This window comes from Elaeis guineensis, chromosome 3 (assembly GCF_000442705.2).
Source record: "Elaeis guineensis isolate ETL-2024a chromosome 3, EG11, whole genome shotgun sequence".
Lineage (NCBI taxonomy): Eukaryota > Viridiplantae > Streptophyta > Magnoliopsida > Arecales > Arecaceae > Elaeis > Elaeis guineensis.
In genome coordinates this window covers 105,213,911-105,285,999 of record NC_025995.2, presented here as the reverse complement: position 1 = coordinate 105,285,999, position 72,089 = coordinate 105,213,911, and the positions used below count along the sequence as shown (strand labels likewise).

At 34.9% G+C, this 72,089-nt stretch overlaps 2 protein-coding genes across 3 annotated transcripts; both read right to left on the bottom strand.

Moving 5' to 3' along the window:
- Positions 1–29,842: 29,842 nt before the first annotated feature.
- On the bottom strand, positions 29,843–40,529 carry LOC105041216 (cleavage stimulating factor 64). Its single transcript, XM_010918081.4, has 7 exons — positions 40,249–40,529; positions 40,029–40,106; positions 31,865–31,903; positions 31,207–31,776; positions 31,044–31,124; positions 30,331–30,519; positions 29,843–30,243 (listed from the first exon to the last, which is right to left on the bottom strand). Exons 1-7 carry the CDS (start codon positions 40,342–40,344, stop codon positions 30,118–30,120), a joined length of 1,179 nt encoding a protein of 392 aa, XP_010916383.1. The 5' UTR covers positions 40,345–40,529; the 3' UTR covers positions 29,843–30,117.
- Positions 40,530–48,502: 7,973 nt separating this feature from the next.
- On the bottom strand, positions 48,503–66,984 carry LOC105041217 (uncharacterized). Of its 2 annotated transcripts, none has more exons than XM_010918082.4 (14): positions 66,525–66,982; positions 64,759–64,833; positions 64,574–64,681; positions 63,578–63,610; positions 63,387–63,476; positions 62,567–62,692; positions 59,864–60,007; positions 59,233–59,649; positions 58,957–59,091; positions 57,503–57,724; positions 57,089–57,364; positions 56,738–56,875; positions 50,113–50,418; positions 48,503–48,932 (listed from the first exon to the last, which is right to left on the bottom strand). In XM_010918082.4, exons 1-14 carry the CDS (start codon positions 66,711–66,713, stop codon positions 48,717–48,719), a joined length of 2,475 nt encoding a protein of 824 aa, XP_010916384.1. In that variant the 5' UTR covers positions 66,714–66,982; the 3' UTR covers positions 48,503–48,716. The 2 variants fall into 2 exon arrangements, with proteins under 2 accessions (XP_010916384.1, XP_010916385.1); XM_010918083.4 differs by lacking the exon at positions 48,503–48,932 and adding an exon at positions 49,853–50,048 and having other exon boundaries at positions 66,525–66,984.
- Between the last annotated feature and the right edge of the window lie 5,105 nt (positions 66,985–72,089).

Genomic DNA, 72,089 nt, shown 5'->3' with positions numbered 1-72,089 from the left:
TAGAGAGATTTACTGATGCAGATTGGGCTGGGTCACTGAATGATAGACGATCTATTTTTGGGTATTGTACATATGTAGAGGGTAATTTAGTTATCTAGAGAAGCAAGAAATAGTCAGTGGTTGTTAGATCATCAGCAGAAGCTGAATATAGAGCAATGGCTCTAAGCATATGTGAACTTCTTTGGCTTCAGAAGCTGCTTCAAGAATTACAACTTCTAAACAAATTTTCTCTTCGATTGTATTGTCACAGCAAAGTAATAATTGAGATTATAAGCAATCCGATACAGCATGATCGTATCAAATACATCGAGATTGACCGTCATTTTATCAAGAAAAAGATTAATCAAGACCATATCTGCATTACCTATATTCGATCTTTTGATCAGATGGCGACATTCTAATCAAAGGGCTTAGCTCATCGTCTTTTTTTGGATTGATTGACAAGATGGGGCTTCGAGATATCTTCGCCTCATCTTGAGGGGGAGTATTGGAAGGATTGAACCTAATTGAAAAAATGTCCAATTAAGAGTCCAGGGATATTATTTCTTAGCATATTCTTATTATTCCTTGGCATATTCTTGTTATCCCCTATCTATATTTGTATAGGCCCTTGTACGCACTCTTGATATTATGAAGAAAAATAAAAATAAAAATCTCTTTCTCCCTTTTTTTTTCATCATCTTCCATGGGCTTATAATTATGGTCAAGAGATCATACTGCAAATGGTTATTGTTAAACATTTTTGTTCTTCGAGAGAAAATGGGTTTCGCCAATATTACTATCGCTCAAACAATTATATATGCTGCCTTGTGATCATTATATATCATTGTTGTCTAAAGAATTTCAAACGCTATGATGGAGACATTCTGAGAAGTTCCTTGTCATAGTCAACGCTTTTGAATTGAGTGTAACTTTTAGCTAGTTTTACCCGTTGAAGCTTTTCTATCTTTCTGTTTCCATTACCTAGCACCTCTTAACGGATATATAGGAGTCCAGACACCAGTTTTCGTCTCATATTCTTCGTGCTACAATGCTCGGTGCCAGTTCATTAATTTTTGCTTAATTTACGAACATCATTTTTGAAAAGTCTATTCTTTTGAAAAAACCATCCTTTATCATTTATTAATACTCCATCACGATGAAGAGGGTCATTTCTTGACATTGATGATTCATCATAATTAATGAAACCTAGCACTCATTCTTCTGGGCCTTTTTTTTTTTTTTTTTGGTAAATCTGGATTTATTAAACCAATTTAGTAAAAAACATCCATGTATATCAAAAAATAAAATATACAAAATAACTAAAGAAATTTTCGATACAACAGTTCAAAAAATAGTTCCAATATGACTAGCCATATATGTCATCATCCAATCAGCTACGCTATTAGTCATCCTATACACAAGTTTAACATTATAAGGTAGAAGAAAAAGTTATTTCACAGCAATCGCATAGTGATGGATGGGGATTAGTCTCAGTATTAAATTGATTGAAAAGTGAAAATGAAAATAGATCAGATAATATCCATCCAAATTCATTTTCATATTCGAATCTATTTGGATATTAATAAAAATTTAAACAACCAACTATTATCCATATCTGTATCCAAACTCATTAAAAAAAAAATAGATATAGATAGAAAATTATATGATCAGTATCCAAATATCCAATTCCATTTATAATTCTATTTAATTTTATATGGTACTCATTAATTTTATAAAAATAAATAACCATATTAACATGCTATTAACTTGATTTATTATTTACTTAGTAATATCTTTCATTCTATAGTAATAAAATTTAATCATCCAACTTATATCTATATTTATATCTATATTTTGGATATCTAATTTGTATCTGTATTCATTAGAAATAAATATGAATATAAATTTTTACATCTGACTAACATCTGTATCTATATCTATATTCACTAAATAAAACTAGATATAGATATACTAGTATCCAATTCATAATAATCTATTCTTTATTCAGAATACTATTCTTTTGTTTAAATACCCCATGATTTCTTGCTTATCAAATACACTCAACTTATGTAGGTACCGAGTCATCTAAACAATCATCAACGTGCCTCTAAATTATAGCCTCAAACATTCCTTTTTTAATCCTTTTTCTAAACTTTACCTCACATTCACCTTCATATGTATGCATATATGTGTGTGTATCATTTTTTTGTTTATTTTTTAAATTTTAAAAGAGTCCAATCGATTAGTGATATCGATGGAGATGGAAAAAAAAAATTTAATAGAGTTAATTAGTTTTGGATATCTAAAATATACATACATGCATGCATGCATACTGGCATATATATATATATATATATATATATATATATATATACACCTATATCTACACACACACACATATATATATATACACACACACACACATACATACATACATACATAGATGAAGGTGTCCTTATTTCTTTATAGAATGAGATGCTTCGCTGTCTCATCTTATGCATCCTGGTAAATACTTTTCATCTTTCTCTCCTCTTCTTCTTTCTTTTCCATATTTCTTCAGTTTTTTCTTTTTTCTTTCTTTCATTCTTTTCTTTATTTTCTTCTATCTTGCTTTCTTTTATTTTCTTTTTCTTTTTCTTTCTTTTCTTCTCTCTTTATTTTTTTCTTTACTTTCACTTTTTCTTTTCTTTTTTTTCTTCTTTCCTCTTTCTTCTTCTCTTCCATTATGGATCGATTTCGAAGTCTCAAATCCATTCCGATCCCGTTTCCTTATAGAAATAGAATAGAATGATCAAGATGTCTCCTATCTTACTGGAACATAAAATCTTGATATATAATATAAATATTCTCAAACATTTATGAGATTGTTCATATTATTTTTAACTAGAAAGTAATTGGAGTCAAATGCTCTTAAAGGTATCTAAACCAAACAATAATGGAAGCCTTACCCACCAAGGGGAGGAATTACCTCCAGACCCAAATCTTAGACTTGCAGCTAGTTCAGATCTAATCCATGCTAGCCAATGGATAACCCAATCTGGTCCACTTGAAAGTCCTAGTCATGCATCCTAATTAGATTAGTTAAACCTTCTTCTGGATTTGATTTTTTGCATCAATATCATAGACTATAATAGAAAAGGGTATTTGCAACGTAAAAAAAGTATCGCAAATACTTATTTATGATGCAAATTTTGTAGCTAATATTTAGTCACTAAAAATGAGATCGTAGATAATTTTTTATGATGGAAACAAAATTTTCATGACTAATAATACATTTTTTACGATGTAAAATTTACATCATAAAATATTTTATTTTTTTAATTATTTATGATAAAAAATTTTATCATAAATAGATAATTTTTATCATAAATAAAATTATTTATGACGGAACATTCCATCATAAATAATTTAATAAATAAATTTAATATTTTAAAAAATAAAATTAATTAATTTTTTATGATAAAAAATTTGCATCATAAATATTTTTATCACAAAAAAAATTATTTGCAGCATAAATTTTTCATTGCAAATAATTTTTAAAAATATTTTTATATTTAAAATATATATTATTTACGATGAAAATTATATGTCGCAAATGATTGTATTTCTGATGGATATTCTGTCACAAATAATTTTATCACTAATTAAAATATAATATTTAAAAAAAATAATTTATAAGTATAAATTTTTTAATTTATATTTTTAATATTTTATATTTATAATCTATATAATTAAAATAAAAAATTTATACAATAAATTCATAAATAAATTTGATCATTTCATTATATTAAAATATAATTATAAAAAAATAAATTTAATAATTATAAGAGATCTAAAATAAAAAAAATAGAAACAAGCTGCTGGCCATTAAGCATCAGTATCTGGAGAAGGAGAATGGGTGGACCACGACGGACCGACCTACTATTATCTCATCAGCTCCATCATCTACTCCATCTGCGCTATCTGCTCCATGACCTGCATCTGGAATGATTAGTAGAAATCGATGCATATGACTAACTCATCAGCTCGCTGTCGATCCTCAGCAGTCTGTCTCTGTATCTTCGTCAGTCAGACATCGCAGGCAACATGGATGTTAGCCCTGGACGAGCGTGAGGATGGAAAAGCTCTGATCCCATATCCTAGCCTCCTAACATAACAGAATCTCGTATATCATAGATATCCTCATCTGTGGGTGTGGTCGAGCCCTCAAAAATAAGCTAAGATCTCATCTCTATCATATGATCCTGAAAATTAAAGTTATAGCTATTCTAAGTTTGTATTGAAAATTAAAATATCAATAAAAAAATAATTAAAAAAATTTATATAAATCTCTCATCCACTCCTCTGACTGTCGCTAGTGGGTCTACTGGTAGATCTCGATCCTACTAGGAAGCTCGCCACTCTCGACATCTCTCTACAATTTAGAAATAATTATTTAAAATTTTTTTAAATAGTTAAAGAGTTAAAATTTATCAAATAAAAATTACTTACCATCTGCTCTATATGGCAAGCGAACAGCCCTGAATCCCCATGGTGTGAGATGGTCTGTCTCGTCCGATTGACGGTATTTCAGATATATCGATCCTGTATAGTTAAAAGTCAAATTAGTAAGTAACTAATTAAATTTAAAAATAAATAATTTAATTATTAAACTCTAAAAAAAAATTAGATGCTTAACCTGATATGTCGAGTCCTCATACCTGCGGCATATGACTGTCCAGTTCTCGATACTGATGCTGTCATATGACCGCTACAGCACTACCTCCACCCCCTGATTTTGCACTATAGTGTACCAGTGACGATGAATGCAATGGTGGTAATCCTTGAAATGCAAGCATAGATGATCATCCACAACTCGCCACACGTAATCATGCTCAAAATCAATAATACCAAATATAACCTACAAATAATAAATATTATAAGAATACAGTACTAATTAAATATTTTACTAAATATTACTTTATCTGTAAGTAGCTATAGAAGACCTCCATCTGAGCTGGTGTAACATGACGCCGGTCGGAGAGCATCACAGGGGTATAGCTGTAGTATATGATGCCTAGCTCGATCCGTCATGGCTCGCACCATCTCCTAATGGGCGTGGTGAAGCCGAGTGGAATCTCAATACGGAGACGCTGTCCCTCATACTCGCATCTCCAATCCAAACCGAAGTCGAGTCGATTCGGACATGATCCCGATCCGGATCCCGGATCTGACCCAGACCAGATCCAAGTCGATCCAGATCGGATCCCTGATCGAACAGTTTATATGCATTAAAAATTTATTATTTTTATTAATAAATTATTAATTTTTAAAAAATATTTTTTTTTTATTTCATTAATAAATTATTAATAAATCATTCTCCCCACACTCCCGCCCCCACCCCTAGGGCCCCAATGGTTGTCCGTGGGAACACCACCCCCCTCCCCCGACCACCGCAGGTTGTTCGTGGGAACACAACCCCCCCACCCCCGCATCCTTCGCTCCTCAGCCACCGCAGGCCATCCGCGGGAACAACCCTCCCCCGCATCCTCTACCCCCCGACCACTGTAGGTCGTACATCCGTGGGAACAACCCCCCCCCTCCCGTCGTGTCCTTTGCCCCCCGACCACTGCAGGCTGTCCGCGGGAACAAACCCACCATCCTCTGCCCCCTGGTAACCCTCCACCCCACCCCGCTCCTGCCGGTCTATGGTCCCCTGGCCCTCACGAAGGCCCCCCCCCCTCTCCGCTCTCCCCCAGCCCTCACGAAAACCCCCCTCCTCCAGCCCCGACGTGACCCACCCCCTCACCCCTCCCTTCCCCGCAGAGCCAAAACAAAACAAAAAAAAAACTATTTACCTTAAAAGTCGATGGCGATAGTGGCAGCAGCTGCATCGACGGCAGCGGAGGGGGGGCACTCATCGGTGAGGAAGCCTAAGAGGGTTTCGACGGCTAAGAGGGAGGGAGGGAGGGAGAGAGCCGGGAGGATTTTGCGGAACCAAGAAAGTAACTTAGAATTTTTATAGGATTTTTAGCGATGCAATTATTAGCGACGAAAAATTTACATCACTACAAACAATTATTAGCGACGAAAATATAATTTTCATCACTAATAATTTTCGTCAATTTTTTTTCCTAAAAATTTTTCCCTTAAAAAAAATTTAACCAAAAAAACTTTTTAAAAAAATAATTTATGATGAAAATGAAATATACGTCGCTAATAACTATTGTTACCGATGAAAATAAAATTTTCATTGCTAATAATTCTCATCAAAAAAATTTCTCTCTAAAAATTTTTCACTCTAAAAAAATTTAACAAAAAATTTTCAAAAAAAAATTATGATGATAATTCCAATTATTTGTGACTCTTATTTTTCATCTTAAATAATTTACTATTTATTTTTAAAAAAAATTAAATTTTCATAGATTATTTGTGACTATTATTTTGCATTGCAAATAAAAAATATTTATGACGTAAAATTCTTTTGCATCACAAATATTAAATTATTTACGACATAAAATTTTTTATTGTAAATTATTTATTGTTTAAAAAATTTTGGATTTTTTATCGATTAATTATGATAAAATTTTTTTATCATAAATAATTTAGTATTTATGACATAAATAAAATTTTTATTATAAATAATATATTATTTACGATAAAAAATATTTTACATCGTAAAAATCCTATATTTTTATAGTATAATTTTTTTCTATTTTTCTCTAAATATAGTATAATTTTAAAATTTAAAGCTCATCTTCATCTTTCATTATCTAAATAATTATCGTTAGAGTATTATCACAAAAGATCATCTCGATCCGGCAGCCCTAGCTATGTCGATCAATAAAATTTGATTTCAACGGTCACAAACGATCGTATGATGATCTGATAGATAGAGACTATCGATGGATTCAAAAATTTGTAACGATAATCTCGATGATATTTGTAGCACACTATCAAAATTTTATTTCAATCAGACATCATTATCATGATCAATTTAGTATAGAATAATTTGAGCCGTTAAATAAAAAATAAGTAATCAAAAGGTCAAATGGCGTCCGATTATAAGGTGAGTTTTTTAGATAAATGATCTTTGCTACTACTTTTATCATTTATATGGTGATAATTATAAAATTCAAACCACACGTATATGAGCCATCCAAATCTTTACGTGCCTCTTAATACTCATTCTTAAAGTCTTTAAGTAATTATACCTGTGCTTTTGTAAGATCTACTTAACATAGATGGTTTATATATGCGTGGTTTATATTTTATGATCACCACCGTACAGATGATTAAAGTAGTAGTAAAGATTATTTATCTAAAAAATTACCTTATAATTGGATGTCGTTTGATCTTTTGATTACTCATTTTTTATTTAACGATTCAAATCATCTCATGCTAAATTGACCATGATAATGATATCTGATTGAAGTGAAATTTTAATATATGCTACAAATATCACCGAGATAGATAATCATTGTAAGTTTTTGAATTAATCGGTGATCTCTATCTATCAGATCACTATACGATCATTCATGATTGTCGAAATCAAATTTTATTGATCGATATAGCTATGGCTATCGGATCGAGATGGTCTTTTATGATGATACTCTAATGATAATTATTTTGATAATGAACAGTGAAGATGGATTTTAAATTTTAAAATTATATCATATTCAAAAAAAATAAAAAAAAATTATATTCGATTGTAAAATATATTTACGATCGATTTTTTGATTAGAAAATATTAAAAAAATTTATGATCGTAAAATCAGTCGTAAAGTAATTAAATTATTTTTTTAATTTATAAAATATTTATATTATAAATAATCTAATATTTATTTTTTTTAATTTTTTACTTTTATCTATTATTTGCCATGAAATTTTGCATTGCAAATAATTCGATATTTACGATGCAAAATCCATTTTGCATCATAAATACAAATTATTTGCGATGCAAATTTTTTTCATCATAAATAATCTAATATTTATTTTTTAAAATTTTTATTTTTATCGATTATATGCGATAAAAAATTTACATCATAAATAATTAAATATTTACGATGTGAAATTCATTGTGCATTGCAAATACTAATTATCTAAGATGAATAAGTTTATGTCATAAATAATCTGTTATTTATTTTTTTTAAATTTTTTATTTTCATCGATTAGTTGCGACAAAAATTTTACATCGCAAATAATTCAATATTTATGATGCAAAATATATTTTGCATCATAAATACTAATTATTTGCAATGAATAAATTTTCATCGCAAATAATTTGCTATTTTTTTTTTTAAATTTTTAATTTTTATCGATTATTTGCGACATAAATTTTGTGTTGTAAATAATCTGATATTTACGACTGAAAATTCATTTTACATCGCAAATACTACTTATTTGCGACGTAAAATTTTACCTCACAAATAATCTGATATTTATTTTTTAAAAATTTTTAATTTTTGATGATTATTTATGATAGAAATTTTTCATCGTAAATAACTAAATATTTACGATGGAAAGTCAATTTTACATCGCAAATAATGGATATTTAAGACAAAAAAACTTTACATTGCAAAAAATTAATATTTTTTTTTAATATTTATAATTTTTATTGATTATTTATGATACAAAATTACGTCATAAATAATTTAATATTTGCAACGTAAATTTTATTTTGCATTGTAAATAAATATTATTTATGATAAAAATATTTTTTCATCGTAAATAATTTATTATTTATAATAAAACTATTTTTACATCATAAATAATATTATTTATGATTAAAATATTTATATCATAAATAATTTTATATTTTTTCATCGTAAATAATTTATTATTTATAATAAAACTATTTTTACATCGTAAATAATATTATTTATGATTAAAATATTTATATCATAAATAATTTTATCATATAAATTTTATTTTCTTATAGTGATATCTTTATGTAGCTAGATTTCTGATCTGCATCGAGATGGAAAAGGAAACGGAGACGGTCAATATCCTTGTCCAGGAACCGGGATCATAAATGCGCTTCCCCTAGATATGGTTGCACTTATCCTCTCTCTCTCTCTCTCTCACCCACACGCAGACAACACACGCAATCAATCAATATAAAAAAGGCAGCGGGTCGATCATCAAACAAAACTCCCCTGACTAGCACTCCCATGGACTGAACAACCTATTTTACCTTCGGAGTAAGACAAGAAAGGAAGAAATGACCTTTGGGTGACAAGATGCGATAGACTTCTAAGAATAGTCTACTGCCGACTACTGACAGTTGGGTCTGGAAGGATGCCTGTAGCGAGGATAACGATAGGAGGGCTATTCTCTGAACCACTTCACATGATTTGATATGTTTCCTTCCCCGTCCTCTCACTGTCTTGCGTTGTCGGATGTTTGCTAAGCATCTTTCTGTGTACCCCTCTCGCCCCCCTGTCGAGCTCCAGTTCGCCATGTTCCACTCTCCCCTCCACCGTATAATATGACCTCTCGAGCGATCAACACGGGAATGAAAAGTGGAGCAAGTAATGAAGTGGCTGGATATGTCTGTATCAACAAAGAAACAAAAAATTGGTGCAAGAGATTAAGCGGCCTGGAAGCTTTTAGTCATGCTAAAGAGATCTGGGTTTCCACTTTTGAGAGAGAGAGAGAGAGAGTGTGTGTGTGTGTATGTAGGTATGTATATATGTATGTATGTATGCATATATGAGCTTTTTCTAGCCAGAGTTGTGAGCTGGCGATTGCAGGAGATACTTTTAACTGATTTAAGATGAGCAGCCAAGGTTTGCTTTTCGAGAGTGTTAGACTTGTCTAGCGTTGCCGCATCAACAAAATGGATCCTAATCCACTTTCATTACACGCTCAGAAGATAATCATTGGTCAACTGCTGCTTCATTCAGCAACACGATGCCTGAGTTTCAAAAACTCCTTTTCACGGCGCGAGGCCATTCCGCATAAGAGTCGCCTGAGGCCGTTCCGCGTGAGCTCTGGTCGTGCGGCCGTTCCGCTCCATGCGCAAGCGGACGTTCCACGAGCGCTCCATGCGCTAGTGGCTGATTTTAAGCCTATAAAAAAAATCCTCTTCTTAGTGCTCTAATTATTCAACCCGAGAGTTCTCTTTTCGTACAGTCAAAGTTCTTCTTTCCTCTTTCTAAAATTCTATAAAAACACAGTCTCTCTCACTTTTTTTTGTTTAATTATTTAGATTGAAGACCAATTTGAACGACATCTATTCGAGATCGTACCATCAACGGACGTTAAAATACTTGACTTTCAAATTTTATCTTAGAAGAGGATGTGCGATCCAAATTTTCGTACGAGAAAGAGTCGAAATTTTTTTTAGGACAGTGATTTTACCATCTCTCCGACTAAGTTCTATTTTTTTTTTTTATTTATCACATCAATATATTGTTTCACACATGTTATGAGAAAAAAAAAATTAGATCAACATCTGAACATCAAATAGAACCCCTCTTCTTTTAAATTATTGTGAGCCTATTTAATATTTTTTTTCCTAAGCACTCTCTTCAATGCAAGTTTTTTTTTTAACTGTTTATTTTTCTATCATTCAACTTTTCGGTAGTTATACTTTATAATATTCGATAACATTCTAAAGAAGATCTCATAGATATTTTTTGTAATGCATACATATATTCTATATTAAATATAATTATTATACATAATTATGGTGTTCCCTCTATAATTTTTTTTTAATTATCCATAGCATCATTTCTATTGTGCAAGTTAATCAAAGATCCTCAAAACTTGTATTGCTGCATGCTCAACCTTTAATAAAAGTTATTAAGTCAAGCTAGTTAATAAAGCAAAAAAAAAAAACTAATAAATTTTCTTCAAATTTCAGGCTTCTCTTCTGAACCTTATTTGAACCAAATGGCTACCCTTAGAGATGAAACCATTAGCCTTAAACCCAACTAATTTGATGGAACCAACTTTAGAAGATGGCAAAGCCAAATAAAATTTTGGCTAACTACTTTGGGGCTCTAGTCAATTATTGACCAATCCTCTGCCTCCTTTAGTTCAACCACTTCTGCTACCCCTGAAGCAGACTATCTTTGTAAGTGTAGAACTTTAAGTGCCCCTTCTGTTATATATTACTCCAAAATTATAAAGAGATCAAAGATTTTCTGCAAAACGGTTTTAAATATATACTCTTTCCTTTTTTATCTCCCGTGACAGTTTAGAATTTTTATTCGGGTAAACCTCTATTTCGAGGAGTTTATTTTTTTCTTTAAAAGGAGGCCGCGGCATCCTTCTTTGGGTGTGCGAGTGCGCGGTGGTGGTTCCTGGTGTTCTTGTGCGGGCTGGTGTTCTCCCGCTGGTGTTCTTCCTGGCTTGCTCCCGCTGGTGTTCTTCCTGGCCTTCTCCCGCTGGTGTTCTGTTGGTATTCTACCTGTCTTCTTCCTTCTCGATTTCACGGATGCCCTGTGCTGATGACCGAATGGTTCTTCGATTGGTAAGGAGGTATTCTTCTTAACTTTTTATCGAGGATTGAGAAAGATATCTTCACCTCAGGTATTATCTTACCTTGATCTATTGCCGAGGCTGAGATTGGTAGATCCTATTGGATCTTTGCTACCTTCTTTTCGATACTCTATTGCTTTCTTGTTGGCTTCGGTTAAGGGTATTTTATACCTCATATTGTACCTATTTTTTGGGATGGATTTATAGTGGATTGCTCCTCCCCGTGGATGTAGGCCTCTTGTGCCGAACCACGTAAATCTTGGTTTCTTTATCTTTGTTTATTTATGCCTGCAATGTGTTTGGTGAATTGTCTCAAAGAGATTAGACTTTAGATCAAAAGCCTAGATCGATCCAATCCGATGTGCGTGATCTCAACAATTGGTATCAGAGCTCTTGGATGGCTGGTGACAAGAAACAAAATTTTTCAATGGCTAATGATCCGGCGTTTGTCTCTCACTCCACCACCATCAGGCATGAAGTGACCGTCTTTGATGGCACGGGAGACTTTTCACTATGGAAGGTAAGGATGAAATATTTGTTGGTTAAAGAAGGTGTTGCAAAAGTCCTTAAGGGTATGGATTCAATCCCGGGAGATAATGAGGCTGCTAAAGAAGAAATTAACGAGAGAGCCCTAGGAACTTTATTTTCAGATTTAAGTGATAAAGTCCTACGCAATGTTGTGGAACTAGATACAGCCAAAAGTGTATGAAAAAAGCTAGACAGTTTATATATGGCAAAATCTCTGACTAATAGATTATATTTGAGGAAAAAATTACACACATTTCGCATGATAGAAGGAACTTCACTTAAGGATCACTTGGATGAGTATAATAAGCTCCTGCTTGATCTAATAAATGTTGGTGTCGATGTAGATAAAGAAGATAAGGCTTTGATTCTAATTTACTCTTTGCCTAAGTCCTTTGAGCATATTACCACTACCATGCTTTATGGAAGAGAAACAATAAGTCTTGAAGAAGTAGAAGCTACCTTGTTATCCAATGAACTTAGATTAAAAGTACAGCTTCAGCATCAGGCTCAGACTCCAGCTCAAGGTCTTACTGTTAGAGGTAGAGATGAACAGAAAAAGGAAGGACAGGATAGAAGTAAATCCAAAAATAGATCAAAGTCTAGGCCCAAAAGATCAGGTATTTGTCACTATTGCAAAAAATCAGGCCACTGAAAATCTGAATGTAGATTTCTACGATCTAAAAGGGAGAAGGAACAAAAAGATAAAGGAACAATTTCTGATACAGCATTAATTGTAGTTTCTTCAGGAAGTCATAGCAGTATACCAGATGATGCAGTGTTTACAGCTGCCTGCAGTGTTAGTCATGTTGACACTTGGATCGTGAATTCTGGAGCATCCTTCCACATGACACCTCACAAGGAATGGTTCTCTTCCTTTAGATCTTATGAAGGTGGTACTGTTCTTCTTGAAGATGATGGTATCTGTAATATAGAAGGTATTGGAACGATACAAATTAAATCTAATTCAAATACCGTGGTGATATTGGATGATGTTAGATATGTTTCTAAATTAAAAAGAAACATTCTCTCAATACATGCCTTTGACAGAGCAAGATATGAGGGCAGATGGGGTAGAGGATCTATAACTATCAATAAAGGGATATTAACTTTATTGAGAGGTAAATTAAGTGGCACCCTTTACTACCTGGATGGCAGTACAGTTGTTGGTTAGGCATCGGCAGTACAATCTTCTCTTGAGCAGTTGACACATTTATGGCACCAGAGACTAGGACACATTTCAGACATAGGTCTACAGGAGCTGAGCAGACATGGACTGCTGAGTGGTCAGAATATTGGTGCATTTGGATTCTGTGAGCACTGCATATTTGGAAAACAACACAGAGTCAGCTTCACTACAGGCGTGCATAGGACAACTGGTATGTTAGACTATATTCATTCTGACCTATGGGGACCTGCCCCAATTACATTCAAGGATGGATCAAGATATATACTTACTTTCATTGATGATTACTCTCGAAAAGTCTGGATATACACCATTAAAAATAAGAGTGATGTATTTGAAACATTCAAATGATGGAAGTCTATGGTCGAGAGGCAAACTAAAAGGAAGGTGAAAATTTTTCAGACTGATAATGGTTTAGAATTTTATTCTACAAAATTTGATAACTTTTGCAAGTCAGAAGGCATTATTAGGCATAGAACAATAGTGGGTACACCTCAACAGAATGGTGTGGCAGAACGCATGAACCGCACACTATTAGAGAGAGTCAGATCTATGCTATCTAGTTCTGGATTAAGTAGAGATTTTTGGATAGAGGCCGCTCACACAGCCTGCTATATTATAAACCGATCTCCAGCATCAGCATCAAGCATGAAGACTCCGGAAGAGATGTGGACAGGAAGACTTGCAGACTATTCAGTACTCAGAATCTTTGGGTGTCCAGCTTATGCACATGTAAGAGATGGAAAGTTGGACCCCCGGGCTAAAAAGTGCATATTTATAGGATATGCATATGGGGTAAAGGGCTATAGATTATGGTGCATAGAGCCTGAATCTCAAGGATTTCTAGTCAGCAGGGATGTGACATTTCATGAGACAGCCACTGCTTCAAGGCAGTTACAGCCTAATTTTTCTCAAGGTGATCAAGATCGGGGTCAGCAGGATAGGACTGTTGTAGATATTGATCAGACTGTTAAATCACAGCAGCAGCAGTCAAGTGAAGATACTTACAATGAACAACAACAACAGACAGATGCACAGATTCAGACTCAGGAGGAGGTGACATTACAAGATCAGGATCAGATTGATAGTATTGCCACTCGAAGACCTAGACGTCAGATCAGAGCACCTCAAACGTATGGCTTTGAGGATTCTGCTTGTGCTGAGTTAGTCTATTATGCTCTGAGTGTTGCAGACACCATTGGTGATGAGCCGACCACATATCAGGAGGCTATTAGTAGTTCACGGGCTGATAAATGGACCATAGCTATGGTTGAAGAACTTCAGTCTTTAGAAAAGAATCAGACTTGGGAGTTAGTCAAATTACCAAAAGGTGAGAAGGCAATTGGCTGCAAATGGATCTTCAAAAGGAAAGAAGGAGCCACTCCTCAAGATTTTAGATATAAGGCCAGGTTAGTAGCAAAGGGATACCGTCAACGGGAGGGTATTGATTACAAGAAGGTATTTTCTCCTGTAGTCAAACACTCTTCTATCCGTGTGTTACTTGCTTTTATTGTTTCTCAAAATTTGGAGCTGAAACAACTAGATGTTAAGACAGCTTTTCTTCATGGTGATTTAGAGGAACAGATCTATATGCAACAACCACCTGGTTTTGAGGTTTCAAATAAAGAAGATCAAGTATGCTTACTCAAGAGATCATTATATGGTCTCAAGCAGTCTCCAAGACAGTGGTACCGCAAATTTGATAGATTTATGATCGACCATGGATATAGTAGATCTCCATATGACAGTTGTGTGTATCACCAACAGCTTTCAGATGGATCATTTTGTTATTTGTTATTATATATGGATGATATGTTAATTGCAGCCAAGGACATGTCAATCATCCAGAAACTGAAAGCCGAGCTCAGTACTGCATTTGATATGAAGGACCTTGGACCGGCAAAGAAGATACTTGGGATGGAGATTATTCGTGACAGGCAGTCAGGTAGATTTTTCCTTACTCAGCAAAGTTATATTGAAAAAGTCTTAGACAGATTTGGTATGTCTACAGTTAAGCCTATCACTACTCCCTTTGCCCGTCATTTTAGACTTTCTGCCAGAGACTCTCCTCAGACTGAGGATGAGGAGAGATATATGTCTAGAGTGCCATATGCGAGCACAGTTGGCAGCATCATGTACGCGATGGTCTGCACTCGACCTGATATTTCACAGGCAGTAAGCGTTGTAAGCAGATATATGGATAAGCCTGGAAAGGCTCACTGGTCAGCTATGAAATGAATACTTAGATATCTAAAAAGCACTTCTAAATTAGGATTGATATTTACTGCACAGAGTAATTGCATAGTTACAGGATTTTGTGATTCAGATTATGCTTGTGACTTGGACAGGAGAAGATCTTTGATCGGATATGTGTTTACTCTTTCTGGATGTGCAGTCAGTTGGAAGGCTACTTTGCAGTCTACAGTTGCTTTATCTATCACTGAAGCAGAATATATGGTATTGACAGAGGCAGCAAAGGAAGCTATTTGGCTAAAAGGATTGGTACAGGATTTGGATCTCGAACAGGATTGTTTGGATATTCATTGTGACAGTCAGAGTGCTTTGCACCTTGCCAGAGACCAGATGTATCACGAATGAACAAAACATATAGATGTCCGGTATCACTTCATCAGAGATCTGGTAGAAAAAGGTGATGTCAGGCTTCAGAAAATTTACACTGCCCATAATCCGGCTGACATGTTCACTAAACCAATCCCTGCAATTAAGTTCAGAAATTTTCTGAACTTGATTGGTATAAGTATTTGGTAATGCCCTGCGGGGCTTGTGGTGAGGAGGAGGTTATAAAATTTTTTTTTTTAAATCCACATCTGATATAAAAGGTACAATATTTATCGTAAGGAGGAGGATTATTACATATTGCTCCAAAATTATAAAGAGATCAAGGATTTTCTGCAAAACAGTTTTAAATATATACTCTTTCCTTGTTTATCTCCCATGACAGTTTAGAATTCTTATTCAGGTGAACCTCTATTTCGAGGAGTTTGTTTTTTTCTTTAAAAGGAGGCCGCGGCATCTTTCTTTGGGTGTGCGAGTGCGCGGTGGTGGTTCTTGGTGTTCTTGTGCGGGCTGGTGTTCTCCCGCTGGTGTTCTTCCTGACTTTCTCCCGTTGGTGTTCTTCCTGGCCTTCTCCCGCTAGTGTTCTACCTGTCTTCTTCCTTCTCGATTTCACGGATGCCCTGTGCTGATGATCGAACGCTTCTTCGGTTGGTAAGGAGGTATTCATCTTGATTTTTTGTCGAGGATTGAGAAAGGTATCTTCACCTCAGGTATTATCTTACCTTGATCTATTGCCGAGGCTGAGATTGGTAGATCCGATTGGATCTTTGTTGCCTTCTTTTCGATACTCTGTTGCCTTCTTGTTGGCTTCGGTTAAGGATATTTTATACCTCATATTGTACCTATTTTTCGGGATGGATTTATAGTGGATTGCTCTTCCTCCCTGTGGATGTAGGCCTCTTGTTGCTCCTTGAATTGATTTTGATGATTATAAAGTATTTGAGGGGATTACTAATGATCTTGGCTTGGAAAAAGACTTATTGCATTTCAGAGGCAAAATAGTAATTTTGTCAAGACCTGATTCAGAAGCCTCAATAGTAAGAACTGAAGACGTACAATCTATTGGAAGAAATTTCAATATTTTTGAAAGTGTATTTTGTAAGAAAATCAGATTTTTATTTTTGAGTCGACCCTATGAGTCGACTCATGGCTTAAAGGGCTGAACGACACGCTAAAATTTTGGCTGGCACTCTCAGTGAGTCGACCCCATGGATCGACCCCTTGGCATGACCCTATGAGTCGACCTCTGTTGCTTCGCAGGTCAAAATTACAGAACAGTCATTTTCTGTTCTGTTCCACAGAGGTCGACCCTATGAGTCGACCCATGAGCATGAGTCAATCCTATGAGTCGATCCCTGTAACGAAAAAGTTTCGCAATGGCTAGTTTTTAATCCGTTTCAATTGTATTTAATGCTCATGTAATATACTCTAACGGGTCTATTTCAGTCCAGATTACTCTCCACCATTATTTGAAGTTATATAAAGAAACTTAAAGGAGAGAATCAAATATAAGAAGAATAGAAGAAAGATTTTGAAAAAGCTTCTTCAAGCATTATTTTCAACCCTAAGCAAGAGGCCACTTAAAGCGTTCAAGAAGCTTTTAATTTAAGTTCACCAACTCTTCAAGTGCTCATTCAAGTCTCCAACTACCTTGAGAAAATCAGAAAGAGCTTCCTTAAAATTGTGTAAAGTGTATTTAATGCTTTATTCGCTCATTAAAGGAGCTTCTTTTGTATTTCTGTGTTGTTAACTGTAATACTCTTTTTGAGTCATTATTTTTTATTTTGGAAGGGTTCCAAAATGTGGAAAGATTGATCCGAACCTTGAATCGGATTGTATTGGGTTGGCTTGTACCCGAGAATAAGTGTTCTAGCTTGGAATAGCTAGAGTCGGAGGTTCCGACGAGTGTATTCAGGTTGAATACAATTTAGTAGATTGAAATTCTCAAGTAGGAGCTTGGAGAGTGGATGTAGGTGCAAGGTTGGCACCGAACCACTATAAATCCTCTTGTTTGTGTTGTGCTTAATTGCTTTCCTTTTAAACTTCTTTATTCTCTTGCATTCTTGCATCCAACCATTACCCTTGCATCAATTACACTCTCCTTACTTATCTTGCTATTGTTAAATATTCTTCATAAGTTGTAAGTTAAGTTTAAATTTTTAGAAACCCAATTAACCCCCCCCCTCTTGGGTTGCATAGCTGGGCAACACCTCTTATGTCGAACCACGTAAATCTTGATTTCTTTGTCTTTGTTTATTTATGCCTGCAATGTGTTTGGTGAATTGTCTCAAAGAGATTAGACTTTAGATCAAAAGTCTAGGTCGATCCAATCCGGTGCGCGTGATCTCAACACCTTCTGATTCACTCTATGATGTCTATCTATTTGCAAAGAGTACAAAGAAATTATGGGATAACTTAGAGTCTGAATATGGCCTTGATGATGCTGGGGTTGAACGATTCAACATTGCATCATTTCTTAGATTTGTTATGATAGATGACAAACCTATAAATGAAACTTTACCAATTCCAAGAATACCTTAGGAAGCTTCAAACCAATGGAACCATTCTCTCTAAAGAATTTAAGGTCTCAAGCCTTCTTGATAAGTTGCCTCCTTCTTGGGACGTCTTTGCCAAATATTAGCTCCATAAGCAAGGAGAACTAACCCTAACTCAACTTCTAAATTCAATCAAGATAAAAGACAAACACAGATCCAAAATCCAGCAAACCAGAGTCTCAGATGCCCAAGCTAATCTGGCCCATACCAAATCCAAATCAAAATCTAGATTTCAATCAAACCAATAATAGCAGTCAGATCAACCTAACCGGCCTAACTCAAATAAGTTCAAGCCTAAGGGTAAAAACTTCAAGGCCAACAACACTGGATCTAACAAGCCTGTCTAAGGTCCAAGTGATAAGTTCTGCTTTGTGTGCGGAAGGACAAACCATCTTGTGAGAGACTGTTTTCACCAGAAGAAAGAACTCTTTTGCAAACCTTCTAGTTCCTTGGGATGTCAAGCTCATATAGTTGAAGGTCCAGAAGACACCATCTTTAGGTCAGTAAGCTTTGACCCTGAAGTTAATATTTCTTCTTCTAACCTTGATTGGTGGTTGGATTCAGGAGCTAATATTCACATTTATTTTGACCACTCATGGTTCGCTATTATTCAGGACTCAAGCGGAGGAGATGTAATTCTTGAGAACAATACAGCCGCCAGGATCAAGGAACAAGGACGAATTAACTTGAAGATGACTTCTGAAAAAGTTCTTATCCTGACGGATGTATTGTATATTTCAGATCTTAGGAAGAACCTAGTTAGTGGGTCTCAGTTGGTTCAGAGAGGATATAAAATTATCCTTAATTATAATAAAGTTGTAATAACTAAGAATAATGCTTTCATAGGAAGAGGATATGTAAGTGAAGGCTTGTTCAAATTGAATGTAATAAATTATTTTATTAATAAAGCTGAGAATCAAGTTTATTTTGTAAATAAATCTAATCAAAAATTATGGCATGATAGATTGGGTTATGTACATTTAAGAAAAATCAAATAAATGATGGATTTAAAGTTTATTTCTAAATCAATCTTAGATACATCTAAGTATGAAATGTGTGCTGAATCTAAACAATCAAGAAAATTATTTAAATCAGTTAAAAAAAATTCTTCAATCTTGAAGTTGATACATAGTGATGTATGTGACTCTTCCAAAACTATAATCCATGATGGTAATAGGTATATAGTAACCTTTATAGATGATTTTTCTAGATATTGTTATTGTTACCTAATTAAATCTAAGGATGAAACCTTCAATAAATTTAAAATTTATAAGAATAAAGTAGAAAATCAATAAGAAAAGAAAATTAAGATTTTTAGGTCTGATAGAAGAGGAAAGTATACTTCAAATTATTTTTTTCTATTTTGTCAAGAACATGAAATAATTCATGAAGTAACTGTTTCTTACTCTCCACAGTCCAACAGTGTGGCAGAGCATAAAAATCATACCCTCTTGGATATGGTAAATGCTATGTTGATTAGTTCAGACCTATCTAAGAACTTATGGGGGAAAGCTTTTCTATCTTCTTGCTTCATCCTAAATAGAATCTCTGTTAAGGATAGTGCTAAGACCCCTTATGAATTTTGAAAAGACATGACTCCTAACTTAAATTTTTTCAAAGTATGGAGATATCTAGCTAAGGTAAATATTTCTAAACCCAAAAAGAGAAAGCCAAGATCTAAAACTATAGATGCTATCTTTATAGGCTATGCATAAAACAGCAATACCTATAGGTTCTTAGTGATTAAATCTGATATTAATGATGTAAGCTATAATTCAATCCTTGAAGCTAGAGATGATTCTTTCTTTGAGGATATTTTTTCTTTTAAAACTAGAATTTTTAGATCCCTAGTATGTGAACCACCTTCTTCTAGATTTATAAAAGTAAAATTTAAAATTGAAATTGAATTAAAAAGAAGTAAGAGAAATAGATTTGAAAAAAATTTTGGAGAAGAATTCTTTACGTATCTTGTAGAGGGTGATCCTTGCACATATGATGAAACTATATCATCATCAGATTTATCATATTGGAAGAAAGTCATAAATAGTGAAATTCAATCAATCCGAAAGAATTAAACTTGAATTTTATCAGATTTACCTCCAGAAAATAAAGCAATAAAAACTAAATGGATTTTCAAAAAAAAATTAAAACCAGATGGAACAGTAGAAAGATATAAAGCTAGGTTAGTAGTAAAGGGATACAGCTAAAGGAAAGACAGATTATTTTGATACTTATACTCCTATAGCTACGATAACCACCTTAAGAACCTTAGTAGTATTAGCATCAATTCATAAATTAATGATTCATCAAATGGATATAAAAACTATATTCTTAAATAGAGAATTAGAAGAAGAAATCTATATAAACCAACCTCAAAGTTTTATAGTCAAAGGATAAGGACATAAGGTATGTAAACTAATTAAATCACTTTATGGATTAAAATAAACTCCTAGACAATGGCATATTAAATTTGATGAAATTATCCTAGGTGATAATTTTAGAATTAATGAACATGATAAATATGTGTATTATAAAAGAAATAACTCAGCTTTATCATTTTATGCCTGTATATAGATGATATTCTATTATTTGAAACATCACTAAAAATAATATAAAAAATTAAAGATTATTTATCAATTAATTTTGATATGAAAGACTTAGGAGAAGCTGATATAATCTTAGAAAAGAAATTTAAAAGAACAAGTAATGAAATAGCAATAAACCTAATAAATTCAATAAAAAAATATTTAAAAAATTTAAATATTTTGATCTAAATCCTGTCTCTACTTCATTTGATCATAGTTCTCACTTAACTAAGAATTTAGAAGAATCTACAAAATAATTAGAGTATTAATTCTCAGAGGATAGGATCACTGTTATATGTAGCAAATAGAACCCGTCTTGATATAGCTTATGTAGTAGGTAGGCTAAGTAGGTATACTAGCAATCTTAGTGAAAAATATTGGAATATCCTTGAAAGAATCTTTAGATATCTGAAGGAAACTTTAGGTTACTCTCTTTTATTCTCTAATTATTCAGAAGTATTAGAAGGATATAGTGATGCTAACTGAGTGACAGATAATTTAGATGTTAAGTCTACTATAAGATATTATCTCTTCATATTTGGAGGAGGTACAGTATCTTGGAGATCATATAAACAAATAATAATAACAAGAAGCACGCTAGAATCTGAATTAACTACTCTTGACACCACTTGCACTAAAGAACAGTGGCTAAAAGATTTAATTAATGATATTAAATTTTTTTCATTCAAAATATCTGTAATACCAATAAATTGTGATTGTAGAGCTCTAATAGATTTGTTAAATCAACAGATATCAAATAAAAAGATGAACAATTATATCCTGATCAGATACAAAACTGTAAGAAATAAAATGAAAGATGTGATATCGCTTCAATTTATAAGATCAAAAAATAATCTGTCTAATCTTTTGATCAAAAATCTTTCAAAAGCTTCGATATTTGAGATATCAAGGGGGATGGGGCTTAAGCTCGTATATTAGTCACCAGAGTGGACCCCTACCTTTACGATTGGAGATCCCAGGATCAAGGTTCAAAAGGGTAATGATCTTTGAGGTGATATCTGGGAGCACCGATTCTTGGAGTTTGTCTCCAACCCATCCCTATGGTGTAATGCTCTATGTGTAATGGTTAGGTTGAGCATAGCTCTCAATAGATCCAAGGCTGAAAGTTCAGCGAGGTACGATTCCGTTACACATACCTTTAGGGGATCTATCTTAGTAAGAGTAGTTGTGAGGCTGCGACTATGAGATTAGTGCGAATTTTTAGTAACTTTCTTAAAAATCAAGGCAAGCGCATGGCCTAAATAGCACTACCCTGCATTTAGATCAGTTTGTCTTCATACTATGTGTATTTTTATAATAAATGCAAGTTCAAATTCAGAAGGTACTTGTACTAAGCACAGTAAAAGCTCAAGAAAAATTTAAAATATTTGTTGAATTTAAATACTTTTTCATGAGTTTTTAAAACTTGTGGGGGATTGTTGACTTTTAGGAGTTTCAAAATTTCCTTTTCACGGTGCGAGGCCATTTTGCATGAGAGCTCACACGCGGTCGTTCCGCATGAGATCTGCTCAAGGCCATTCCGTGGCCGTTTCATGTGAGCTCTGATCATGCATCGTTCCACTCCGTGAGCACTCTGTGCGCAGGCGAACGTTCTACGAGCGCTCCGTGTGCTAGCGGCCAATTAAGCCCATAAAAAAACCCTCTTCTTAGTTCTCTAATTATTCAACCTGAGAGTTTATCTTTTCATGCAGTCAAGAGTTCTTCCTTCCTCTTTCTAAAATTCTGTAAAAACACACTCTCTCTCATTTTTTTTGTTTAATTATTTGAGCTGAAAACGAGTTTGATCGGTGTCTGTTTGAGATCGTGCCACTGACAGACGTTGGAGTACTTGACTTCCAGATTGTACCTTAGAGGAGGGTGTGCAATCCAAATCTTTGCATGGGAAAGGATCAAAATCTCCTTTAGGGCGATAGTTTTACCGCCTCCCTAGTCAGATTCTGTTTTTTTATTTATCACATCAATAAATTATTTCACACACGTCACGAGAAAAAAAAAATTTGGATCGACATCTAAACATCAAATAGAACCCCTCTTCTTTTAAATTATTGTAAGCCTATTTAATATTTTTTTTTCTAAGAACTCTCTTCAATACAAATTTTTTTTTAATTGTTCATTTTCCTATCATTCAATTTTTCTGTAGTTATACTTTATAATATCTGATAACAAAATTGTGACCGCATAGGGTGTTACTCATGAAAAATAATTCCCATTTGCCTGGTGGTATTTATTATTCTTTTCGATCCATCCGATGTTTTAGAAGGAAGAGGGCACGCTAATGTTTATTTAGCATTAACTGGTCATTATCGATTTAAAGATGATGAAAGTGCGTCTCCCATTACAACCAATTAATGTTGTAATGTACCCCTGTAAAAATATTTGTAGTAATAAAATCGAATGGAACTACTTCCTCCCTATTGCGGATAAGAGCTCGGTCCATCACATGAGGTATTATCCGCTTTGCTCCATGGGCCTCACGATTTTATCCTTTAAAAGGCACCTCATATGGGAAGAATTTTTTTCTTCTCATAACGTGAGTCTCTTTTGACTCACAATCGATGTGGGACTATTAGTGCCCTCCACATTATTAGAACCACATCTGGATCGATCATTGATCGGACGGTTCGACGCATCTGCTCCTGATTGTGCCATCTCATCATTATCCGCATGAACAACTCCGACCCAATGATATTTGGATACGTGGCCAAGATCTACTAATCAGAATCAAATCATTTGGATGTTCTAAACATCGAATTATCTTATCGAAATGATGGCCCAATAATGATTTCACAGCTATCGAAATAGCAAAATAGTCGGAGATCTCTCGTATTCCAAAAACTCATAAAGGCCAACAGCTGAATCGGGGCTCGAGGTAACACGAGACGACTCTCTTTGTCCAATGTGACAGACCACGTGATAATATACACGTCGGGCTACCTTGGACTTGAGAGTGGGAGATAACTGTTGGGACCATTCAACCGACCTCCGACTCCGACTCTACATCGACCTTATGAACATATTACTCTGACTAACAATCAGTTTACCGACCAACAGTCGGCTATTATCAACCAACAACGGACAACTCAGTTAATCTCCGATCGAAGGCCATCGGCATATCAGAGTTACTGACCAATGCTCATTCGGATCTCCAGAACTACTAACTTACCACTATTACTGACATATAGTCGGCCTATCTTCTCAACACACCTAACTATTATAAACGATTATCGATTACGTATCATGGTCATTAGTGGGCATAAACAACCCATTGACTCCATGATTATGGTCCGATAATTTAACGCCATAAAAAGCGGGATCACATGCTTGACGATTACATCAGAATCATTTATAAAATGGAGGTAAATAACAGTATGGGTAAGATAATTCTGGACTAACACTCTGTCATTTCGATTACTCATTATCTGCTGTTCACTAACTCCCCACTGACTTAAGCATCGGAGGGTTTCTGTCGGATATAATTTCGATCTGAGAGGATTTTATTTTACAGGTACTTTTCACCGATGATAGGCAACAGAGATTGATCGTAATATTTTTATTTTAATAAAAAAAATTAAGCTGTGAGATGACAATTAAAATTAGAGTGGATATGGACTGATAAATATTAATTGTAAGGTGCCAACAAGTGGTAGCTGAAAGCTCAATGATCAGAGTCCCTCGAAGAGATTCCTCATCCCCTTGCCCAAATACCTACCAGCTGGTATCGAATTCTCATCTCTTTGCTCAAATGAGATGACGCCGCCCAAGTAAGCACTCGGTAGGATGGAAATGAGGGAATAATCAATGTACATGTGGGGAACTAACAAGTACTACCATATGGAAAATATTGTACTGCACCTCTCGCTAAAATCATGACACTTGCCCTCATGCTTGTACGAGTGTGACATGCGATTATTTATTTCAGGTTGAAGCCTTGCTCAACTTTTATACCAACATCAATTCATTATGGCCTAGAGCTTGCAGCCACCGCTTGTGCGATAATTGGCCTACCTGCGCCTCAGGGTTTCCGAGCCTCACGCTGAGCACCGTACAGCCGTGGAGATGTTCACACTTCACGGAACCTCGAGCATAGAGGATCTCCACATTTGAGTTATATATACAATTTTGCACGTTCTAGATCCAATAATTTGATCGAAATATATATATATATATATATATATATATATATATATATATATATTTTAAATATTTAAATTTATATAAATATTTTTTTAAAATTAATATCTATGTGTATATCCTCATAAAATATTTTTTTTGTATATGTATCTATATCATCAACACCGTTAAAAATTAACGGTTTAAAATTAAAATAACTAAAATATCCTTATAGATAGATATGCAAAAAAAAAAATTTATAAAGATATATATGTAAATAATAATTTTATAAAAATATTCACATAAATTTGAATATTTAGAAGGATATACACGCAAAAAAACTCTTAACATAAATACACATCTCTTGGTTTGTTAATTTTTTTATTTTAATAGAGAAAAATTAATATATACAACTAAAATAATAAATTTATTTAATTTATTAATTTACATAAATAAAATAATATTTTTATCAAATGATAGATCAAAATTATTTTATCCAAAAAATAAACAGATCATAACCATCAATGTTTCCTCTAATATATAATAATATGCTTTCAAAAAAAATATTTAAACTTGATATTAGATGAATAGCTTATATATTTGCATAGAATGAACATAATTATAGATTTGGATATTATATAATAATAAAAATTTATAATTTTATTATTTTTTATTTAAAAAATTATTATTAAAAATATTTTTGTGAAGTGCATAAGGTATATTATGTTGTTATAAGATGGACATAATCGTTCCATCTTGTGTAAAAATAAAATATAATATAGTATTCTAATATATAAAATATTATATAATATCATCATCATGTTGTTATATTATGTAATATATTACTACATTGTAGAGTAAGAAGGCCTGAATTCATCTAGATGAAATAGATAAAAATTAAATTAAAATTTTTTGCATGTATATCCTTCTAAATATTCAAATTTGCATGAATATCCTCATAAAATTACTATTTGTATATATACTCTTATAAATCTTCTTTTTGCACATCTACCCATAAGAATATTTTAGTCATTTAAATTTTAAACTATTAATTTTTTAACGACGTTAAATAATGTGGGTATATATGTAAAAAAAAGAATGATATACATTCAAAACAAGTATTTTATGAGGGTATACATACAAATATCAATTTTAAAGAGATATCACGCAAATTTGAATGTTTAGAAGGATATGCACGCAAAAAATTTAATTTTTTTTTAATCTATTCAACTTAAATCTCTTAAAAAAATTAGAAAAAGATTAAAAAATTGATAAAAAAAATTTAAGCCTTCTTTTCTTTTATTAATAATCATAAATTGAGATACATAGTCATATTTGTTGTGATGTCTGCCCTTACATAATTTGTATATGATTTTTCTTCTAATTTTAACAAGATTTATTTTTTTGATCAAATAGACATGATCAAAAGAAATAAACATGAAAAACTAAAATCCTACAGAAAATAAATCTCAAATCTTGCATCAATTTTGCCTTCTGTTATTTCATTGGATTCTTTTTATTAGATTGAGGAATACAATCAATCAAAATTTTCGATTTGGTCGATCTATTTCAAGGTCCAAATAATGGAGTTTGAGCTTCATCACTAGAAATAAGGTCTTCCTTAGGAGATAGAACCACATCATAAATTTCAGAGTTAGTTGATTTTTTTTTCAAAAAAAATTAATCGAATGGTGTTGTATAATTAAATTATAATTTTTAAAAATTTAATGTATGATTTAACAGATTTTGCTTCTCAATTTTGTCCAACGCTATTTGTAGCAATCAAAATAATCCATCGTGACTATAGACGGTAGCAATTAAAACTATAAGGCATAGCACTACTAATGCTACGGCAATAACAACAACCAGAGCAATTCTCTAGGGTGTTAAATGGCATACCTCATTGGTGCATGTCTTTTATATATAAGATGAAGTACATTGTCTCATCCATTGTATGATGACAGAGATGATTGGCCAATGCCGTAAAAGCTGCGTTCAATTTTCTCGGTTTATGAGTTTGAGATCACAGATTAAGTGGACGGCTATCAGTCAACCTAGCTAGCTATCTAACTTTGTTATGGCACGTCAAAATTAATATTGAGAAAAGAAAGGAAACACAAAGGAAGAGAAACAAGAAGAAAACATCACCAGATCGCACATGCGCATGTAAATTTGAAGGTGTCCGACCCTGCATGAAAAAGAGGACGTACCCTCGTTTCCCAGTTTCCACAGCTTTCCCTTTCTGAGCCGCACTGCCCCTTCACCATTTGATTTTAGTATCTTGATCACAAACAATCTCAAAACATGAATTATATTTTTTTATTAATAATAATACAGTCTTCGAGATTAGCTCTCCTCGTCACAGAGACACACCATCATTATAACATAGCTTACAATTCCATACTTCATGAAATCCGACCCTCAAGGAGCCACTTCTCCACTTCGCAATATAAGTCATTTACGACTGTTGGATTTGTTTCTTTTTCAAACCTCCCACATAAGAATTTTTCCAGGTACAAATGATCTACCATCCACATAGGATGATCGGATCGGACTGAATCATGAATGATTTCGATCCAATTCAGTTTTTTGATCGGATCTTGATTTTGAATTCAGATCCAACTCAGTAAAATATCAGATCGGATCGGATTTATAATCAATTTTTTTAATCCAACGTATCATTCGGGTCAGATCGGATCTGCTATGATCCGACCTTAATCTATAAAATACGAATCCGGTTCGGATCCGATTTAGGTCCGAATTGGATCTAGGTTGGATCGTGAATTGAATTAACGAACAGGCATCAACTATAGCTATTCAATCGATTTTCATGAGTGGAATGGAAGTTGATCTTACAAGTTTACCATTCAATGACACTTGCGACATAATGATTTTTTAAGTGGCCATCAACATGTAACAATTACATCTCAGAAAACTGCCAAAATGTACATTATGTACATATGAAAGTCCATCGTGGGATACAACTGGAAGTGAAATATCTATTTTCCACTAATCATCTAAATTTTTTGAGTTGAAAAAGTTGTGTAGGTTTAAAACGAATGATTCCTTATGAGATAGAAAAAGAACAAGATAATATTTATTGGAGACTCTATCAGCTTGAATCAACGGATACCACTCAATTGTGAGGGTGGAAAGAGAAGAAGATAATATTGTATAGATGGACAGTTTGCTGTAATTTATTTCTAACCTATGCTAGCATATAATAGATTTGGATCATATAATGAATTTGGATCAAATCGAGCCATTGAGTATTATTTATATAAACTCATATATTTAAGTAGATCAAGATGGATCAAAATTTAATAAATTTATATCTAATTCAAAAAATATAACAGATTTAATTTTAAAATTTGATCCGGACCCATTGATCTTTTTAAATGATTTGGATCAGATTTTTATGGGTCACGTCGGGGTCGGTCGTGGGTCTGACCCATTTGCAGCCTTACGTCCACACTGAGGTGTTGGCGCTTGTGGATTTGGAATACAGCATAAGAATTTCTATGCGCGCCTCCGGAGCAATAAAAGGTCGCGCCTCCGGAGCAATAAAAGGTCGGAGAGGGACGAAAAGGCTGAGTCGTCGCGTGTCGGTACGCCGTCCGCGTGGATAAGATAGATAGAGAGAGATGGGAGAGGGGAATCATTCCAACACTTCTCTCAAGTCGCCATCTCGCCATCTCTCCCTTGGATACGGCCATCCATCCCGGCCGTGGTGGACGGTCTCAAATGGGAACACTGCCACGCCTCGGTGGAAAGCACACGAAGGAAATCCAACAACAGAAGCTCCAGGGATAGCTCTAGATTTTTATGGTCTTTTTTGCTCCGTATCTTGTGCAACGGAACTAGATCTCATAAGAAAGTCTCTCTTTTTTTGGTACAGAAAAAAGAAAGTTTCAGTAAAAGTAAATAACCTTTTTTCTATTTTATTTATTAATCAATTGCACACAATTATTACCAAAAAAATTGCACACAATTATTACCCAAAAAAATTGCACACAATTAAAAGTCTTTCTTTTAAGTGACAGTTTAGTGGATGTTAAATCTTGTTCCACACATTCACTGGCGCCCTAATAGGATGGTTGCACTTATGGTATAGAAGACACCCTATATGGCCTTTGCGACTTGCAAATTAAGCATTCAGAACTTTGTAATAGTGTAGCTGATTTTTGAAACAATATGTAACTAAGCCTTGAACTGAACTCAATAACTCATGAACAGGTGGAGGGCTACTACACACAGAGTGTTAAAGGAAACATCGAAATTGCACACGGGCTAAAGCAATAAGGACATCATAAATCATGTATCAATTTTTTTTTAAAAAAAAAAAAAGGAGCTCATAAATTGTACAGCAGTGCATTGAAATGCTGAGCTAGTTAGGTTATTGCAGTGAAGAAAACATGAAGTGCTACTAAACCCTGTGCCATCATTAAAGTGAGGAGATTGCAATCATTTTATATAATTGCACGAATAAAGAAGACAGAAATTAAACATTACATTGCACAGACAATCTTCATGCATCTCAACAGTGTTAAGGACTCCTCCATTAACTGTTCAGATCACTTGAACAAAAGTTGCGAAGAAGGATCAAACAACATTTATGCATATGGTTATCGGCCGTCGATAAGTAGCATAAATTTACCCGCAAAGGCGGCTGTAGTCTAGTAGGACAAAAGTTGTTGGTCACCTTTACAATAAGCAATTTTAATATTCCATAAGTGCTACTTAGAAATATTCATCTTCCATTAATTATCCTCTCCTATTAAAGAAACATTAGTGCCTTCACTCACTGGTCTTCGCACACATTTTGAACAACCTTAGTCCAAAAACAAAAGGCAACGATACTTAATAACTGATGTTGAAAATAATAAACATGAGACAAAACCAAGTGTCACAAAAAAACTAACAGAAATCAATATCAATAGATACCTAGATCACGGACCGGTTAGTAAGCAGTTGTCAAGAACAGCTCAATTGAGAAGAGCCCAAAAAGCCACTCCCCCCTCACTGTAAAAGCTGATCCTAGTTCTCAAGCATTATACTGCATATCTTTTTGATAAAGCCATTCCACGGTACACGAAGCGCCGGTTCATCACTGTCTCAACATTTCCTGTAGTTGAAGCACCTGATGTCTTTGCTCAGGAGGCAGAACATTGATCTGTTCTGGTGTAAGGCTCATGACTTGCTGAAGCAAAGCTTTCTCCATCTCAGGAGTCAGCTGCACAAACAAAAAGAGGATCAATAAAAGGACAGCTCGGAGCTTGGAGCTTACATAACACCTAAACATGGCCATGATGATAGTTACCGGTGGTGGGCGAGGTGGCTGACCACCTGTGCCAGGGGCAGTCTGTCCAGAGACCAATGGCACTGGTCCCGGCAACTGGGCCCCAGAAGCTGCTTTTTCAGGCAGGCCAAGTGCCCAAGCAGCCCCTCTTTCAGCTTGAATGGAGGTCCCAGCTTGATTGCTATAATCCTGACCTATATGTGGACCACCCTGGAAACAACACAATTTTATTTTGTTAGGTTAAAGTTGCACATGGGGCAGTGAACAACCGCACAACTGACCATTCAGCTACCAGATGCAGTGAAGATAATTAGGGTGAAGCATTAAGCAATAAACCTAATTATGTTTGAAAAAAAAAAAATTAGATATTCAAGTGACTGTAAAGCATGTACTATTATGACTGCAAAGTCATTTAAAAGTCATGCAATCTGTTTGTAACCCAAAGTGAGCATTCAATGACACAATGCTTTCTGAACTTTACACCATGACACTTAAGCTTATCGGTATAGAATTGACTTGGTCATGTGGTGACTTACAGAGTTAGATGCAAGTCTGTTGATCAATTTAATCACATACAAATAAAACAGGTGTTGTTTCATATCTTGGCATCAGAAGTAGTCCAAATACATAGTATTTAAAATACTTATATGTGTGTGTGTGTGTGTTTTACAGAGGTTGATTATAACAGCAAGTTACAACTCAATCCTGTCCAGGAGCAGAAATGACATGCCAACCTGATAGAGCTGCTGCGGTGGTGGTTGACTTGGTAGTGGTGGTTGTCCTTGTGGGAAAGAAGATGGAGGATTGCTGCCTGACTGAACAATTCAAAAAGTTTATCTCATGAAAAATTCAGATATTAGTAAAATTAAAAGCAAGAAATTGTAAAAGCCAACTTACATGAAACATGGGTTGGGACAAAAGCTGTTGATGCACACTTGATGGTTGAAAACCAAGAGCATGCGGCATCTGTGAATGAAGCTGATGAGAAAATGGCAGCATGGAAGGTGGCCTAGGTTGTTGTGGTAAAGGTGGCTGCAGTGGCTGATTAAATGCTCCAGCAGTCTGCAGAGGTTGTTGTGTCTGACCAGAAACAATAGGCATATGGGATGGAAGTATAGAGTAATGTGGAGGAGCAGGAGGGGGTAGAGTAAGATTATGAATTTGGGATGACTGTGGAAGCGATAAAGAAGCTTGAGTGTTCAGAAAACTCTTAGTCTGCTGTGCTGAATGTGGGGGATTCGATGGCATGTTCTGCGAATGGAAGTTCAATGGAGGAACTGAAGCAGATGGCAATGCAATGGAAGGTTGGGTAGGATGTTGCTGTTTAACAGATACGGAGTGTTGAGGTGAACTAGCTTGACCCTGCAGCCCAGCTTGTACAGGCAATGATTGAGTGGTTTGAACATTTGGCTGCTGCACCAACTGTGCTGATTGTGGTTGTGACAAAGCCTGCTGGATGGTAGGCATCTGAAGAACAGGGATTTATGTTTTTCTTTAATATGGGTTCTACTTCATTACAAAATGATATATTTGAAAGTTAAACAAATATGATTACCGCTTGAGGAGGCTGCACCATTCCCAGCATAATTTGTGCCTGTAGTGAATCATTAAGACAATTGCATTCAATTTCACATCGTGAGTCTAGCTAGCAATAAGTATTATATGACAGTATATGGGATATGGAATGAAAAAAAACTAAAAAGTATTATTTGACAATTTCACATTGTATTATATGACAATACACGAAAAAATATTATTCAAACTGAAATAAACCAAAAAAATCACAATGCACCATAAGTCAAAGGGATTGATATTCACTATACTTCCTAAGATCAATAAACAATTAAAAACAGAAAATTTATACAACATTCTCATAATTTGACTACATCATACTTTGAAAGCAAACGCTTCAACCTAATATGATTGCTATGTAATGAACAAACTCTCAGAATAACAAAAGAAAACCAAAAGACTTTGTCGGCATTCCTTTTTCCTAGAAGTGCCAATTAACTTCCTCATCCAATACAAGATGGTCATTAATCCTTTCTCCTTCTCTTGTGACCCTTTTCCTCTTCATCCAATCCTTTTCTTAATTATTAGTTGCATCACTCCTTTTGTGAGAGGCAGAATCCAACACATATCAATTATGGCAAGGCATAATACAAACCAATTCTCCACGAATAAAGCTTATATAAGGAGTCTGACTTGATATATTTTCTCATTTACAGGCCAGATCAAGCATGCATATGATCTCAAAAATGTGATCATCCCATTGAGCAATAACTGGAAGTATAATAAGCAAATCAAATCCAAGGGACTTTTGAAATCCATTGCATTTGCTTGGTTCAAACATTTCTATAGCATATCCTATAGAGTTATTTAAGTCACATCCATTTGTTTTAATTCCCGGGTAATGGGGCCCGCTTTGTGGATTAGTGCACATGGAGATAGCAAACATGTTCAAGATGAAAGTGATTAATAAATTTTTTATCATTGACCAAAGTGAATATCTAGAGCAACCCATGCAACTCCAGTACTCGAAACTAATTTTAGCAATGCATAAAAACCCATGTCACCTTGGAGGGGAGTAGGAAAAGGAGAGGGCAGGGGGCAGGAATGCCAATTAATGGAACCATTTGAAGCCCATGACATCCCCTAACAACTATTCTGTTTGTTGTTTACTGTCGTAGAAAATAAGACCTTTGAAGAATGAAAATGCATTGGTACTACAGATAACTTGAGGGAACTTAGGCATCTTCCAATCATCCATTGGAACCTACTCTCTTTCCTATTTCTGTTTATTTTTTATGCAAGATCAGGTCAAAATAATAATTAGAAAAATTAACTTGATATGCCATGGTGTTTCCTCTTTTTTCTTTCTTAATTTTAGAGTCTTATTTCAACTCATTCATGAGAATGAAGTATCAGTGCTTTTAAAAGACAAAAAAATATTGAGATAATAGGCTTCCTAAAAAACCTATAAGATAAAGCTGGTGAGTTCATGCTAGATGTGTAATAATTGCTATCTAGACATTCTACTCATAAGGGATCTAGTCTAGGAAACATAAGCATCGTCTTCAAAAGGTACCCACAGTATGTAAGTGGTAAACAGATTGCATAGAGCATATGTGGTATGTGAAAGCATATGCTGTTGGTATTTTCTAATAATTTTTTTTAAAAAAAAGTCATAAGAATATCATAATTAAATTAATAATAATTACTTATACCTAACAACAATAGTTATGATATTTTTTAACTAATTAATAATACTACTAATAATACCTGCATATGGGTATCTAGCCACCAACCAACCGAACCTACAATACTTGCATGAGTTTGCATAATAGTGGACTGCATTTGTGGCAGCATAAATGCTAAGCCAAGCCATATATGCAGCCACAAAATGAAAGTTGGGTTTGCATATACAGTGGAAAATGCTAGGGGAGCACACACATACTAAGCAAGATTGCATATGTACTTGCATAATGTTAAGTAGGTGACCTATTCAGCCAATATAGTAACTGCATATACGGAGCATGGTGCAGTTGGAAGCCATACCACATTTTAAAAGATGATGTAGGATGAAGGCATCTAGAGGGATTGAGGATCTTGTTTAGGAACGAGAAAGACCAGAAAATGCATACATTAAGGGCTTGATCTATGGATTTTTCTTCACTCTTTAGCTAGTTAAGAAGGATAGGATTAAAATAAAAATGAAAATAGATAAAAAAAAAGTAAGAAAAATAAAATAGCGATAGAGAGGAAGAGTGTCAGTGAAGATGTCGCATCATCATTGCTTGTTGCCAGACCACTTCCTTCACCCTTGTTCTTTAGTACTGGGCCATCACAAGAAAGAACCCCTAGCTAAAGTAGTTTAGGCAGGTCTTCTTGCTCCTAAAGGGCTAGAAAGAATCTATGGAGATGGAGGTAACATAGACAATGACAGAGGAGAAGAAGAAAGCATGAAAGAGAATTGCATTAGGAAAGAATTTGGATAGAGTATCCCAACATTTTTGTCCCTATCCTTGCCCTATTCTTGAGGGCATGGATGGTTATAAAGAAATTTTCTAGAGAATATCAAAGGTTGGAAGTCAGGATAAAGGATGAGATGGAAGAATTTGACTGGTGGATCCTAGTTGCATGGATCAAGGCCTAAGGTTGAGATGGGTTTCTAGAGGCTTCTACTTAATGGAGGTTAGGATGAAAGGGACATGAAGCGGGTTGCTTAATTAACAGGGAGAATTTAGCTAGACTGTGTGATGGTAATCATTATGCAGGCGAAAGGATGACAAACTAAGAGCATATGAATGTAAAATAGAGATGGGTGCAACTGAGGGGTTTTTAGGTGGGTGCACTAAGCTGGACTGACTAATATATGAGGTGCCAGTTGGGTGACCAATGACATAAGCAGAATTATCTAGAATTTTTGGTTGTAAAATGGGGAATGAGTCGGTGATTTAAACAGAAATCTAGTGAACTTTTTTTTTTTGTATGAAATGAGGGGAAAGAGATGGAATTAATTTGTAAACAAAGGTATGTACGAAATTACGGCTTTAAGTTGAGGTTATGAGGCAGGGCATAGGTCAGGGATGATGAGTGAGGATCTTGGCATTTACTCGAAGCAAGATTTCATTTCTTTACAATAGCAAAGTGTCTTCAACTGGTTCAGCAAAGCCCTGTATCCTTATTATTGTTTCCTCCTGCTCTGTCCTTTCTACCAAAAAAAATGTAAAATGCTTTTAGTTTCTAGTAAAAATCTTTCTCCCAAATTCACCTGTGTTCCATCTATAGGCATCTCCTAACCCTATATAAAATATAAACCCTGATCACCATGATTTCTCACCCTTGAAACCTGAAAGTGTTTCCAACACTTCCTTTTTCTCCATTTTCACTCTCCAAATTTTCTATTAATACCTAGAAATGGTCCTTCCCCTTCCATATGTAAGTCTAACAGATCAACTCTCTCTGTCACCTTTAACATACAGAATCTCAGCAACCTTGTCTAGTTCTCATTACAAAATATTGCTCATATCTCTAAATTAAATGGTTGCCACAATACCAGTTATTAAATCCTAAACATTTCTGTTCATACCACAAAATAACCATAACCGCTAAACTTTTTGCATGTATATGCCCCAATTCTTCCAATTACGAACCACCTCCTACAATATTGCATGTTTTTCCAAATGCTAACAACTTTCATCCATGTTACCTTAGTCATACGCACTTCTCTAACAACTGAGCACAAATTAAAGCAACTCCTAAAAAATAAATCCTTTTCAGATCTCCATTGGACGTGCCTGAATCAGCTTAATCAAGTGCCCCATGCACTTCAGCATAAATATGTACATCTCCTACACCACCTAAGAAATCATTCCCCCACCCTAATCCCTTTTAGTTATACCAGAATTTCACTTCAACATTATATGCTATCCCCTGCATATCTATTATAGTTTGAGAATCTTTATTTCTTAGCAGTTCAAGCCATGAAACCTTACCAGCCATTTTATCATATTACAACATGATTGCTTGGGACATGAAGCATGCGTCAGTCCCATAACACCAAAAAGCATTTCTCTGGTCCATCTAATGACATCTAATCCTATTAAATATGCATTCATCAATCTCTACAACTTTGTAAGACACGTGATGGCAGGTTTGTCAAGTTTCTAGAACCCTATCTTCATTTCCATTTTGCAATCAATATGCTTTACCTTTGTTTTACCATTTAATCTAAAAGATTTTCCTCCAATATTCCAAATTGGCATGCAACTATGTCCTTGTTCCATGAATAAGTATGTATGCAGCTAATTTGAAGTGATATGGACTCAGTGCTGTTGCAATCATATTATAACAAGAAATCCACATGTTTATCACTACTACAATCCGCAACTATGCATCCCTATAACAATTTCAATTATCATCTATGCACCCTTTCTCAATATACCTTCATGATAATCTATCATATGCTTAGTGAATAATGACCACATACAGGTTCGTTTTCTTTTATTATTGCTTACATCAATAGCCATAAGCAAGAAAATCTCCGTAGTTAACTTTCTATACATAAATTTAAAAAAATCAATATATTTTTCTCTATCATTGTCTCCTATAACTTCATAATGTGGCTTACAAACTCAACTTCATGACAATTGATCTAACTTTGTACATCATTTATATTCTTATGAGATGGTACCAAATACCTTTGAAAAAATATCTTATCTTTATAAAAAAAGCTATTTAAACACTTCATTTAATATTTTCATTTGGCCTTGATGCCTTATGATTTGCACCATTCCCAAAGCCTTTATGTATTTTTATGGATTAAATGATGAAACATTTGAAAATCTCCTAACTCCGGTTCTTCTAAATTCTTCAGTCCTCAAACAATAATTTATAGAAAAAACCTTAATTTATTTATGTATATTAACTAAAATCATATTAAGCTCATTCTTAATGCATCTAACATGGTATAAAAAATGTCCCTCTTTGTTATCCGAGCAAATTTTGGAACTTCTTAGTTAGTCCTGAGCCAACTTATCATACATGTCACTACAAGTTTCATAGTTTGCATTCCTTTTTCTTTTTTGAATACCCTTGTTAAATTTCCTATAAATTTCCAACATGCTGAATTTAGTAGGCTCTCTTCCCCCTGATCACCTATCACATCAAACTATTTAACCAGTTGACCACCAAGTTCCTTTTCACGTCTCTCGACCCTTGGATCACCTCTCACACCTAACCACTCAACCACCATTTTTTTCCTCATATGTCTCATTTCCTCTCTAACAACTTATCAACTTGTCAAGTTTCAATTGTCTTTAATATTTTGTCCATAAATTATTATTTTCTTCTTAAAAACTTCACCACCTTATTCTTGGGCATTTAGCAGTCCCTCTCCCCTTCTTGTTCCTAATATATGCATCTCCAACTACTACACAATGTTGTGCAACCAGGCTTTCTCTTGGCATGATTTACTACATTTGTGTGCTTATTTTTCTTCTTTTAGCAAAAGGGGAAAAAACAATCATATGGCATTTGATCATCAACATTTAAAAGTAAATAAATATTCATATCCCTTTTTATATTACATTATTTACATATATGCTACTGGTAGATCATAGGCAGCCCCAATCTTGATTATTAAATGTTCCATAGCATTTCTATCACCTAAACTATGTATACGATGCACTTCTTGCCTTAATCTTGTGAAGTTTGTTACATGGTTCATAGCAGTGAAATTTTATGTCAAGAGAACTAAACATAATGAATCACAAGAAGATCAAATCAAAACCCAATACATCCAATGGTGTTTTGAATTTTGGCTTAGCTCAACTGAAATGCTATCTTTTTTCTCTTCTAAAAACCACCATTCTCTCCTGGATTTTAAAGGGGTGAAGCAAGCATATTCTTAACCACCATACATAAATCACACATAACTTCATTCAAAGAAGGTTCTGCTGGCAATAGATAATGCACCATATATTCTACCTCATAATTTATATGCTACCTCCATGGACCATGAGGAGTTCCATTTGAAGGTATAAGATTGAGATGCTATATTCTTGAAGTGCTTTGGTTCGTGGCTTCACTAGTACTAAAGATTTTTCAGTCAAAGCAGGTTATATTCTCAAGGGTATATAGGCCTTGGAACTTCGACTGCACAGTATTTGGTGAATAGCAAAAAGATACATCTTGTTGAACATCTTAGTTATAATTCTTGTAGAATTGTATATCAAATCAGGCAATCCTTTCGAATCAACTGTTCGTTGGAGAGATATGTTTGAAAGGTCATAGCCATCCATGCATGCATGATGCAATGGTTATTTGATGAAGTAGGTCCTTTGGATGATTCTTGTGTGGCCCATTTGGTGAAGTTGGTCTATCAACCTCAACTCCGCCTATTGATGACAATAACTGAACATGTGGATTATTGCAAGTTCAACATGATGAATTATAGTAATGTAGTGGCTTTATCCATCCTAACAGAATCCACTGTACCTTTAACACATTTTTTTTCTCTTTTTGATGAAAAGTGAGGGAGGACCCATACTATATTTCATTAAGATGAAGAAAAGTACCAAAAAAAAAAAAAAAAAGAAGAAGAAGAAAAAAATACAACTTTACCCTGCTTCCATCCAACACAAGGAATGAAAATTCAGAATTCAAAATCTAAAACTCCTTCTATACAAATATTAAACATAACCCAGTTTTGAGGTTTTCTGTCCTGTAGGAGAAGATGCGGAGCACATCTCTATTTTGTCTGGATCATTCATATTACGGGCATCGTCATCTACCAATAATGATTCACAATGAGACGATCTAGTGTGGATCTACGAAAGCTATGATTTTTGGCCACACAAGATCCATTTAGACCCACACCAACAAAATTTACATCGCCAAATTAGAGATGAAAGATAAAGTTTTAGGAAACCCTTTCGTTCTCGATCGCTAATAACCCTACCATATTGACTACGTCGCGAGGATGAGGATATCGGACGGTAGGGGTTAATGCCACATGGATCCAATGGTGACGATTAGACTGGGCGAGGCAAGCAATATAAGAGGTCCAGCGGCCAAAGATGGAGATATAACAGTGACCAGAAGGGAGGAAAACAAGGGAATGAGGCCAAGCAAGAGGGGATACCCTGTAGCAAAAAAAAAAAACAGGGCGGTAAAGGCTTGCGACGGAGCTGGTCTCAGGGACGACCACCATCGACGGCGGCACAAAAAGAAAAGAAGGATCTACTAACCAAAAAAAAGGAGAGGTGGATGGCTTCATCAGATCCGAAAATTGAAAGGAAAGGAGGGAAGAAATAGAGAGAAAGGGCGAGCTAGGGCTTCTGCCGGCATTAATTTCTCGGCGCTCGGACCCCATGGACTCCAGAATGGCGAGGTGCCGCTGGGCTGAACCGCCCAACCCATCCGAGTCAGTCCGGGACTTGTATACCATATCAAGGAGGCGTTTGGTACGGATGATTCATCCAAGATCTAATTAGGATGATATGGATGGATATGATGATCAAATATGATATCATGATACCAAATAACCTCCATTCAAATTGCCATTTTATCCAATGATGGGAGGGTCGAGAATCCAAGATTACCTTTGGATGGTGATTTTAGCTGAAATTTAAGGATCAAAATATTTTTCAGTTCCATAAAATATTAACAAGTTTCAAGAACATCTTAGTTATTCATAGTCAAATGAGAAGCTCATGTGGTTGCATATGGGAGACAACTTTCCCAAACTCCTTTAGAAGAAAAGAAAACAAAAATAAAAAGCTGAATCTTGCTTCATGTTGGAAATCAAATTTCGGAATTCTTTCTTAACTGTGCGCGGTAGGTTGTTCTCAACACTTCTCAAACATGCAATACCATTTGCACTATTCTTTGTTTAAAGAAAATCGGTCTTTTGACTAGAAAAGGAACAGCCAGATAAGAAACAGGGATCATCAGACACCCCCAACTCCTTGGCAGAAGAATTACCCCCATAACAAGACGTGCCCGTACTTCTCAATCATGTCCTCTAATTCTGCCAAAACTACAAACTCCAATCAGCGAAATCGCATCGACTCCTCTATCCAAGAAATCAAAACAGAAGAGGAATGCCCAGAACCCCCCATCAACCTGTATCTTCCTCAAAATTTAGCAAGAACAAACGGAACCCTAGCTTCCGAAGAGCCACAAGAGAGAGAAAAGAGGGGGGAATCAAGAACCTGGAAGAGAGCTCGCGTCAAGAGAGGGTTTTCGATGAGGATCCTCTTCGCCTGCTGCTGGTTCTGATCGATCAGAATCTGAACGCAGAAAGAACGCACAATGACTAGAAATCAATTCCTCCAACCTTTCCCCCTTTCTTTTCTTTAATTCGAATAGAAGACAGAAAGGAATACAGATAAGAAGAAAGGAAAAAAAAAAGGTGGGAGGGTCAGAGGTTACCTTCATCTGGCGCATGATTTCGTAGAGCTGGCTCTTGGACATGCCGGCCATCTGCGAGGCCAAGCCATCGCCGGACGGAGGCTGCTTCGCGGCCATCGTCTCCTCCCGGGCTCCGGTTCGATTCAGATCGCGTTATAAAGTAGGACGCATGCGCTCCAGATCGACGAGTGGAAGGCTGGGTTCAGGTCTCGGCCCAACCCAAGAAATAATTTTGAGCTAAACACCGCTTAAGGCATGCACGCCTGATCACTTCATCAGCCCTTCGGTTCAACGCCGGCGCACCCGTAGCGTCTTGAAATTCCAGAGCCCCTTGACAAGATTAACCAAAGTTTTCCCCCGGGCAAGGCATATGGGATAGAGAGTACTTCACATATGAATATATACGGTAGGAAGTCTAACATGTAATTGATGGAACCCCTAGCTTTTTTCTTTTTTTTTTTAACACTTTTACCAATAGTTAACTTTTTTTTAAATCTCCTGAATCATGTCATTGCATAGGCTATTTTTGCAAGTTAATCTTTCTTTCGCTTTCCAACCTAGTTTGCACACCTTAGAATGCTCATAATTTTTATGGATATTATCGCTAAGCTAACTTTTGCATTAAGAGTTCTTTTAGTAAAATAATTTTGGTATTAGAGTTACAACCAGAAAACCCTCCAGATTTTGTCCCCTAACCAAACTGTAAGGCGTGGATGTACTAAAGGATGTTGATCATTTAGGGCATATTTGGTTAAAAGGGATTAGATTTTGGAATAAGAATAGAAACAAGTGACTCCTATTCCAATATTTGATTAATAAAAGCTATATTCCCATTTTGATTTCAGGAGGAATGAAAATTGTCTCAATCTCTCAAAATTTAATCCCTACTCTTCTTTGATATTCAAATTCCATTTCGATTTTGATTTTCATTCCAATTCATTTTGATTCTGATTTCGATTCAATTCGATCATGAACCAAATACGCCATTACAATATATATATATATATATATATATATATATATATATATATATATATATATATATATATATATATATTAGGAGAGGTACATGCAGGCGGTCACACCATTTTGATGTGAGAGCGGCTCAGAAAGTCATACTATAAAAATTTCCACAAGATCGGTAGGATACTGTCATCCTATCGCCAAGTCCAATCTCAAGAGTGCTCTACCACAAATGGTACAACCTAATCTGCCGCACTGTTCGCCTCTTGATAGACATGCCGCACTACTAGAGATGAGCATGGTCCAGTTTGGACCGATTTTATACTCAAACCTAAGCTGAATCAATCTTAAACAGTTTGGTATTTTTAGAAACCAAATCAAACCAATAGAAGATTGAAATCAAACCAAACTAACATGATTTAAACGGCCTGATTTGGTTTGGTTTACCAGTTTATATTTTTTTTTTTTTGTGATTCATGAAAATTATTTTCTTTTCACATAAGAGTATCATCAAGAGAATTTATCAAGTAAAATGATTTAAATTGACATAAAATATTGTCACTCAACAAAATAAAATTATTAAACAAACATCATCATTAAGGATTAAAATAAAAATTTTCAATACATTATAAAAAAAATAAACAATCTAGTAATTAAGTCACTTAAGATTTAAAGCTAATCAACATAAAATCAAATTAATAAATAACATCATAAATCTAAAATTATTTTTTAATATATTAATACTCCAACATAAATAATATCTTAATTAAAATGATATCATTTTATTAAAGCTGATTCGATTCAGTTTGAGAATAATTTTATTTACTAACAACCTGAGCCAATCAAAACATATTTTTTATATGTCAAAAATCAACCAAACTAAATCTAACAAAAATTTAAACCGATTTGATTGGTCCAAGTTCGGTTTTTGCTCACCTCTACACACTACCATTGCAATTGAGAGGCAAAGCACAGTCCAGATGTCAGAGAGAAGAGGATCAACTTCTAGCTATCTCCTGCTACCACGAATCCATTCAATGACAGTGACAGAGTCACCGTCGATGAAGATTCTCTCTGTCCGCAGCTCCCGTTTGACAAAAATGATGTTCGTCCAGATGGCATAAAGCTTAGCTCTCAGAACTGAAGGCTCGAAGAGATGGAAACCTCCAGCTGCCAATAGCTTGGCATTCGAGCTCCGGATGATAAATCCCACACCACCTCTTCCATCTCTGATATTGCCATCAAAATTTACCTTGACAAATTCTGAAGAAGGAGGCTCTCAGGAGATGAAAATGATCATCCGGATCGCTACAGGAGCAGCAAGGGAGTCCCAATAAATGGAGCATCAGGGGACGAGCTAGTAGCATTAAAATAATTATACTCCGCCACCAAGCAGATCACTCTCTCCAACATCCAGTGTACAGGAACTACCTCACTATTGAAAACTAGGCTATTTTTGAAAAGCCAAAACTAGTAGGCTAGCAGCTGACAAAATGACCTCCACTTGAGGGTAGGTTGGTGTGCAGTATATTTGTTCATGATTGAAATTAGAATTGAAATGAATTATAATGAAAATCGAAATGACCATATCTCTAGTATATTTAATTCATGATCAAAATTAGAATCGAAATGAAATATGAATAATAAAAAAGAATAAGATTTGATTTTGAGGATTAAAATATTTTTATTTTTCTTATAATCAGATGAAAATGAAAACCGAATAAAAAATACTCATTCCCATTTCCATATCAGCATCCAACTCTTCCCAACCAATCATATTTGGTTTATGGACAAAATAGAAGTTAAAATTAAAATTAAATTTGAATATTATGATAAAATTGGGGTTGGATTTTAGAAGATTAACGCATTCCGATTCCAAATAGGGATATTCTTTCTATCATTTTTATTTTCATTCCAAAGTCAAAATCTTCCACACCAAACATGCCGTAATATAGTAGAAGGCTTGGATTAACTCGTATAAGGCCAAAACATCGGGTGGTCAATCTCCTGTTTCGAGGAGGCCAAACCTCCCGGCGCATACTTGAGGCCGGTGGACGCATTTGGACAAAGCACAGCTCTGCAGTCTATACAGGGAAAGTTCTTCTCATTTCCAAATCAATCGAGTCAAATCGAAGGAGCTGTTTTTTAGCACTCGAGTGTGGAACGTTGTCATCTCTGTCCACAGTCCTACGCAAGTCTTATTGTTACCCTTCTCCTCATTTCTCATTTTGGCCCTTCCTTCTCTATACTTTTTTTCTTGTAGCAAAATCTTTTCCGTGATTCTTTATCCTGTAGCAAATACTATTAGTGAGATAAAATCTATTGGTGGCCTATAGGGATGCAATCAAATTGAGTCAAGCCGAATAATTAAAAATTCAAATCCGACTCAACTCAAAATATTCGAACTTGAAGTGCATCTTGAGATTGATTATACATTAATATCTTAAGCCTGATGAAAAATAAACAAAACTCGTGATCAATTCAATTTAATTTGAATATCAATCAAATACGATACTCAAATTCAAAATCGAACGTTAACTTACTAATAATATATAAAAATAATATAAATATATATATATATATTATAGATAAAAATAATATTATCTAAAATATATATAAATTTAATCATCAAAAAAAATATATAGATATATATAAATTTGAATAAGTTTGCAAGCTTTCGAACTGAGTACTCTGTTATTCGAACTCAATAATAACCAAGTCGAATCAAATCTAGATTCGAGTTGAATTCGAATAGCTCGGAAGTAATTCGGCTTATATACATTGACAACTCAAATGAAAATTAGAATTTACTATATCTTATAATTTATTAATTAATATAATTAGTTACATAAAAGATATCAAATCAAAATGTTGTTTAAAGTACGTCACACAATAAAGACTCGATTTGGATCACCTTTTTGCTTAACTTAAAAACAAATGGATGAAAGAATAGATAATAAATAAATAAAGAATCATCTATCTATCTCCACGAACAAAGAAAAATCTTTCCCATTTAGCCACTAAAATTTATTCGGCAAGTTTTGGCATTAATAGGCGTGGATGCATGATCATCATCATCTTCAAACTTTCAAACTCTCACATCCGTCAGCTTGTGTACGAGTGACATGAAGTCGGACGCGCCTACGTATCCACCTTGGCTTCGTCGCTATGCATGATGACCGGGCGGTTGCGGCGAATCGTGGTGGCGGTGGAGGAAGAGGTTGATGGCTTGCGGATTCCAACCACGCATCGAACCAGGCATCGAAGGAAGAGGTTGACGTCTTGCGGACCCCGGTCGCAGCGAATCGTAGTGGCGGTGGAGGAAGAGGTTGATGGCTTGCGGACCCCAACCAGGCAGCGAACGAAGGGCACATCACATGATTATGGCCTTTATATCAAGAAAGAATACGGGCGATCGCGTGAGAGGGGACTGATTGCTGGGAGACACAGGTGAATCGAAGGCTGGGAGAGGCTTGTTTGTTGGTGTATATGTAGTAGGCATATCATGACCGTTGGAAACATGCAAAGTCAAATGGATCGGTGTTGTTTAGGTTTTAGAATTATCAGGGTTAAATAATACAAATAATCTCGATTATATTCTAATAATAATGTACTTCGCAGATCATCACCGTCTGATGGGATCGAGGAATCCATCATTTATATTTCATCAATCTCTTGATGGAATTGATGGTGCACTCCGACCGTTGATTATGAAATAGATGGTCCGTTGGAGATAGCAGTTGCCAGCATAAGAGTAACCCTGTACGGTTACGCAGTGTACCAAATAAAAAAAAGAAAAAGCCGATCGGCTAAATTAATGATAAAAAGAAAAATTTTTGTTTAAAGAAAAACAAAGTGATGGGAGGCAGGTACGTGATGGCGCGGCTGGAGTGGAACACGGAACGGACGAATCTTGAGCCATCCACCGTAGCCACGTGGATTATCTACTTCCGTCTCGGTCGAATGAGAATTGCGCGCCAAAAAAACATAACTGTAATCCGAAAAAGAATTTCAATCAGAGAAGGCTGTTTGAATCATCGGAAAAAAACGTATGAATAGAGGCAGATGTTGAATTATGTTACGTTAAACAATATTACGCACATGTTTGGGGCTGCATTTGTAATTGATTTCAGATTTAATAGCAAAATTTTGAGTGTTTAGTTATAACGCAAAAATAACCAAAAATAATTTTGGATCACGTTTAAGGTTCTCAAGATCTACATAAATTTGGTCTCCTCTATATTATAATCAAAAATTAATTTTTAATTATATTAAGATTTCTACTGACCTCCGCCCATAAGATGCCATATGGAAAAATATCATGGAAAGTTAGTTTTTTTTTAAAAAATTATATATTTTCTGACCACATTTTTTCTTTCATTAGATTAATCTAATCACCTCTCCATCTGTATCATCTACATCCCTTCTCCATCTTATCAATCTCGTATTCAACTTTCTCATCGTTCAAAACTCTTTCTTTCTTCAAATTAATAATTTTCTCAAAATCTGCATTCCCTAATTATTAATCTCCTCACATCTCTCTCTTTTTATCCGATATTTTATCTATCAAGATTTTCTTTTATATTAATCTTTTCTTATCTCTATCCACATCTTCTTATCTTATCTATCAAGATTTTTTTTTATATTAATCTCTTCTCATCTTCATCCACGTCACATTTTTTTTTTGACGATTTTTTTTTATATATTAGAACTCTTTTGAAAAAATAAAATAAAAAATTTTATATCCCAATAACTTTAAAATTATTTTAAATATTTATCTTTTTTTTATCATTTTATCATTTAAAAATAACTTTTAGATCTGTTGACAAACATACAGTAATTTATTTTTATAGCTACATAACAATTTTAGGATATTGATAGCCAACTCATCATCCTTTCCATAATCTGATCTTGATAATATGATGTCATCACATTTAATATGTTATTTCTAGTGATTAAACATTTCTAGATATTCACATATCCGGTATCCAGGATCATTGACTGTATAATATCAAAATTATCTCTAAGATATTCCATAAAAAATATATTTATTAATCTCATAAAATATATTATGATAAAATATTAATATATTTCTATTAATTATTAATATATTTTATAAAAATATATTTATTTATCTTGTAAATTTTTAATCCTATAAAAATATATTTATAATATATTATAATATGATATACATCATAAATAAAATATATATAATATCAATATTAATATAATCCATTAACAACATATATACCAATTCTTTCTAGTAGACTGAAAGATATATCTTGAATTTTTGACCTCAAGAAAAAATATCTTATCATCTTTATCAATATCATCCTTCATCCAGGGATAATCACCTAAATCTCCCTTATATAAAAGTCATTATTTTTCTCAACTTTTTAATTTCTATGATAATTTTAATTTGACATTTACACTCCGGTGTTACTATATAAAATTCTCTAAAACAAGTGTGGAACTTGGATTTTTATAGTTCTTTTTTGAAGTTAAAGAATATTCTTCTTGATTCCTTCTTTCACTCTTACAATCTTGAAAAATAGATCAGTCATTCCGCTAACCTTCTCGCCCACTTTAACTATCACATGCTATCTATCCTTCATTTCCAATCTAATTAGACACCTTTGTTAAAATTCCAAATGAATTCATTTTCCACATAGATTGGATTTTTGATTTGAGACCAAAACAAATTGTACTCAATCACCCGATTGCTAGTGTAATAGGAGTTCCATGTTTTGTATTGTCCAAAGTCATACTGACTGGAAACAATATATTTCAGAGGTTCAAATTAGAGAATAATATAGAGTTTAATCTTATGAGAGGCATGAAAATAGAGGACCGATTTGATTAGAAAAGGATGAGAGAGTGCATACGGTAATTAAATGGTGGGAGGAAATATTCTTTTCTTAATGTTTTAATAAACCTACCAAGTATAATACACTAAGGTTGACCTGACCCATGTTTGGTCTATAGGTATTAAATTGCTCAATAAATTTAGTTGGGTGCACATTAGAGCTAAGAAAGTGCAAGTGATAGAATCCAACTCATTTAGAGGTCGAATCTATTTAGAGGAAAATTTAGGTTCCAAGACCCACTTTGATTGGAAAATGATATAAAGAGAATGCATGTTATAGTTAAGCTGGCCAAGAAAGTTGGTAGGTACTGGATGTACGTAGTTTTCAAGTTAAAGAAAGAAGATATTTCTTGATATAAAAAACTGATCGATGGAAAAAATTATCTGATTTTGAAAATATCATTTTTTTGTAATATAGATAATAAAATTATTTTTAAAAATAAAAAAAATAAATCATAATACTAGCAAAGATTGAACAAACTATATGTGCCTTCAAATATTGTTAAAATATCAACTTCAACCGGTCCCTCAACGCCAAGTCATCAAAGTATCCTCATTTTTTTAATTTATTACTAATATTTTTTTGTGGTGGAATTCGAGAAGAAGAATTCAATTAGTTTGAAATTAATGGCATAGCACTCTCTATTTTTTTATATATATATATATATATATTCCTAAATTTCGAGGAGGATAAAACTTTCTTTCTCATATCCATTTAATGGTTAAGAGATTTTCTAATTTTTTTTTGCAGCCGGGTACTGGAGTCTCAGGCTCGCTGACAAAATGGCTGACAACGGTGGATGGCATCATGATGGTGCCATCTTGGTAGTACCCAAACTTCAACTTTCTTGAAGAGTTGGATAAAATGTACAAAAAATAGAACCTCCAACTCCAATTTACATAAAAAGAAAACAAATAAAAGAAAAACTCGTCTAGAGAGATTAAAAAATTAGTATGCATTGCCGAACCATCGTTACGCCAAACAGTCCATTCTTTCCGTTTCTATTCTCTCTCCGCCTTTTCAGCAGTTCACCTTGGGCAAGAGAGCGACCATTTGACATGTTCAAGTGGGGGAAAAAAAAATTTCTCAAATTCTTGTCTATTACTTTCTTTAGATTTTAATTTACCCTCTGCAAAGGTGTTCCGCAACTGCCCTACGGTCATAACAGCATGATGAGACCGAGCTATTCTCACAATTGAGCAGCTAATAGCATGCATCCCAAATAATAGGGATTTCAGGCTTTCAGCTTCAATTCATTTATAGCAGTACTTTGACTAGTAAGGCTTTAATAAAACAAAGTACCTCCACGAAGACTGGCCGGCTCCTGGTCTTCGAAGGCTCGCCCAAAAAATAAAAATTAAAAATTAAAAATTAAAAAAATTAAAAAAAAAAAATCACAACTACCGACCACGTTTCCGTAAAGCAGAAGCGAATAGACAATACGATTGATGAAAATACGATCCTTTCGTTGTTTCGCTCCTCGTGAACCCAGCAACAATGAAATTTAGTTGCCACCTATACTTTAACCAGCTGTACAAGTTGATTTTATTTTAGTAAACTCATACATGTCAGTTGTCATAAAAATGTCAGAATTACACGGGGTATGATATCATGCATGGTGCAACGGCTTGCTGACAAAATCAGTGGAAATGCTCGATCTCAATATGATATCTTGCTCGGAGCCGATGATGTTCTACTAATTTCTCTTCCAAGTTCACTAATCTTATGTATCAGCAATTCTTTCTCCCTTTCAAGCTGAAGCATGTACTCTTCCTGCACGTCTTCAGTGCTTTCTACTTCACTTAAAGCCAGCGACAGGCCCTCAAGATCACCGTCGCCAACAAAATTTTGCAACTTCTTTAGGATCTCTCTGATCTGTATTGTTTGCATATCAGAAAAGCCATCATGTTAAGTAAAAAATAGGAAGAAATTTGAAATTATGCAGCAAAATATTTTTCTTAAGTTTCTTTATATCCATTAATCCATATCTGAAAATAAAAACAATGTGACTCGAATTACAAACCCATTGTCCAAACCTTTTCTCTTTTTCTTTTCAGTAAATAATGAAGCCAAATAGATCCGTTAGCACAAAGCTCTGTAAAAAACACTGGAAGCCTTTAAGGGTTATCAATATTCAAAATTTAATACTTTTCTTGGTCAATAAAGTCTTATTTTTAATAAGACAAGATCTCACTTAAGAAGGTAAGTCATGGCACAACAGCAAGATTGCTCTATTCTAACCTAGAGATCAAGGTTCAAAAGACAGACTCTCTACAGACCTCGGTAAGGCTCTATATATTTAACCTTCGTAAGACCCTGCAATAACAAGAGCCTCATGCATACAGCTGCCATTCTTTTAAGGTCTTATTTTAATTGGGATAGTTATGCTTTAATTCATTTGACTTATGAAAGTTTCTTTGAAAAGTATTTTTTAATTGTAAAATTTAACTTATCCAAAAAATGAAATATGTAAGCCTTCCACAAATTTTTTGCTGAGACAAAACATTAATTACCATTTACATGCATTGGAAAAATATATAAAACACAAAAAGAACTAAACATGGTTGCAATATGACACACCATTTTTTTGCCATTATAAAACCTGATTTTAAGTCATTAACAACATTTAAAATGAAATCCAGCACTTGTCAGTGAATCATATGCACTTTCTCATCTATCTTACATATGCACTTTATCATCTATCTTAAATGCAAATGAATGCAAGCTCGAATTGTTATATGGTGCAGTCAAATAAAAACTTAATTTGGCATATAAATTTAGTACAATACCATGGGTAAAAAAGTAGATAGCCTAAATCATTTTCATTTGATATAATTTCTTATATACAACTCAACACACTCAACTTTATGGAATTTACAGTGAGATGTCGAGCTGGATGCCAAGTGCAAGATGCTTGGTCAAGACAGGGAACAGCAGCAGTTCATAAACAGAGGACATGTAACAAAAGGCCATTTTGCACGCTTCCTTTCCCTATAGTATGAAATATAATTACCGAAAGTAAAACAAAGGGAGTTCTTAAACAATCATAGCTCACCTGTGCAGAAATTGTATGTGCTTTGCTTAATGCAGAAACATTTGTATCCAAGCTGGATTGTTTTGGCAGTTCTGGAACCCTTCGCATTATCTGTACATGGATCTCTCCACTCTTAACTCCTTGTAGAGGTATCCATTTGTCAGCTATTTGATTTGGAGGAAGCCTTTCATATTCAACAACACAATGTCCTATACTTGATGTGGGGAGTACAGCATTGTGATCCCTAACATGCAAAATCAAGGGGCTGCCAGTGTCAGGAAACTCTAAAGTCTGGTTCCATCGAGGATTCAATGTTTTGTGAACAACCTGCATGGCACGTAATTGGATTAGGGTAGAATTAATAGTGAGATCCACAAAAGCATGGTTTCATGCGCAGCTATAAAGTAGGAAAAAAGATTCATAAATATACACTAGGGAGTGATATCATACAATGAACCATATAAATCAAGAACCCACACTGCTCAAAGACATTATTATAATATGTGTCGACTGTCTATTGTTCACTTGTATGTCCTTATATACTATTCATGAGAGGCATGTGCCTATCATCATTGTACATATAAGGTATCCCCTAAAAATCATTGCAGCATTTTGCAACCTACCCACTTGTTGATCTTTTAATTGTCTCGAAGCCTCAAGGTTGCACTAGGCACCACCTTAACTTTCGCAGGTTTCGGTCCAGCAATAGTACATTTCCACTCCCACCACTAGATGTAATGATCTCATCAAAAGACTACCTTGACACCTTTTCCCCCAATAGACATTGTTGTTCTTTGGATCAAGTAACTTTTGGTTTTATACTTTTGGCAGTTTCTAGGCTTTCAGCTCTAGTTCGCCCAAAAATTATTAAATATCCACAAAAATAAATTAGAAATGAAAAAGCAAATAAAACAAAGCAAACTAGTTGAGAAGCAAATTTGACAACAATCTAAAGTATATTATAAAGTATTGGACCTCCAGATGTACCATTTTAGTGATTTCGAATTACAAGAATCAAAACATTATTTTTTTAAATACAAAATGTTCAAAAATTCATGTCTAGAGAGTAATATATAATTTTCTTGTTTGATATCAATGTAATTTATGATAATCTAAATGTCCATGGGACTTAGCTCTAGAATAGCCAAATCCCACCCCCCGCTCAAAAAAAAAAAATATAGTCCTCTAAAAATCTTTCGAAAATCTAACGTCACATTGCTTCCAAATCTCCTCAAGACTCAAAATTAGTATAGAGATGCATTTCAGCACCTAAAGAAATAAAGAAATGGAAAACAAGGCATTAGCATTAAAATCCTTATGCACAACAAAATAGGTTGAAATTATTTTGGCTGAATTTTCAAAAACAGCCCTACTATTGAATTGCTTTAAGCCAATATCAGAACATTTCAATCTTATATTTGGAGTTTCATGCCAAACTTCAAACTAGCAACTAGATTTAGGAGCACTTGTCTGGATTGATGAGGGCATCTCATCCTCACAATTGGACGATGGAAGTGCTATATCATTAGAGGCTGGTCTAGATATCACCTTTTGTTTACTAGTATTGTATTCTATCTTGTTCTGTTTCCCAGCATATGTATTGCCTTGGGATTCTACAGGGTGTTGGACACCAGTCCCGATCATATTAATAGGTTCTGGCCACTGAATCATTAAATTTTCCTACAGAAAGCATATCATTTTATACCCTATTTTTGGGTTCAAGAAACTTCATTTCGTCTTAATTTTATCCTTGATCATTCTTGTCACTGGTTCTTGTCACAGTCTTCTCAACCTACAACTGCTTAGAGAGTCTTTCCTTTTTGTTCTGGATAACTTTGGGGTGGTTTTCTCCTATCCGTGATGTTTCATATCACCTAAATACCCTAATTGTGATGTTGCATATGACCTAAATGTCCTACAAAACCCTACCTGGTGTTTCTCAAACAATTTAGATATTGTTCATAGAAAGTTGTTTATTGAAAATTGTAAACCTAATGCCATCCAAGAAGGATTCTTTTTTTCTGTTTTGGTCATGGTGGTGGGCAGGGGTGTCTGTGCGGTTGCCTAATCATGATTTAGCGCACAATCCTCCTTGTCACAAGTGATCTACCTCCTACACTCCTTTCAAGAGGTTTACTAACTTCGCTCCACCTTGTCTCATGCAATCTACTATCACCTCTGTCATTCCTTGAAGGGATTAACCAATTTGCACATTTTGGTCCATTCAGTCCATCCTTGTGCCTACTAGTTCCTACACCTAATTGTTGACAACGGATATTCAACTCACTTGTAAAGTCATCTAGGGACATCCTGATGCTCTGAACTAATGTCCACCTCCACAGCTACTTGGGAATTGGGGCATTATAAGTATCTGGCTCCATATCATCATGTTCTGATGACCAACATTTAATTGATGAACATTTTCTTGTGTTTAACAGCATGAAGTGAGCCACATGTTTGTCCTTGTGTTGCTGCCTTTCAGACAGACTAGGATATCTGGAGGCATTTATTTAGTTTTGTCATGTATTTAGCAAGCACTTGGCTGGCCTACATGAGTACCAGCTGCTCTAGAAATGTCGATCCACCGAGCAATTCTATTGTTTCAAACCCCGAGAGCCAAACTAGCCTAAGCTACAATCCATAAAACCAGCCTTTTCTTCTCTCGGTCAGGTCAAATTCTTTAGATCTGCAAACATCCAAAACCTTCAAGCTACTTGGCAAGCAATCCTATTCATCATCATTGCACCATTGCCCTCTATATTTTTTCAAGATTCCCCTACAGTACGGGATGGACATAAACATAAGAATCAGATTGAAGGAAAAAATCCAAGTGTTTGACTCAGTGAGCGGAGAAAAGGACATACAGGGACACAGAAAAATTAATTATATTATGTTTTTTTAATATCATAAAATAGAAAGCATTAAAATTTATCACTAGTTGAGGCTTGTCAATATACATATTTCTCATCCAGACTGCTCAATTAGCTTAAGGATATTAGAAAAGGGGCACTTTGCCGAGTTATTTTAAAACCTCCATCTCTAACCAATATCTAGAAAGAACAAGAGCTTGTACTTGAATTGTTATGGATCAAGTTCACTGTTGGAAGTGTCCAAGCTCTCCAATAATCTTTCAAAACCACAATCCCACCTCAAAAAAAAAAGGGTTGGGGAGGAGGGGGGTGTGGGAAGATTAGCATTCAAGTGTCTGATGCATATCTGATTTGGATACACGCCCAACATGGATTTGTGGATCAAAGCTTGAATGTCCAAGTAAGATTAAGATGTCCACTATCTCGGGAAAGAGAAAGAAAGAAGATATTCTCTTCAATTCAAAAATGAGAATATGAGATGATATTCCACATTGCCCACACAGATATGATGGTTTTCGCTTTCATCTCACTATCAAACAAGACTATCACTTTCATGTCACAGTTCCCTATAATTTAATAGTTGAGTAAACATATTGAGGTATGCAGCCACTTGGTCACTTATTTCCTTCTGATATCTCTTCTCTAGGTAGCATACAAAGAGAAGCTCTTGGACTTCTTTGCAAAGAGTGATAAAAAATACTACTGCACAGTTTTAGTTCTTCTTTGCTCCCAATTTTTGATCCTTACGAGTTTGGAGGCAAGCAAAGAGGAGTTGTATTAGAGATATTATTGCATGTCATTCATACAGACCTATAAATCCTCTCAGTTATATTGACATGACTCACTGTTCATGTAGGATGCATGCCCATGTTAAGTGTGTGTATATATCAGCACGTTTGCACCCTAGCAAAGAATTATCCTAAATTTGCACAACATTATGTACCTCCAATTTGACATGTAATAATCATGATCTATCAGAATATTTACAAACAAAATTTCAATTCAAGGATAGCTGACTCGGAACTGAGCCCCATGCCGGTTGGCTGGTGGTACCAGTCGGTACACCCCCATACCGGGCCTAATTGATATGAAAATAGGGGATGAACTAGGGAGGAAAAGAAAGAAAAAAAGAGAAAGGAAAAGAAGGAGAGAAAGAAAGGGAGGCCGGCGGAGACACCGACGATGACCACCAGAGGGTCATGGAAACCTCTCGGATTCTACGGTCCTCCACGACAAAAAACGAAGAGAGATAGAGAGAGGGGAAGGGAGGGAAAAGAGGAAGGGGAAGGCAGCGGAGAGGCTGCCAGAGGGCCGCCGGATGGCCCAAAACACCTCCATAGCCGTTGTTATTTGAAACGGAGGCTTCATCTCTATTTTATTAGATTTTTAAAAAAATCCGATACACAATGAAGCCGACAATAGATTTTAAAGATAGCCCTCCGACAGCCTCTCCGCTGTCTTCCCCTCCTCTCTCTCCTCCCTTCCCCTCTCTTTCTATCTCTCTTTTTTCTCGCATCCCACAGAGGTCCGAAGGCTCGACAGCCCTTTGGCAGCCTCGACAGGCCACTACCAGTCTTTTTTTTTTTCTTTTCCTCCCGTCTTCTCTCTCTCTTCATCTCTTCTCCCTCACTCTGTCTTCACCGGCATTCCGAATCGGACACCCGAACCGCATGTTTTAGCTGCTAGCCCACTAGTATGGTTTGGCATGTCGGAATTGTCCAGTTCGGGATGGTTCGACGAACCATGTTTCAATTGGTTTAAATGCTTCCAAATTATAGTTCAAATGGATTGTCCAAAATCTGGTTATTTAAATCTGTCCACTCGATGCATAATCGGGAACTTCAGAATCCCTAATATTTGGTTTTAAGGCATAAGAGATACAATTTATTACTTAATCATGCCATACTTATTGGCTATATAATTCTTCAAATCATTGGAAAAAATTCAAAACAATAAGAAACATTTTACAGAAAGCTTTTTCTTTCCTACCACATATGAAATTCTATCTAGTTATGTATTAATTCCTAAAGCAGAGTAATTTGCTTCATTGAATTCTTGGAGAATTTTATGAGTAGATGCTCATAGTATAATCCAATTTGGGAGAAAGAAGATTTTCTTCAATCCGCTCAAATTAATTTTTTTTTAAAAAAACTCGACGAAAAGAGAAGATTTTTGAAAATAGGGCTTAAGTCCCATTTTCTTTCCTTGATTGATTCTCCACACATATACATTGAGGTGCATAGCCCCTAGTTATAATAGTGAGGTCTTTCCTTTCACAATTTAAGTCAGATTCCTCTTCCTAATTTCTAGAAGGATGTCCCCCTCTAAATAATTTGGCTCGGTTCCTCTTCCTAATTTAGATAGGACTAGGTCTCTAAAAAAACATAAATAATGTAAATAACTAAAAATACTTTACAAGAGGTAGATCTCAACTTGTACATCAAGTTTCGTCCTATCATTTCATATAATTTTTTACAAATTGAAAGATAATCTCCAATCAAAGTCTTTTCCAAAAAGAAAAATTTTGATTTAACCAACCCATTTTAAGGCCCAAACAATAGCATTTCTGCTTGATTCAATCCCCTAAGGGGTTGGCCTAAAGCTGTAGATCTCGAAAAGATATCCAATTTCCAAAAAAAAAAGATCATCTCAATTAGGCATTGTATCACCAAGTTATGGCTTCTTGAAGTTTGGCATGCAATTCGGCTTCCTGATATAATGGATATAACTTTTGGACCCTATCCAACCATACCCATAGTGGCCAAATTAGTCCACATCTAGTGATGTAATGGATCTTGCTTTTGGACCCTATCCAACTATACCCATAGTGGCCAAATTAGTCCACATCGAGTGGTGATCCTCCAAGATCATAGTATGCATGTTCAAAAATTATTTCCAAAATATGTATGTCATATAAAATCTAACTGAAAAGCTTAAGCCCAGGGTACACCATACTGTATCGAATTGAGCTGTATGGGGTGTACCGTGACAATCGATATGCAACATCCGGAGCGATAAGATACCAACACTCAATATGCCAAACCAACCCCCGCATCGGATGTACCGACATAGTAATGCAATGGCACAGGTATGAAGCCTAGCATCAAGATGACGTACCTTGCTTAAGCCAGTAGGTGGATGGGTCTATATGTATTTGAGACCAACTAGAGTCCCTTAGCTATCTAATGTGGGACTATTCCCACTCTCCAACACACCCTCTCACATGAAGAACCTGCAGGTTGAAACCCAAAGAAGGGTGACACATGGAAACACCATATGGAGGGAGATTGATACACAAGGAGAAACGGATAGCTAGCTTAGATACCATAATAAAAATTCAACCCAAAAGCTTAAGCTAATAGGTTGATAGGCATCTGACATACGACTATTCACAATCTCCTACAATATAAACCATAACAGATATTACACATCAACGAAGATGTGCTTTCTATTCTTTCAGTTATTGTTGCATGTAGATTTGACAAGCAATGACATTTTACAAAAGATTAATTTCTAGCCTAGCAAAATTGATCCTGCATATATTGCTATTCTTTTTGAAGCTAACATCCAAAAAAAGCCAAAATCCAGGTTCATCGTCTCAATACCTGACTCCATATTGGTACCATCCTATTATAATATTGACCCAACCCCGATGTAGTACAGTATCGACCAGTACAACAAAAGCTTGGTCTAAATCAACATCCATTAGGTAAATGCAACTCCAGCATTGAAAATATATCACAGACATAAGTAATTTAATGTTATTATCAACTGACCTTTGTTCGTTTCTTCATGTTCCCATATTGCACCCTTACAAAAGGATCGCTTGTTCCCCTCAGATCAGCTGCAACAAGGTCCTTAGCTTCAATAAGGACTAGCTCAATCCAGCCAAATCCATATCTGGTTGCTGAATTCTGCATATATTTAGAGGGTTCTATTATGGAGCTACCAAAACATTAAAAATCTGTATCTAATCTTCACAAAAATGCATTGCCAACGAAAGATCAGCCATATACTATTTCCAGCACATGATTCTACAAAGGTAAAAGCATTTTATCTGAAATGTTCATTTTTTTCAATTAATTTGCCAAAAATATATTATGAAGAACATGCAATTATATGCATACCTTCAATCCTTCATGATCATCATTCTTTACTGCTTCTATCTGGAGCCTCACCTCTCCTGAATTCACTTTTTCAAGGGGAATCCAGACATCCCTGTAGGAAGTATCTGGAATTCCTTCCAGATTTACTCTTGCACTTCCAATATTGTCATCACCAAACAAATCTGCACTATAACACTTCATCTTGAGATATTCACTGTCTCCTATTTCATCAAACTCAAATGTGTGGTCCCACTCTGGGTTTGAAGTATGAGGCATTGTTTTTGTTCTGTAGATAACCTAGAAAAGTAGGTTTTAATTACAAATAATTACAGAAAAATATATGAATAGTATCGCAACCTCTTCTCAGAAATAGATAAATGAGAGTAAACAAAAGCAAGTGATTCAGTGTGAAAAAAGAATAACATCGCAACCAACCTTGCCATATTGAAGCTTTACATAAGGATCACATTTTCCAGTTTTATCTTTTGTAGTTAAATTTCTTCCTTCCTTCACTGTTACCTTCAGTTTCCTTCCTGTCCTTAACTGAAGGTTGGGTGAACCATGTAAAGATGGTTGAGATATACCGCTTACAGAGCTACTCGAGTTAATTGAACCATCCGAAAATTGCCATTCTTTTAGTACAAGCCTCACGGTCAGCTGTTAAACAAATCAAATTGTAACATGTTAGAACTTATGCTGCTTAAGAATTAATAGAATGTATGGAAGAAAAGAAAAGCCAATAATGTGTAACTTTTTATAGCAGAAAATGTATCTTATGCACAAAAATGAATATATATTTCTTTAATATTTGACTAGGTTAGACTTTGGTCAAAGTTCTGAAAGTATGTTCCTGTTCAAGTTCATGGATCCTGTCCAAGGTTCATTGTACCAATCCATACTTCCAAGCACCAAGTGTATCATGTCGAACCGGTAAGGTACCAGTCATGGGGAAGGGGGGCTCAATACAGTACTGTACTGACACATGGTACAGCTTCTGTCTCATCTTAAGCAGCATACGATGTGTCATTCAGGAGTGTACCGTACCAATCCATACACTAACAGTAATCTACCGGAACATACTTTGACTCTGCCTAGAGAGTAGATAGTGATTAAACAAAAATGCAATACAGACAAGATACAAGATGATGAAAAAAAAAAGAAACAAAAGTGATCCAGCCATTAAAAGTTAATCATTTTCACTGGCAACGCTGCATAGAAATAAGAGTAACAGGCATGCTGCATATCTATTTTTTGCCTATTTATTCATTATTCATTCATTCATTTGCCTATTTATATCTATTTAGTTGTCTTTATGCTAAGGCATATTGATACTTTTCCCCCAAAACATGTTAATGTAGACTACAGATAACTAGCCTATACACAAAATAATAAATATAGGAGAAAGAGTAGGTAGAGTTTCCAATTTGTTTATTATTTTAAGTTGCTTTGTAAACAACATTTATCTTTATTATTATAACCTTGGTAGTTGGCACTGTGGCATCAGTAGTATTAGGATTCAAATTCCAGGCATACTGGCACACCCACAGGGCAGATCCATGAAATCAACCTCAATCAGCCCCATACTAATGACATACTGCTCCATAGCAGGCTTATTGTTGTTGTCACATCCTTCTTTTTGGTTTCTGCTTACAGCCATGCCAACCGGTACCTTGTGTTGGTGTGGCAGTACCATAATGACAAGTTATTGGTACAAGCCTGTATCTCAATTCTTAACACATTGAGTATTACCATGCGCCTGAGAATTTGATACACAATCATACATATAGACTAAAAAGAAATGGGCAGCATATACAACATGTATGGCAGTGATGCAAAAAACGTAGGAAATTACAACTCAATGCCAAGATATACCAAGAAGAAACCTGTACCTCCCCTAAATCAACTTCTTCAAAAGGAACAACCATCTCAACTTCTTTTCCACAATGCTCAGCTTGTTTTGCTATAACACCAGATCTACGTCCTATAGCCCAAAATGTTGTAGAGTCATCTGCAACATATTTCATCTGTTCATAATCAAGGATTTTAGTTACTTATATCCAAATGAGATCCTGATTTAAAACAAAATGAATAATTCAATATGTAGCAAATGTGACATGCTGAAGCTTACTCAACAAGTGCAGAAGTATCTGCGATGTACACAGTACCTTTATCTCACAGCTGGTCAAGTAGTTTAACTGCACACTGCTTGGATCCCATTCATAAAGATGAAATTTGAGAATTCCAGTATCTCCATGTAATACCATATTAAATGCACTGCCCCACGTAGGGTTCAAACCTTGACCAACATCTGTTCTTCTCATCAAATCACCAAGTTCTACTTCAATCAATGTCTGCAAAACCTTGTTTCCAGAGTTCCCTGACAACTGACTAATTGTTGAGCTCTGTCTAGTTTCTGAGTTGATGCTTTTCATGCTTTGCCTACCCATATTACTAGCTGAAATCACGGAGACTGAAAGAACACCTCCAACAGCTTTCTTCCTTAGATCAACTGGTGGCAAAGAAAAACACTGACGGCGAGGCTCGACCATCCTTTTAACTATGGTTTCCGTACAAAGCTTTACCTGAAATGAGAATACAATATTTTAACTAGTAAACATAATTAAAGGAATATTTTAATTGAAGTATAATATATTTACAAAATGTCAGGAATATTTTAATTCAACTATAATATATTTGCAGACTGTTATTCAACAAACCATCGAAGAAAAAAGCTATCTTAACAAATTCCTGGAGCACGTATAACAGAAGTACATAATCGTTGAATGAACAACATACCAGCCAGGCTGAAACACCAGGTAATTCTGTAGCCGGAAGAGCTTGGCTTCCACCACTTCCAAATGCAACACCTAACCTAACCTCAGGAGTAGACTCAAATGAATAAAGCACTGCTTGCCCATCAAGTATTGGTCTTAAGAGGAGCTGCAACATTAGAAGTTTAGAAGACAAATTGAGTGCAAAATGATAATATCCAAATTTATCAGCAACTTAGCATTTAAAGCATCAAAGCTGGAGCAGTTCTACAGAAATTACTTCCATTATTAGATAAAGCAGTACTGGAAATGGTCACTCTGATTAAAAGCAAGTCACAAATAATATCTTCTTGAACAAACTGTAGAAAAGATAGTACAAGATATGGTAGCAAAAATAGATTTCCAAGATAAATTTCAAATAAGGAAGACAAGGAAAACATGGAGACTCATTTTTGCCATGTGGTGATAAGAAATATCGAGCTAAGGACTGCAATCATAAGCAACAAGATTTGCAGCATCTATTCAACATCTACTTTTCTGCTTCACCATCAACTTCGAATTAGACCATGTACTCCCATCACTGCATTTCTTTTTGTGAAAAAAAAAAAAAAATGGTGCATCTCCATCACTTCTACATTGGTCTTTGTCAGTCTCGGTCTTTGCTTCGTAGACCTTCACAACCAGAAGCTGAGCACCAAGCAGTGCTCAAGGCCGTCATTGCAGATGACCAAACCCTTCCTGAAATTCATCCTTGGATGGCTGTACTCACTTCCTTATTAAATAAATAAATAAATAAAAGACCCACTTCCTGCACCCACACCAGAAATCTGCTCCTACATCCACTTCTGTGAGATATCAACACATCATAGTTGACATGTCATTATAATCTGTGTGCAATATACACTTCACAATCCTTGATACATTGATATGATGAAGTCCAGAAGAATCCTGAAGAACTTTTGGAATCAAATAAGCAACAGTATGAAACTGTTGAAATATAATAATAGAAATGATCAAGAAGAATGAGTCCTGTTGTCTAGAGGAAATGGTAGAAATAACAAAAGCAGGACATAATGGGCCCAATGCAATCAGTGTGAGGGCCACAAGGACCTACAACTTAGTGACAGTCAATGAAGTTTGACCAGCACTAAAAAGGTTGCTTTACTAATGTAAGAGAGAGAGGACACAGGTTTCTCATGGAAAACAAGGCACGATTTTTGAATTAGCAAAGCAGTAGGCCATGTACAAAATACAAGGAAAATACCCCCAATTCACAAAATCTGGATATGTGAGAGATCCTTGGAGCCCAACTACTGCTGTTTGCTATAACCCATAATGGGTTTCATGAGTTCTAAAAAAAAACAATGGGATCTTTATGTGAGTTTGACCCATGGAAATCAAGTCTGGAATATCAGCAAAAATAGGCCCAAAAGGGTAAACAGAAGCTATGAGACATGCAGTATATTTAACGGGTAAACAGGCTAAAAGTCTTGAATTTATGGCACAGAGAAATTCTATTATTGATGTCCAGCACCACTCACAGGTGAAGAAAAACCAGAGATAAATGTACTTAACCTAGTGGTGATCTGCTGTCTACATGGTCTTGTTTAGTCCCTTCCAGAGAGACAGAATGGAGCCCCAGGGTTCAGGGATAAAAATGATGTTTCCAGTATCACAGTGATGTGGGTAAAATCCAAAGGGTTTGAACAAGAAAGACCATGATAAGTTTGTGGTGATAAGTGCTATCCGGACACTTCTTAAGTTTTGGGTTTTTGGTCATATCCAGATGCTTGGACACTTGGACACTTTACAAAACTCCTTGACACTTCAAATTGATAAAGCATGACATTATCACCATTAGTTATTAAGTTTTGTCATTTATAATTGGAAGTTTTCGAGTCTAACATAACATTTAGCAAAATTTTATCAATTATACCAAGTTAAAAGCAATTGATCTGATAAATTCTTCAAAAACATGAATAAATCTATACTGAACTCATCCACATAAATGGCTATGCCTTTGTGTTAGTCTTTAGAAGGTTCCAGTGTCTGACTCTTCTGACTTTTCTGGACACTCGGGACCTCTGTCACATGTCCCAGTAATATTCATTGTGATTCAATACGATGAAGGAATGAGCCAAATTTTGGTTGGATATCATGCAAGAAACCTAAAAAGCTCTTCCTTTGGCTTTGAAGCTACAATAGAAGCTGAAATACCATCAAAATTGAACAAGAGTAAACTTCATCCTTTTGCCTGGCAATGTGCACACGTCTATATGTAGAGTTCCGATATGTCAGATCAACATACAGAGTCATAAACGAAAGAGCAGATCGATTGACATCACATTGAACATACATATAATGCTATGAAAATTCACAAAAAAAGACTGCAATGTTAAGTACTTAACTACTTCATAAAAAAAAATGAAATTCCTTCAGATGAGTGACACTAAACTTATCTGCATAAACATATTAGGCGTAACAATCAAATTGAATGATCCAACATTCACCAAGATATCATCTCAAGTACTCTTAGGGTTTAGCCTAAAGAGATTTTATAACTGAAAGTTGAGGATAAAATTGAAATCAGTACACTTAATTAGTGAAAATTGGGGGAAAAAAATCAATTTGAAGTTATGTATATCCTCTAAACAATGACTACAATTTTTAGACAGCACAATGTGAAAGTTATAAACAAAAAATTATATAGGAAAAATAATTTACGTACATCTCCCTTAATATGAATATGGTTAATGACAATGCGTCCAGTCCCCATCAATGGCTTTGCCAATTTTGCTAGCATCATTACACTCATTTCATTAGTATCCCAGTCGAAACCCAAACGCATGACTTGCTGTGAGCAAATAAAATTGGATCATCAGTTAGCCATCAAATAAGGAAAGTAAAAATATTATTTCAAGAACCTCATAAACTGCAATAACAAAATGATGGCACATGTAGATGCAAAGTATAAAAATGATGCAAATATGACTTGACCACCAAAGATGAGAACTACCAAGCTCAACTTGTTTCCACAACTGCATCTCATATTCATAATTAAATTATTTTAGAATGTAACTCTCCATCAATACATTTTTCTGAATTCAATGTCTCAAGTTCAACCAAGATTCCTTAAAGTTGTTGGTATTTTGATGTGTTAATTTTTCTTAAGGATGATCTACCAGTTCCATTAATGCAGATGTTTTTTTTTTAATTAGCAAAGTATGTAATAACATTATTCTCGAAGAGAAAGGACTGCCCATGTAAAAACTGCACAAGATAGAAGCAAAGCAGATGTAAGAGAATTGCAGTTGTTTTAATCCAGCCTATTCTCCTTACAGGTGGAGGAGAAGAACTCTAGAAGTTTAAAAATATTCAATAAAATGTACCTTCTCTCATGCCTTTTTTTCTCAATGTTTCATAGTATACTAACTTCAGATTCCATCTTCAAATTTGGATTAAACTCATAAGTATGGCATATCTCAAATATAGAAAATAAGCGAAGTTATTGACAAAAAAGTATGGCAGTTCGAGAATAAATACCAAACCTGGTCACCTGAAGTAATCCAGTGTGTTCCCTGCCGTCCCAAGATGGGCGGACATGAACCGAGTGAAAATTCCTGCAGTTCTATCTTTTCCTAAAATAAAGAATAGTATTTTCCCTGTCAAGATCTTATAACTTGATAAAAATCACCAACAGAGTCTTAAAGAAAGCCACCCATATTGAAAGAACACTTACTATCAACTTCGGTTTCCGGTTTTTTAAGTGTCTCTGCAAAAAGGGGTAAGTTTGTTATGTTTTCGCCATATCAGAGCAATATGCTAAAATTATAAGAAAGCATCATTCCAGAATACTGGAGAATTCTTTCAAGCAATAAATGATCAAAAAATAAATAAAAACTGTGGCTCACGGGGTGGCTTGATTAGAATTCTTAGTTGGGCTGACCAAAATTCTTTCAAACTAATTGCATATTATGTTGTAAGCTTTTTTCTGTTTAAAATAAAGGTTATTATCCAAATCACTCTGTTCTGGATGACTGCCAAAAACCACAATAAAATCAAGGTCATTATCCTAATTGCCCTGTTCTTGGTAATTCATCAAAATCCGTAATTTTCATTTTGGAAATAGACTGACCATCCTAGGATTTATAATGTTTTTTCCTGAACCAATAGATGGCTGATTTTCATCTTGCTGGCAGCTGCTTTTTGTTCATTTTCTTTATTTCAGTATGGTTTCAGTTATGGCTGGTATAGGACAGGGCAAGACCAAATTTCATTTGTTATATATGATTTTGGATCAGAAACAGATTGATTGGTTTAGAAATTATGTGTGATTGCCCGAAGGAGAGAAACACCAGTTTCCAGGCCAAATTTTCCTAGTACAAAAATTCAATCATTTCAGAGTATGTTAAACTAAAGAACTGATATACAATGAAAGAAATAAGGATAACATGCACATTGGCATGTGAGCTCCCACTGTCAATTTGTCTTCATTTGTCCTCCTTGATATACCACCTCTGATTTAAAATTATGGGATGGCAAACTGGCTATAAGTCCACTTTTACATGTAAACAGTGGAGTGCAGATTACTTCATTCGAATCAGGTGCAGGTTGGCAACATCATCAGCTCTTCATTGAAGTTTACTTATCCATTTTTCCAGTAATAACAAGTTTTGAATTTAGCGTGCATTTGCAAAATAAAAAATTAACAATTAATGAAGATGCTGAGTCTCACCTCTACAATTGAAGAAAACCTTTTTGAAAGTTTTGGTTCCATAAAATTGGGCCAGACCTCCATCAAAAGCTTGTTTAGCCATTCACAAGGCTCTAGTGGAGTTATGGGCTGTAGGATGATAAACAGAGATATAAATCACATACCCAAAAAGAAAACTACAAAGAAAATAAAGAAAAAGCGCATACAGATGTGCTCAATACAAGCTGCTGCCATCTTCTATTTAAATCTTCTACAAGTAGCTGGCGTTGAAACCTCCCATACTGTAACGCCAAAGAAAAAAAATGTCAGATCTGTGCCAGGTAACATTTAAAATATATCATGCTGGTTCACTCCATCAAGTCATTGTCACAAAAACACTCTATAAATTTTAATAATGAAACATTAATCTATTGAACTATCTCTAAATATAATATCTATATTTTATGAATCATGCATGTCAAAACTCTGATGTTTTCATGAAAAAGAAATTTCATAGGCTTCAAAATATTGATGCCAAGCAATAGCTTAAATGGTATGAGATGGTTTCAAGAGCAACAAAATATAGGTGAACAACTATTCTTTTCAATAGTTGGGACCAACTAGTGGAATCTTTCAAAATGCTCCTCAACTACAAAGATATTATTATTCTAACTGGATATATGGATATTAGGTACCAACCCACCTTCTAGGTTCCATGTTGGATATATTCTAACCTCAGACATAGATCTTAGCCACCAACCGACCATCTTGGTTCTGTGTTGGACCCCTCTAGCCAAAGTGCCCCTGAACAAAATTTTACATTAACTCACTGAGGGTTAACTTTGAGTTGAGATCTGCTCATTAAACATTTTAAGCTTCCTTACTATACCTTCAGTATATATGATCAATCCTATATATGAAAAATAAGGCCTGTTAGTTTATGTTGAAGGTTAAGAAGTGCAAATTGCAATTTTATAATCAACTAGAACAACTCTTATAAAAGTTGCTAGTTACCACAGCTGGTTGTCATCAAATGGTTTCCGTAGTGACTCATTCAACAGATTATTGTTTGTCCCATCATCAGCTAATAAATGATGATGGAAAAGAAATAATTAGTCTTCCATTTAGATTAAGTTTATTGTGTTTTCAGATTACTTAATTTTTAGAAAGTCGTCAGTGTATTATGATTGATGATTTATGCTCCAAATAAGGAGTCTTGTGTCATACATGTTTAGGAAAGTATGCAGACTTCGATATAGAGTCTAGATTGATCAATGAGTACTAGACAGTTTTCACCAACCCGCACACAATGAAAACCTTCTATTCCAGAAATCATCTTCTGTTTGTACTGACTGAGTAATTAGATTTTGATCCTGCATTCAAGTGGTGGTTGATCCTATCAAAGATCAATCAGAAAACCAGCTATTGTCGTTGTCAACCAATCGTAAACCCGAAAATCCAGCTGAAAAGTATACAAGAACCCCAGTTTCCCACAAATACCAAGGTTTTCCAGACGTATGTGGTCAAAGCAGACTAACTCAGCATCACTGGTTTAACAGTGAAGGTTAGTAGCATCACAAACATCAAAACAATTCCAACAAATCTAAGTCCAGAAATCCCAACAAGACCATCACAAAGAACAATCATTTTCTGCAGTAATTAAGCACAGAAGCACCGGCAGAAGCAGAAAGCAGAACACAATCTAACCAACGAACACCAGCAAGTCAAACAGAAATCTTTCACCAACTGAAATAACCAAACTGTGCTTTCTATACGTTTCTTTCAAACCATGAGCAGACTACTGAAGAAAAGAAAACAACTGAAACTAGAAACCAAACCCGCACAAGAATTCCAGCCCAAAAAGGACAAGCCATCAAAATAAACCTACAACTGCAGCAGAATTCAACAAAGAAGCACCACAATTCCCCCATAAGATAGTCCAAGATCCGAACTTTCTTGACCAAAACGAAACCAAACAGCAAGAAAGAATCACCTGAATAGTCGCCCACACAGCAGCAGCCAGGGGCACCCAGTTGGAGAAAGGCACAAGCCAACGCTCAACAGCCCACGCAAACAGCCCCAGCGGGATCAAGAACGGCAGCAAAGGCTTGTCCTTCATCACATGATTCAAGAACTCCATTGCCTCCTTGGCATAGGACCTCTTCAGCCTCCTCCTCACCATCTCTCCCCTTCTCTTCTCTCTCCCTCTCTGTCTAGAGTTAGTCCATGGAAGGAAACCCAGACGAGGAAATCATTCCGAATTCCGCTTTCCTATGGCTCGGAATTGGGTTTGGTGAAAGAGATCTGGGGAGGAGATCGATGGAAATGGAGAAAGGGGCTTTAGGAGGAGATAGAAAGCCGAGGATATTGAAGAAGGGATTTGGGGACCGATGACTTCATTGTAATTCGTCAACGTCCCCACCACCGCTCTCGGCACCACGGAAATCCAATCTCCTCTTTTAATTACTATCCTATCGTTGCGGAGAAATAGAGAGCTGTCCCTTCCCCTTCTAGAACTCGGAAATGTAGAGACCGACTCTATGTGACGGTTGACTCGTAACGGTTGACTAAACTCCGGTGGGGACGCTGATGGCGTGACTTTCGCCGTCTGTTGGTCACGACTCACGATGCGCTTCAAGAGATTGTACTTTTGGATACGTGACAGTTTTTGGTTGCTCATTTTGGTGTTCTGTGAACTGACGTCGTAGCTGATCGTATCTAGACCGGGAATATTCTGGGTTCACTGTGTTTCGCTGGCCGGCGGCGGATAATCGGGACAGCTCTTGGACGACTGCTCAGGGGTATGTTCTTGACCGTTAGATTTTGATCAGACTGTTGAAGATGGTCCTTGTCACGGAATATTAGTACCTTGCATTCGACCTCTCGTTCACGATGCGGCCCTTCTCTTTGGGCCAATGCGTGGCACGTGTCATGCCGCTGTCCGGGTTTAATTACCGGATCCCAAGCTTTTGCACGACCGCCGGGCAGGGAGGATGGACAAAAGACCACGAAGGAGGAGGAATGGACGATGGAAAGGCTTGATAGATTTTTTATTTACCCTCTTATATAGTTGATAAAATAAAAATAATTTTTTTTATTTAATATGAGAAAAATAAATAAAAAAATAGATGTGATTTATATAATATTTTTATTAAACTATCTTTCGATAAAAAATATTATTGCTATCGATTTATAAATTTATTTATACTAAAAAAAGTAGAACAATATATATAAATTTATAAATTTTATAATCTATAATTACATCAAAATATATAAATAATAAATTTTAATTTAACAGATAATTTTATAAATCTAATTCTATATGAATAAATTTATTTACATATTATTTATATAAATAAATTAATAATAATTTGATTTAAATAATTATGTACAAATAGTTAACTAAAAATAGTGAATATAAATAAAAAATAAAAAATAATTCTAATTATTTACTCACAATTATGAAAATTATGTGCTAAAATTAAAATAATTATTAATAAAATTTAATAGTATAAGATAAATAGGTAAAATAAAAATATATAAATAAAATAAAAGAAAATGTAAAGAAGTACTAAGTTTTTTTAAAAAATTAATGAGAGATAATTTTGTCAAATAGAGATCCATCTTTTATATGTTCCATCCGTAATTTCTTGTATCATTTAAATTTGAAATGATACAAATTGGTGGACCTGAATAAATAAGCAATCCTTCTTTTTCATCCATTCTTCTTAAATTTTTTTTAGTTAAATAATGGATGAAGGACATCCATCCTTTTTCTTATGATCCCCATCAAATATAAGATAATATCAAAATACTGATAGGTTTTTATTTATTTATTATCAATAAAAATGACAATTCATACAATTTTAATTAAGCTTTTATATAAAAAATATTATTACAATTCGGCGAAAGTTTGAAGATTGACATGTCCTTTCCAAATATAAACACCAAGAACATTGCGTAGGAACAAAAATTCTTTTGTGCGCTTACTAGAAAATATCGTATAGATGGACTTTCTACCTTATCATATTTTTTCTAATATTCATCTTTGAAAAAAAAAAATCAAAAGTTAAATTAGGATGAAATTCCCTTATGTGGCTTTAAAAAAAAAAAAAAAATCGAACGTGAAGATAGACCATCTACTCGCATCATCACTTCTTGCTTTACGAGATCTTTATTCTGGCCTCCAAACCTTTTTCTCCGATGAATTTTCTTGCCCCTATCAAACTAGTTGCGTTCTTCTACGAATTTTTTTTGCCTACCATTAGCATTGGCAGCATGCTTAAAATTCTAGATGGCTTATACCGAAGAAGGCAGAATTATGTTATGATTATTTCTATCGGGCCTATTCCATAAAAAGAATTATTCTATTGGGCGTTGCACGGATGAGCTTATCCAGCCAGATTCACCTGCTGTTTGCGGGCGTAGACCACTAGTTTTAAAGTCTATTGAGTGGCCATCGGCCATCAGATGATGCAAACGAGAAATGAATTGAGGGATCAGATGTCGACATCCAGAAGGGCCCGCACCGTGTGTGTGTGTGTGTGTAAAAGAGGGACAGGCACCCAGTCTTTTTTATTTTTTTTCTTTTAATTTCTTAGACCTCAAGGTGCTGTCATGCCTGGCGGGTTGAACCACATCCGGGGCCAGGGGCTGAGGTCTATCCCGAACCGATATAAATAAATAAATAATCCACACGCGGGCGCACGCACGCACGCACATACACATTATATATATATATATATATATATATATATTCTTCCTTGCTTCTAAAAAATGTTTCAGCCGTTACGTGTACGTGGAAAGTTCATCAGCCCATAATTACTAATTTGATAATTTTATAATTAATTAGCTTATCGTACTAGATAATAAAATTATAAATTATTTTAATTTTATTTTTGATCACAAGATAAAAAATTTACCGTATATATATATAACTAATCGAAGATTCGCACGCTGCACGGAATCGAATGCACAAAAATAAGTTTTTAGATATTGTTGTCATTTTTTTCAGATATTATTATATTTTTTATTATTATTAATAACAAATTAATATTTTTAAAATAATATTTTATTATTAATTTTAAAATTAATTTTTTAAAAATAATATGTTATTATACTAATAGTATTTTAAAATTAATCATAAAAATATTATTTTTAAAAATAATATTTTGAAAAATAAAGGGAGAAGAAGGGTTGGTGGCGCCGTAGTCGGAGGAGGGGAGGGGCGGTCACAGTCGGTGCTCGCACGGAGAAGAGGAGAGGGGTTGCTAATTTGATAGCTTTATAATTAATTAGCTTGTCATGTTGGGTAACAAAATTATGGATTATTTTAATTTTTTTTATCACATGACAAGAAAATATTTGTATATATATAACTATTAGTCGAGGACTCACACATTGCGCAGGACCGAATATACAAAAATAATTTTTCAGATATTATTGTCCTATTTTTTAGATGTTGCTGTGTTCTTATTATTATTCAATTTATTATTAATAATAAATTAATATTTTAAAAATAATATTTTTATTATTATTTTAAAAATAATATTATTAAAATAATATTATATTATTAATTTAGAATTAATTTTTAAAAATAATATGTTATTATACAAATAGTATTTTTAAATTAATAATAAAAATATTATTTTTTAAATAATATTTGGAAAAAAATAATATTTTTATTATTACTTTAAAATTAATATTTTTTTTGCTTCAAATTATTATTAATAATAAAATAATAATATTTTTTATTTTTTATTTTTCCTCTCCCTCCCCAAATATTTTTTAAAACTAATACCCTAGAAAAGTAATATTTTAAATTATTATTAGTAATGAAATAATAATATTTTTTCCTCTTTCTCTCCAAATATTTTCTTTTTTTCTTCTTTTTTTTTCTCTTTCTTTCTCTTCCTCTCGTCATCTCCCCCCCACCCCCCACCTCGTCGCGTCCCCCGGCTCCAGCGCCACCAACCCCCCTCTCCTCCCCTCTACAACCTCGCTCCATCGCCATCTCTTTCTCTTTCCTCCCTCGATCCTGACGAACCTGAGCCCTCGTGTCTCCGTGCCAGCACCGATGACCACCCCTCCCCTCCTCCAGCTCTAGTGCCATTAATCCGGCCCACCCCACCACCGTCCACGCCACATCCATCATCCGCACTGCACCTATCTCCATGCGACCACGAAACCTCCTCCCATCCCCCCGACTCCAATGCTACTAACACCCCTCCTCTCCCCTCCGCGGCCCCACCCCATCACCATCCCCTCCTGTTCCCTTCTTCGGCCCCTCTCCCCTTGCCTCCCCTCCCCGGCCTCCGCCTCTGCGTGACCACCACCCCATCCCTTCTCCCTCGGGCCTCAACGGTCGTCTGCACAAACACCAAAACCATCTCGAACATCTTCGTCAGGAACGATGGTGGGGCCACCTCGTTCAGTCCCACCATCGGCCGCATGCTCATCGCCGTCGCCTCCTCCTCCTCCTTCACCACCACCACCACCTCGCTGCCACCTTCCATCCCCTCCTCCACTAAAAACTCTGTATGTACATGAATCCACAGCGATCCTCTTGATCTCTTGATGGAGATTCTTATCCCAGTGGCTGTTGTCGTCGGGATCTTCTTCTCCTTGATCCAGCGGTGATGATCACAACCGCCGTCGGTGGCATCTCCAACGATGACTCTCTTTTCTCCTGTCCCACATCTTCGAGTGTATCATCAGTATCTCAAGAGCTTCGAACTTCTCTTTGACTCTATAACTTATACTCTTAACCATACCTTCCTTACACATACCTTACTCTTTCTTCGAAACCCTACATGCGATGCATTTTTAGTGGTACACGTGGCACAATAAAATTATTTGGGAAGCTGAATTAGCAACAACCACGCTCTTCTGTACAATATATATATATATATATATATATATATATATATATATATGATATGGCACGATGGGAGCTGTGTTGTGTTAAGTATTCGAAACAACAACGTCCAAATGACAATCTTGCTATTAAATGGTAACTGCAATGACAATTACTAATTATCAAGGATTACTGTCATGTTATTATTACGGTAGCAACTATTTCACTGCCATGATCTACAAAGAGCATGTTACTTTTGTTCCAAAGAAATCAGGCCACGCAAACTGACGTCATGCATGTCGTGTCTCCATCGCCACAATTCATGTCACGTGTTCCTTAAAGTACGACTCTTGCAAATCCGCGGTGGACTGGACTATTTAGACTTTTCAGTTTCCATCGTAGGAATTTGCCTCCACATCTTAAGGTCCGTTTGGTTGGTTGCGAAATAATGATAACTTTTGATAATTATTTATCTAAAAAAATAATTATAAATAAAAATAATTATTATTATATTTAATTGATAAAAAATTATTATAAAAAATAATATTGAAAAAATATTAGTACGTTTGGTTAGAGATAAATCTATATAAAAATATGATCAAATTTATAAATATATTTTTTAACATAAAATATTTTTTTAATATTAAGATGTCATTACCACCTTCAATTAGTTTTTATACAATGATTATAATCATATAACCT

Excerpts from the sequence above, each read along its gene's own strand:
- LOC105041216 (XM_010918081.4), bottom strand. The coding sequence starts at position 40,344 with ATGGCCGCGAAGCAGCCTCCGTCCGGCGATGGCTTGGCCTCGCAGATG. Across the intron at positions 31,904-40,028 it reads TGACGCGAGCTCTCTTCCAG|GCACAAATTATGCTGGGAAT; the intron begins GTTCTTGATTCC and ends GATTCACTACAG. Across the intron at positions 31,125-31,206 it reads TGTCCCAACCCATGTTTCAT|TCAGGCAGCAATCCTCCATC; the intron begins GTAAGTTGGCTT and ends TGAATTGTTCAG.
- LOC105041217 (XM_010918082.4), bottom strand. The coding sequence starts at position 66,713 with ATGGTGAGGAGGAGGCTGAAGAGGTCCTATGCCAAGGAGGCAATGGAG. Across the intron at positions 64,682-64,758 it reads AGCTTGTATTGAGCACATCT|CCCATAACTCCACTAGAGCC; the intron begins GTATGCGCTTTT and ends ATCATCCTACAG. Across the intron at positions 59,092-59,232 it reads TGACCAGCTGTGAGATAAAG|ATGAAATATGTTGCAGATGA; the intron begins GTACTGTGTACA and ends GATTATGAACAG.